Consider the following 72089-nt stretch of genomic DNA (forward strand, 5'->3'; position numbering starts at 1 on the left):
CTGCAGTCTGTGTGATGAAGATATTCCCACAGTGCTGTTAGGGAGGGAGCTCCAGGATTTTGATCCAGCGACGATGAAGGATCGGCACTACACTTCTAAGTCAGGATGTTGTTGGATGTTAACGTGGAGGTGGTGGTGTTCCCATGCGCCTGCTGCACTTGTCCTTCTAGCTGGAAGAGGCCTCGAGTTTGGGAGGTGCTGCCGAAGAAGCCTTGGTGAGTTGCTGCAGTGCATCTTGTAGATAGTACCCACTGCAGCAAAAGTACGCCGGTGGTGGAGGCAGTGAAATCACAGGAAATCACAGGAACCCCACAGTGCAGATAGAGGCCATTTCGGCCCATCGAGCCTGCACCGACACATATCCCACCCTATCCCCGTAACCCCACGTATTTAATCCCCCTAACACTAAGGGTCAATTTATCATAGCCAATCAACCTAACCCGCACATCTTTGGACTGTGGGAGGAAACCGGAGCACCCGGAGGAAACCCACGCAAACATGGGGAGAATGTGCAAACTCCACACAGACAGTCGCCCGAGGCCGGATTCGAACCCGGGTCCCTGGCGCTGTGAGGCAACAGTGCTAACCACTATGCCACCGTGGTTTAAGGTGGTATATGGGAAGCCAATCAAGCGGACTGCTTTGTCTTGGATGGTGTCGAGCTCCTTGAGTATTGCTGGAGCTGCACACATCCAGGCAATTGGTGAGTATTCCATCACACTCCTTACGTGTGGCTTGTAGATGGTGGAAAGGCTTTGGGGAGTCAGGAGGTGAGACAATCACCACAGAATACCTAGCCTCCGACCTGCTTTTGTTGCCTGTGTGGTGGTACCACTGGTTGCCCCTTACATTGAGACACATAATTCCCTTTAACTTACCTAACTGTATGTACTTAACTTACTTATATATGTTAGCTTACCTGTTGGGGCCGTTGCCCTTTTAACTTACCTGTGGGGCCGTTGCCCTTTTAACTTACCTGTTGGGGCCATTGCCCCTTTAAGACGTGCCCTAGTGCGCTGACGTCACGTACGGCGTGACGTGTGTGCGGCGGCCGTCGGCCCAACTCGGCCTACCAGGACGGCTGCTGGCACAACCCGTCCTAGCGTCTTCGGCCGCATCGGCCAGCTGGCGGGAGTGAAGCGATCCTCCGCTCCCGCGGCAAGCACCGGCACAGCCCGGCCTCGCGACCTCGGTCTCAACGGCCAGCCTCCATACCAGGAAGAGGCACCGACGCAATGGCGCAGGTCACATGACCGCTTAAGCGCACGCGAGCATGATGACATCATCACGCTCCCCACAGGACTGCGAACTCAGTCCTCGTGGAGTCCCCGCTGGGATAAGACCAACAACATGGTGCTCCTGCAGTCAGCCATCTTACCTGCTGTAATTATCCTGTTCTAGTAAATAAACAACTTATTTATAGTTCGTCGATCTCAAACTCTCTTATTTAGTGGCGATCTACACGAACCGCTACACCACAATATATATGTGGATGGTGCAGTTAAGTTTCTGGTCAATAGTGACCCACAGGATATTGATTGAGGGGAATTTGGCGATGGTTAGACTCTTGCTTGTGGGAGGTAGTCATGGCCTGGCACTTGTGTGGCGCAAATTTTATTGGCCACGTATCAACCCAAGCCTGCATGTCATCCAGGTCTTGTTGCATGCGGGCATGGAGTGCTTAATTATCTGAGGAGTTGTGAATGGCACTGAACATTGTGCAGTCATCAGCGAACATCCCCATTGCTGGCCTTATGTTGGAGGAAAGTTCATTGATGAAGCAGCTGAAGATGTTTGGGCCTAGGAGATTGCCCCGAGGAACATCTGCAGTGCTGTCCTGCGGCTGTGATGATTGCCCTTCAATCGCAAAAAACATCTTCCGTTGTATTAACTCATGTTCTTCCAAGTGACAATGAATTTTGATTTGGATGTTTCTCCCTAGAAGTTTCCTCATCATCAATGTTAATCTGACTCGACTGTAATTCTTTGCTTCATCACGCTCCACTTTTTTGATCAGGGAAGTAACATTTGCAACCCTCCAGTCCTCTGGCACTTTCCCATATCCAAGGATTGTGGCAGACTGGGTGACTTTTCCACTTTGAGCCCTGCAACCATTTTAGTACATCATCTTAATCTATTTATATCCTCTCCAATTTCTCCACCACCTCCTCCTTTACTGTACGATTGGCAGCATCCTCTCCTTTCGAGAATACGGATGCAAAGTGTTAATTTAGTACCTCAGCCATGTCCTCAGCTTCCACAAGATGATTCCCTTCCACAAGGTGGGGCAGCACGGTGGCATAGTGGTTAGTACTGTTGCCTCACAGCACCAGGGACCCGGGTTCAAATCCGGCCTCGGGTGACTGCCTGTGTTGAGTTTGCACATTCTCCCCGTGTTTGCCTGGGTTTCCTCTGGGTGCTCCGGTTTCCTCCCACTGTCCAAAGATGTGTGGGTTAGGTTGATTGGCCATGATAAAAAAATTCGCCCTTCGTGTTAGGGGGGATTAAATATGTGGGGTTACAGGGTTACGGGAATAGGGCTTGGGTGGGATGGCTTTCGGTGTTGGGACCGGGTTCTAGGGTTTGGATGATCAGCCATGTCGTCGTTAATCGGCCCCAACATTCCTTGGACTATTCTTTCATGATTTATATGTTTATAAAGGCATTAATATTCCCTAGTGGGAGACTACAGTCTCCCGCGTAAAGAAATAGGCAACACAGTGAGCTACAAGAAATAGGTCTTTGCTGCAACTCTCACAATACAGTACTGAATTCGTAAAGCCCGCGAGCCTGTGATGACTCACAGATTGGTCACCTGCTGGAACCTGATTGGTTTTCCTTCTCTCAGCAGCAGGCAAGTCTGAACATGCCTTATTCCTTTCAGCTTGCAACTGTCTTGCGGGGGGAGGGGAATACAGCAGTTAAACGGGGATTATACAGGTTTATCCACACACACACAGGCCTAGAAATTCAGTATAGCCACTTTTGGGGCGGTAAAGTCGGGCGGGCGGTAAAGTTAGCGCCTGCCGGAAAGTGGAGGCCACTTCGCCGAAATTCAGTAGCTTTGGCCAAGGAGTTTGGGCGAGCGCTGAAACTGGCGTTGCACTCACATCTTTAGGCGCTAAGCCGGCGGTGCGGACTGATAACGCCGAGGCCGGGCGCAGCGCAGGTGTGGTCATGTTTTGATTGACAGCAGACACCCTGATGCCGGCCAGCTCTTAAAGGGGGAAGGGTCGACTTGGTCTGCTGCCACGCCCTGGATAGTGGAGCCCTGCAGCTAGGCCTGAACACTGCTGGTGGACCCAAATAGCGCCTGAAGCCATGCAGAAGGCCCGTGAACGAGCGCAGCGCTTCTCAGAGCATGCTTTGAGGGTGCTGCTTAGGGGGTTGGAAAAGAGCAGAGAAATATTGTGCCCGGACAGTGGCAAGAAGTCTCCCAGGTGGCAGTGCAGGAGAGCCTGGAGGGAAATCGCCCTGAGGGTGTCAGCTAACAGCGATGTCCTCAGGACTGCTGACCAATGCCGCAAGAAGTTCAACGACCTCAGTCGATTGGTCAGGGTAAGTACCCTTTCCAGTGTCCTCCTCATCCTTGCATGTGCACCTCACATTATGGGCAAAGGGACCTCAAAGGCCTAATAGCCAGCCCTCCTCCCGCAGCTATGGCACTGGCATGATCATCAATAGCACTCTCTGCACTTAACACACTGGCCAAGCTATTCGACCATGGGAGGCAGTGCACACAACAACAGGGCACCACACTGTACTTAGAGGCCGTCCTTTCTCTTGCAGTCCAAGCTGGCGTGGAATTTGAAGAGCCAGACTGTCACCGGGGGAGGCCGTCCCCAGTTCCAGCAGCTCAATCAGCTGGAGGAGAGCGTGGCTCGACTCGTGCGTGGCCGGGTGACTGGCCCCGTTGCTATTGGAGATGCCGGCCCTGTGCTGGGACCCAATGGTAAGGACATGACCGTTTGGACCTCTCTGGTTCCCCTTGTGCTTCAGATCTACATCCTTTGCCACTGTCACACCAATGCGCATAATGGCACTACTCATGCCTCCCTCGCTGACGCCCTGTCCTCACTCTAAAGCTACTCTTGTGCCTTCCTGCTTTCAGCTGGTGAGGAGGAGGTCCCTGAAGCTGAGAGTGCCAGTCCCTCGGAAGAGGAAGACGACGAGGACCAAGAGGAAGGCGGCACATCGGGGGAACCCTCATCCACGCCAGGGGATGGCAATGGAGGGGACACATCTTGCCTGGAGGAGAGCCAGGGGGCAGTGTTGCAGGGGGGTGTAGCTCCTGGGCCCAGTGGCGTCCAGGCATGCGGGAAGGGTCGGGCAGCACGGCTGCCTTCTCCCCAGAGGGGGGAAGTGTTGCAGGGGAGGGCAGTTGCTGGGCCCAGTGGCGTCCAGGCACGCGGGAAGGGTCGGGCAGCACGGCTGCCTTCTCCCCAGAGGGGGGAAGTGTTGCAGGGGAGGGCAGTTGCTGGGCCCAGTGGCGTCCAGGCACACGGGAAGGGTCGGGCAGCTCGGCGGCCTTCTCCCCAGAGGGAGAGTCCGCCCTCCAGTCTGGAGACAGTCTTCGCCCAGGAGGTGCACCTCCGTGATGAAATGTTCGCGGCCTCGGAGCGGCGCCACAATGAGTTCATATGGGTTATGGGACAGTTGCCTCAGGCCATTGAGTCCCTGGCTCATAGTGTCGCCAATTTCGGGGACTCACAGGCCAGGGGTGTCGAGCAACTTGCGGCAGCACAGGCCAGGGGTGTCGAGCAACTCGCGGCAGCACAGGCCAGGGGTGTCGACCAACTCGCGGCAGCACAGGACGTGAGTCGCGAGTTCATGAGTGGTGCCGTCCAGACACTGGCTGATCTGATGCGGGCACAAACCAGGGCAGTTCGCGCACTCACTTCTGCCACACTCGCTGTGTCATGGAAGCATCACCAGGCCACCCGCCGCCCTGCTGCAGCACAGTGGTCTGTCCTTCACCAGATTGCTGCGCTTGCTGCAGTGCCAGGCCGGCCGAGTGCCAGTGTTTCTGGCGACCAGCGAGCGCCTGGCATCAGCCAGCTTGCCCCATTGCTGCAGCTGCCACTGCCACTCCCCCAGCCAAGGTGCGACGAGCTGCTGGAGAGACTGATGCTGGCCAGCCACAGCTGCAGCAGTCAGAATCCGGCCCCTTCAGGGCCGGACCTCGTCTAGGCCGACCCCCAAGGGCATCTGCCGTCACGCATTGTGCCCCTCAGGAGCCTTCCCCCAGCCTTGCAACACCCACAGGGCCCAGGTTGAGGCGGAGCAACAGGTCGGACAGGGGCCGGAGAAGCCTGCACAAGGACCCGCCCTCTCGGCACACCAAGTAGAGTGTGTTGCCAACTGTTTTTTTTATATAGGGATGTTTGTGTTCTGGAGGGGGGGGGCTTATTTTGGTAAGGCCGAGGATGAAGGCCAATTGGAAGGACAATTTTTGTTATTCCTCCCCAGGTTGTGGGAGTGAGATATGTTTTTGACTGTTATTTGGGGTCTTGTCTGTTTTTCTGTTTCATGTGGGAAGGGCCCTGAGTTTGTTAAATAAAGCTTTTTATTTTTTCAGCTTGTCCAGTTGTCATGTTTCAAGTGGTTGTTGCGTTAACCGGCTGAGGGCTTGCGGGGCGGCTGCATTCAGGTGCGTTCATTGCCACAAGCCATTCCCTGACAGGGGGCCTAGAAGTGTCGTTCAATAAGCCGCCGGCGGACTGCCCTTGGACCTTGTGGCTCCCTCCTGGGCTGGTACTCCTCCTCCTCCTCCTCCTCCTCATGGTCCTCCTGCTCGTCCTCCTGTGGTGGTGGTCCAACGCGAGGTGGCAGTGCCTGAGTCCTGCAGATAGCCAGGTTGTGCAGCATGCAGCAAACGACGACAAACTGGGAGACTCTATCCGGCGAATACTGTAGAGATCTGCCGGAACGATCCAGGCAGCGGAATCATTGCTTGAGGACACCAATCATTTGCTCTATGATGTTCCTTGTGGCTTGATGGCTTTCGTTGTATGCCTCCTCCGCAGGGGTCCTGGGCGCGCGGAGCGGGGTCATGAGCCATGTACACAAAGGGTAGCCCTTGTCCCCAATAAGCCATCCCCTTGGTGGAGGCTGTGCCTGGAACATGTCAGCCACAGTAGTCTGGCGCAGGATAAATGCATCGTGGCTGCTTCCTGGAAAGTGGGCATTGACAGCTAGGGTGCGCTGCCTGTGGTCACACACCAGCTGTACATTGAGGGAATGGTAGCCCTTCCGGTTGCGGTAATCCTCGGCATTGTCGATAGGTGCCCGCACAGCCACATGCGTGCAGTGAATGGCGCCCTGCACCATGGGGAAGTCGGCGATCCTGGCAAATCCGACTGCACGCTGCTCCTGCCTCTCTAGGGTCATGGGGAAGGAGATGAATTGGTGTCTCCTTGCGAAAAGGGCATCGGTGACCTGCCGGATGCAGCGATACACGGCAAACTGGGAGATGTTCGCTATGTCCCCAGCAGCGGCTTGGAAGGAGCCGCTTGCATAAAAGTTCAGAGCCACCGTGACCTTCACTTCCACCGACAGAGACGTCCTGCACATCAGCTGTGGACGCAGATCTCTCTGAAGCAGCTGGCAGATCTCTGCAACCACCTCGCTTCTGAAGCGCAGCCTCTTAACACAATGCGCCGCAGTCATGGTGAGATAGGACACATGCTGCCGGCATTCCCTGAGTGGGTAAGGCCTACGTTGCCGACGCCTGATGGCCCCTCTGCGTCTAGGCATGGCTGGCCCTCTCACACAGCGTCTGCGAGCCCTTCGCACATAATGCTGGAACTGAGGGTTGGAACCCCATGCAGCCCCCATAATAAACTTGCAAACAGTGAAATCACAATGAGTCTAATTTCCAAGCTCTGGCCAGAAGCCAAAAATACCTCACCTATGTTGTCCCAAATCAATAAGGTCTGTTCCTTGGTCTCTGTCCAGAAATCCAAAGCACTAAAGTCATGGCAGCAAAATGGCTGGCCTTTATAGTTCAGTCTAAGTGCCCGTTAATTAGCGCTCCCCGAGGCCCGCAGGGCCTCTGCTGCGTTCCAGTTCACAGTTCTTAACAGTGCCACACCCACATTGGGCGGGCCCGACTGAATTTCTGGTTTGGGGCACACAAACAGCGTTGCACGACGAAATGACGTCATAAGCTGCGCGCGCAGCTGAGCGGGTGCAAACACTTTGCGCCGGCGCTAAATGTCAACTGAAGTTGGGCGTAGGCGCAGTTCGGACTGCGCCCGGGCGCTAAGTGCCTAGCGTTGGAAATCTACCCCTCTTAAGGCGTTAACGGCTGGCGAACACTACTGAATTTCTAGGCCACAGTGTTTCCCCAACCCTATTATTTTACCGATATTCATTTCTTAAACATTATCCTTGCCCCTCTGTTGTTGCTGTTGTGAGTTCATTACACTAGTGGCAGCGTTAGTGAAACAGCAATGTACTAATTTTGTAAAGCTCAAACTGTTTATAAATTAACTGAATCGCATCTACATTTCCACAGTGGGGAAAGGACAGGGCGCTGATTGATAATTTCAATTGATGCACATGCACGGGAACACAACCAAGTGGAGAACTATGACTGTAACACCGCAGTAGAATCTACCACTTGTATATTCATGGTGTTTTCAGAGATCCCAGAGCTAACAGGTGGTGTAGTGATGGGGGACGAGGGATCTAATATCATCTTTAACAAGGCAACGTTCTCCTTCTCATTTTAATATTTTCCTCGAACCTTCCTATTAATATTATATTTATTACAGAGCATCAGAGCCTGGGAACGCCTGTCACCAGCATGGCTGAAGGTCCAAACAGGGGAGAAGATCGAACATCTGTAAAAAGAATGAGAATGGACACCGGTAGGTTCACAAAATACTTTAAAATACAATTTCTGTCCCGAAAAAAGGTCCAGAACTAGTGCAAGAACCTGTAGCTCACACAGGAAGAGGGAACAGGGCAGGGACTGAGTACAAAGAGGGACACCGCAGTCACAGGTGGAGGAGCCCCTGAGTGCTGGAACTGTCCAATGGATACCTGGTATTGGAGAGTGTAAGGTGGATAGAGAGAGTGACTCAGTGGAGGGTCTTCTTTAACAACAGTGTGACTCCAGGGAGCAGGAGGCCACTCAACAGAGCGAGAGTCAGAGGCAGGTGGGGCAAAGGAATAAGGGGAGCGATACTGGTGGTAGATTGTATAGTCACGGGAATAAACAACCTCTTCTGCATGTCCTGAATGGTTAGTTTCCTCCCTGGTGCCAGTGAATAACATCTTTGAACAGGTGGGATCACCTCTGGGAAGCAAAGGAGAGCAGAAGTTAGCCATGTTCGTATCCAGTAACATGGAGAGAAATACGTTTATGGAGGGAATATTAAGGCACTAACCTATGAAACCAGGTCTAAAGCTGTTGAACCCCGGACTGTTTTGCACTGGGCTGCTTAAGCACGGAAATATGAGTCTTGTCAATTTGCGGCTGCAGGGCTGGAGCAGGAGGAGACCGTTCATGTTCTTGGGCTGCTAGAATGAGGTCCGTTGGAAGGGAAGGGGCGGCCGCCCTCTGTACCAACCAACAATAATGGTTTTACAAAAAAGGTAGATGGAGCAGTGGGAGGGTATCAGGGGATGTGACCGAAGTGGAAAATATCCCGATCTGAGATGAGAGAGAGTAATTAATAAAAATGCTGCAGTGGATACAAAAGATTTAAAATATATTGAAAAGTTATTGGCAGGAAAAAGGAAAGACGTTTTGAAATAATGAGAGAAAACGTTGCTCTTTTAAAAAAGAAGAAACGGGGGCAAGTCAACATTTTATACGTTGGAGTTAGTATTGAGTGTCGTGTATGTGAGTGTACAAATCATTCCAAACATTCAGAAGCATGAGAGAAGCGGCTGCAGGGCATTCTGGAGGGGGAGGGTGAACAGCCAGTGGTCGTGGTCCACATTGGTACCAACGACATAGGTAAAAAGAGGGATGAGGTCCTGCAGCAAGAATTTAGGGAGCTAGGTGAAGGATTAAAGAGCAGGACCTCAAGGGTTGTAATCTCTGGATTACTCCCGGTGCCACGTGCTAGTAAGTATAGGAATAGGAAGATAGAACAGATGAATGCGTGGCTAAAGGGATGGTGCAGGGGGGAGGGCTTTAGTTTCCTGGATCACTGGGTCTGCTTCTGGGAAAGGTGGGACTTGTACAAGTCGGACGGTTTACACCTGAACCAGAGGGGAACCAATATCCTTGCGGGGAGGTTTGCTAGCACTGCTGGGGGGGGTTTAAACTAACTTGGCAGGGGGATGGGGTACAGAGTGGAGCTATAGTAGGGGGTGATTTACAGCCAAATACAGAGGGAAAAACAAGTCAGCTGGGAAGGCAAAGCAAATATGTGAAGGCAAAAGAGAATATGGCAGGGCTGGAAGGCATTTATTTTAATGCAAGGAGTCTTGCAAATAAGGTGGATGAACTGAAGTTGTTGTTGAACACATGGGAGTACGATATTGTTGCTATCACGGAGACATGGTTGAGGGAGGGTCAGGACTGGCAGCTCAATATTCCGGGGTATAGAATCTTCAGGCGAGACAGAGGGGGGTGTAAAAGGGGAGGGGGTGTTGCAATATTAATTAAGGAGTCAATTACTGCTGTAAGGAGGGATGATATATTAGCGGGTTCCTCTAATGAGGCCATATGGGTAGAACTTAGAAACAAAAAGGGGGCAAGCACTTTGCGGGGAGTGTACTATAGGCCCCCAAACAGTCAGGGGGAGATAGAGGAACAGATATGTAGGCAAATCTCAGAAAAGTGCGAAAATAATAGGGTAATAATAGTGGGGGATTTCAACTTCCCCAATATAAATTGGGATAGTCAGAGTGTGAAAGGCTTAGAGGGTGCAGAATTCTTAAAGTGCATCCAGGAGAGCTTTTTGAGCCAACATGTAGAAAATCCTACAAGAGAGGGGGCGGTACTGGACCTAATTCTGGGGAATGTAGCCGGGCAAGTGGTGGAAGTGTCAGTAGGAGAGCATTTTGGCGACAGTGACCACAATTCCGTGAGATTTAAGGTGGTCATGGAAAAAGACAAAGACGGCCCGGAAATAAGGGTTCTAAATTGGGGGAAGGCCGATTTTAATATGATAAGGCAGGATCTGGCCAAATTGGACTGGGAGCAGCTACTTATAGGAAAATCCGCATCAAAACAGTGGGAGACTTTCAGAAGGGAAATAGAGAGAGTACAACGCCAACATGTTCCTGTAAAGGTCAAGGGTGGGACCAACAAGCAAAGGGAACCTTGGATGACAAGGGACATACAAAAATGCATTAGAAATAAAAGGGGGGCTTTTGGCAGTTACAAAAGACTAAAGACGGAAGAAGCCCTAGAGGAGTATAAAAAATGCAGGGGCATACTTAAAAAAGAAATTAGGAGGGCGAGGAGGGGCCATGAAATAACACTGGCGAGCAAAATAAAGGAAAATCCTAAGATGTTTTATAAGTATATTAAGGGCAAGAGGATAACCAGGGAAAGGGTAGGGCCCATTAGGGACCAAAGTGGCAATCTGTGTGTAGAGCCAGATGATGTAGGCGGGGTTTTAAATGAATTTTTTGCATCTGTGTTCACTATGGAGAAAGACGATGCAGACATAGAAATCGGGCAAGGGGGCTGTGACATACTTGAACATATTAGCATCGAGAGGGAGGAGGTGCTAGCGGTTTTAGCAGGCCAAAAAGTGGATAAATCCCCAGGCCCAGACGAGATGTATCCCAGGCTGCTGTGGGAGGCAAAGGAGGAGATTGCAGGGGCTCTGACACAAATTTTCAGAACCTCTCTGGCCACAGGGGATGTACCAGAGGACTGGAGAACAGCTAACGTAGTACCATTATTCAAGAAGGGTAGCAGGGATAAACCAGGGAATTACAGGCCAGTGAGCCTAACATCTGTGGTAGGGAAATTATTGGAAAAAATTCTGAGGGACAAAATTAGTCTCCACTTGGAGAGGCAAGGATTAATCAGGGATAGTCAGCATGGCTTTGTCAAGGGTAAATCATGTCTGACAAATCTGATTGAATTTTTCGAGGGGGTGACTAGGGGGGTGGATGAGGGAAATGCTGTGGATGTGGTTTACATGGACTTCAGTAAAGCTTTTGACAAAGTCCCGCATAGGAGACTGGTCAAGAAGGTAAGAGCCCATGGGATCCAGGGTGCCTTGGCGCGTTGGATCATAAACTGGCTGAGTGGCAGGAGGCAGAGGGTGATGGTCGAAGGTTGCTTTTGTGACTGGAAGCCTGTGTCCAGTGGGGTACCTCAGGGATCGGTGCTGGGTCCCTTGTTGTTTGTGATCTACATAAATGATTTGGATGAGAATGTAAAAGGTATGATCAGTAAGTTCGCAGATGACACGAAAATTGGTGGGGTGGTAAATTGTGAGGAGGAAAGCCTCAGGCTACAGGACGATATAAACGGGTTGGTCAGATGGGCGGAAAAGTGGCAAATGGAATTTAACCCTGAAAAGTGCGAGGTGATGCATTTTGGACGGACAAATAAGGCAAGGGAATACACAATAAGTGGTAGGACCCTAGGAAGTACAGAGGGTCAGAGGGACCTTGGTGTACATGTACATAGATCCCTGAAGGCAGCGGAACAGGTAGATAAGGTGGTTAAAAAGGCATATGGGATACTTGCCTTCATTAGCCGAGGCATAGAATATAAGAGCAGGGAGGTTATGATGGAGCTGTACAAAACGCTGGTGAGGCCACAGCTGGAGTACTGTGTGCAGTTCTGGTCGCCTCACTATAGGAAGGATGTGATTGCTTTGGAGAGGGTGCAGAGAAGATTCACCAGGATGTTACCTGGGATGGAGCGCCTCAGCTATGAAGAGAGGCTGGACAGGCTGGGGTTGTTTTCCTTGGAGCAAAGAAGGCTGAGGGGGGACCTGATTGAGGTGTACAAAATGATGAGGGGCATAGATAGGGTAGACAAAGAGGAACTTTTCCCCTTAGTAGGGGGGTCAATAACAAGGGGGCATAGATTCAGGGTAAGGGGCAGGAGATTTAGAGGGGATTTGAGGAGGAACTTTTTCACCCAGAGGGTGGTTGGAATGTGGAACTCAATGCCTGAAAGGGTGGTAGAGGCAGGAACCCTCACAACATTCAAGAAGCATTTGGATGAGCACTTGAAATGCCATTGCATACAAGGCTATGGACCAAATGCTGGAAAATGGGATTAGACTGGACAGGGATGGATGGGCGGCGCAGACACGATGGGCCGAAGGGCCTCTTTCTGTGCTGTAAAACTCTATGACTCTATGACTCTATGTGATCTAGTATCTATTAGACAGGGTCTGGGATTTCACAGGACTCAGATGGAGATGTTTCTGGTGAGAACATTTTGAGGGAAGATCAAATAATTTGTGGACCCAAGTATCAATAAAGCGTTTTATGACAACGCAACAACAACAGCAAGAACAAACTGGCGTTTATATAGCACCTTTAATGTAAAAAATGTCTCAAGGTGCTTCACAGGAGTGTTATCAATCAAAATTTGACACTGAGGTAAGGTTTAAGGTACGTCTGAAAGGAGGAGAATGAAAGAGAGAGGCGCGGAGGTTTAGAAAGTAAAGCTGTGCCAGGGAGCTATGCTAAGATTGAATCCATATGTGCACAGTTCGGCAATAGGAAGTGAATTAGCACAATTCTCAGTGGATTTTGCAGGCCAGCAAGCAGTTGAGGTGAGAGAGTGGGGGGACTGGGGAAACCAATTGTGAAGGATGGAATTTTGGGGAGATACAAAATATTTCCTTAGCTTTCTAAAAAAGATGGTGGAAGTGACGTTTTGATGTACTAGAGGTGGATGTGGGTCCACAGTTAGAGATAACTGTAGAGAAGGATTTGGATCTGAGTAACATAGCCGAGGTGGAGAAGTCACTGGGCTCAGAAATAATGCATCCCAGACTGTTAAAGGAAGTCAGAGAGGAGATAGGAGGGACTGACCACGACATTTTAACCCACGTTTGATATCAAAAATATACAGGTGGACTGAAGGAGCGCAAGTGATGTTTCTGTTCCAATGTGGAGAGAGGATCAACCTGGTAACCAGAGACCATTGTGTAGACACTACACCAAACCTGTTAATCCAGGTCGAGCTAGTGAGCATTTAGCGATAAAGAGGATGATGAGGGGAGGCTGGGACAGATTAGCTGTAGAAAAGTCGCTTACGACAATTTTACAAACAATGATGAACAGGTAAATACCGATTGGTACATCCAGACTTTCCCAGCCAATTGCGATATTTTGGCATACATTGTTTTAGCAATCCCAAACAAACCATGTAATTTCCTGGGTGAGGTGAAAAAAAAACATGTAATAACACAGACCAATTTGGGGGACAAAAATACGAGAAAATCCTCTCCGATACCATCAAGGGGTTAGAAACTAGTCCAGCAGATCACTGGTGCATTGAATCCCAGGAAGGTCCTACCTGTTGTAAGAGGTGATGTCCTCTCCAAGCAGGAATATGTCCAGCTCTCGCCTGAAAGAATTTAGTGAGTCAGCGTCCACTGCCAGAGAAGGTATCCTGATTCAGAGGTCGACTATTCTAGAAACAGAGAAACATAGATAATAGGAGCAGGAAGAGGCCATTCGGCCCTTCGAGCCTGCTCCACCATTCAATATGAACATGGCTGATCCTCTATCTCAATCCCATACCCCTTGATGCGTTTTGTGTCTAGAAATCTATCTATCTCTTTCTTAAATATATTCAGTGACTTGGCCTCCACAGCCCTCTGTGGTAGAGAATTCCACAGGTTCACCGCCCTCTGATTGAAGACATTTCTCCTCATCTCACTCCTAAATGTCCTACTCCGTATCCTGAGACTGTGACGCCTTTTTCTAGATCCCCAGCCGGTGTAAACATCCTCCCTGCATCCAGTCTGTCCAGCCCGGTCAGAATTTTACACGATTCAATTAGATCCCCTCTCATTCTTCTAAACTCTAGCGAATACAGGCATATTCGACCCAATCTCTCCTCATACGACAGTCCTGCCATCCCAGGAATCCGTCTGGTGAACCGTTGCTGCACTGCCTCTATGGCAAGTTTATCCTTTCTTAGGTAAGGAGACGAAAATTGCACACAGTACTCCAGGTGTGGTCTCACCAAGGCCCTGTACAATTGTAGTAAGACATCTTTGCTCCTGTACTCAAATCCTCTTGAAATGAAGGCCAGCATACGATTTGCCCTCCTGACTGCTTGCTGCACCTGCATGTTTGCTTTCAGTGCCTGGTGTTCAAGGACTCCCAGGTGCCTTTGTACATCAGCATTTCCAAATTTATCACTATTTAAATAATACTCTGCCTTTCTGTTCTTCCTACCGAAGTGGATAACTTCACATTTATTCACCTTATACTACATCTGCCATGTTTTTGCCCACTTACTCAACTTGTCCAAATTGCCTTGAAGCCTCTTGTCATCCTCTTCGCAACTCACAATTCCACCAAGTTTTGTGTCGTCAGCAAACTTGGACATATTACATTTGGTTCCCTCATCCAAATCATTGATATATATTGTGAATAGCTGGGGCACAAGCACTGCTCCTTGCAGTACCCCACTAGTCACTGCTTGCCACCCTGAAAAAGAACCATTTATTTCTACTCTCTTTTTTCTGTCTGTTAACCAATTTTCAATCCATGCCAGTATATTACCCCCAATCCCATGTGCTTTAATATAGCACACTAACCTCTTATGTGGGACTTTATCAAAGGCCTTCTGAAAACCCAAATACATGACATCCACTGGTTCACCCTTATCCATTCCACCAGTTACTTCCTCAAAAAACTGCAGTAGTTTTGTCAAACACGATTTCCCTTTCATAAATCCATGTTGACTTTGTCTAATCCTGTTGATATTTTTTAAATGTCCTGTTATCACATCCTTTATAATAGACTCTAGCATTCTCCCTACTACTGATGTTAGGCTATCCGGTCTTTAGTTCACTTCTTTCCTCTATCCCTCCTTTTTAAATAGTGGCGTTACATTTGCCACCCTGCAATCTGCAGGAACTGTTCCATAATCTAAAGAATTTTAGAAGATGACAACTAATGCATCCACTATTTCCATGGCTACCTCTTTTATTACTCTGGGATGCTGATTATCAGGCCCTGGGGATTCTGTGGGAAAAGAACCACCTCCTGCCATCTAACCTATATCTGGCCTTGCACAACTTTAAATTATGACCCCTGGCCCGCCCTAAGCTATGTAACTGGAACAAACTCTCAACTGGAACACAATCGATTCCCTTCACCATCTTATAAACCTCAATCATATCACCACTAAGTCTTTGCTTCTCTAAAGTGTAGAGTCCAAATTCTTAGCCTTTCTGGATAATTAAGTTGCTTTACATTGGGAATTAGTCTAATGTCCCTCCTCTGCAACAGTTTCAAAGCCTCAATATCAGCCACCATGTGAGGAGACCAAAACTGGATACAGTATTCCAAGTGAGGCGTTTACCAAAGTCTTGTACTAGGACAAAATAGGTCGTGTTATACCCAACTCTCCTATGAATGCACCCAACACCGTCTTTGTTCTAGCTATCGCTACACAGCATTGCTCCTGTACCTTTAGAGATATATACATTAGAATGCCCATATCTTCCTACCTCCCCCTTCTTTAATACTTCTCCATGAAGGGTGTATGGATGTTGAGCAGTCACCCTGCCGACAGGCAAAACACGGCACTTATCCAAGCTAAATATCATATGCCTAATCTCCCAACACATTAAGATACAGTTTTGTTGATTCGTGACAATTCAGGTTGATAGAATGTCGTACATGAGGTGGATGTGGGTTATCAGAAGGTGATTGATAATATGGCTCACAGGAGGCTTCAGACTTTTAGTATAAGACGAAATGGAGCAGCCTGGATAGAAAGTGGATGAAGTGTTTAGTTTCCTTCATTTGTGTTAACAGATCCAAACTCTACAAACATTGAATTCTTGACAAATTGCGACGATTGCCAGCTGTTCCAGTTAACGAAATTCTACCAGGTCAGACTGGAACAGGCGATTGAAGGAGGGGTGGATGGAGTCAGCTCGTTGTTAAAAGACGAGAGGCTTTTCAGTGGACAAGAACATCGGGTAAGTGGCAGGGACAGAGAACGTGCTGGGATTATTTAAACATCACAGAGCTGACAGGAAATCAGATCTTAGAATTTTACTGGAGTAAGACAGGCCAAATAGGAAAGAAATAGGTAAAACTGAAAATATTGTGTATCTGACACAAGGATACGAAGAGGTGAAAATAACCAGCGGATCGTCCGTATCTGTACAAAGGACAGGTGAGCGGTTCGGGTATAACACTTGTGTGGACTGAAAACAAAGGGAAACAGTTTTAGTGGGACTGGGAAAAGGAGAAACCAGGGGCAATAGACAGGGATTAAAGGGAAGGTCATGAGTTTACTAACCAGGAAACTACTTAAAGGAAATTAAGGAACTGAGAGACGAGATAAATGATCTCCGGAGTAAATGAGAGGCATTTCAACAACAAAAACAACATGGTTAATTGGTTAAAATGTATGGGACCCAAACAGGAAAAATAACCAGCCGAAAATCTGAGATCAGGAGAAACTTCTTCACTCAGAGGGTAGTAAATCTAAGGAATTTACTACCTCTCAGAGAGCTGTGGAAGCTGCGACATTAAATAAATTTAAAACGGAGATAGACAGTTTCCTAGCTGATAAGGGAATTAGGATTACGGGGAGCGGGCAGGGAAGTGGACGTGAGTCGAGGTTCGGATCAGCCATGACCCTATTGAATGGTGGAGCAGGCCCGAGGGGCCGTATGGGCTACTCCTGCTCCTACTTCTTATGTTCTTATGTAAAATGAGGATTGAAAACTCGATGCTGTGCAGATTTTTCCTCCGGCTGCATCACCGGGGGTCAATTCCAATTTCGGCAGAGACGCAATACGGGTGGTAGAACCTGTCTTGGAGCGTCACTTCCCGGAACAGCACTTCAGGAAATTACAGCAAGCAGCCTGTAAAGTTCTGTCAGTTACTTTTAATGGAATAGAACTAAATGGAAATGATAATCGGGCAGGGTGTATAATGGACGGTCGACATGCTACCAACTTTCCCAGTTGATAATCTCGGCAATTTACTCTCATCCCAATCGTCTGCTCACTACCCCTTACCGTTAATATCTCACCTAGTCTATTCCCAATTTCCTGCTCACTACCCATTACAGTTAATAGCTAACCTAGTCTAATCCCTGCCGCCTGCTCACTGCCCATTACCATTAATATCCCACCCAGTCTAATCCCAATCTCCTGCTCACTGCCCATTACCGTTAATATCTCACCTAGTCTAATCCCAATCTCCTGCTCACTACCCATTACCGTTAATATCTCACTTAGTCTAATCCCAAACTCCTGCTCACTGCCCATTACCGTTAATATCCCACCTAGTCTAATCCCAATCTCCTGCTCACTACCCATTACCGTTAATATCTCACCTAGTCTAATTCCAAACTCCTGCTCACTACCCGTTACCGTTAATATCCCACCTAGTCTAATCCCAATCTCCTGCTCACTACCCATTACCGTTATTATCTCACCTAGTCTAATCCCAAACTCCTGCTCACTTCCCATTACTGTTAATTTCCCACCTAATCTAATCCCAACCTCCTGGTCAGTACCCATTACAGTTAATATCCCACCTTGTCAATTCCCAACCTCCTGCTCAGTACCCATTACCATTAACATCGCACCAAGTCAAATTCCAACCGACTGCTCACTACCCATTACCGTCAATATCCAAACTATTCAAATTCCAACCGCCGGCTCACTACCCATTACCGTCAATATCCAAACTATTCAAATTCCAATTGCCTGCTCACTACCCATTACCGTTAATATCCCACCTAGTCAAATTCCAGCCACCTGCTCACTATCCATTACTTTTAATATCCCACCAATCTAATCCAACCTCCTACTCACTACCCGTTACTGTTAATATCCCATCTAGTGTGATCCCAAACTCCTGCTCATTACCGAGTAACGTTAATATACCACCTAGTGTAATCCCAACCTCCTGCTCACTACCCATTACTGTTAATACCCCACCTAGTCTAATCCCAACCTCCTGCTTACTACCCATTACCGTTAATATCCCACCTAGTCTGATCCCAACCTGCTGCTCACTGCCCATTACCGTTAATATCCCAACTAGTCTAATTCCAACTTCCTGCTGACCACATTATGGTTAGTATCCCAAATAGTCCAGGTGCAATCTTCTGTACACCTCTGTTCTATCGACGCAGCAACAGAAATAGATGTTATCAAAAAAATGTCGACTTGCTTCCAAAATTATTTGTGGGATTGAATTATGCTTTCCAAACACCTCGTGTGTAAGTAAATGTATGAACATTCACCTCGAATTCTTCGAATTAGCCTAAATATGTGTCCTCTGACTAATCAGTGGAAAGTGTCAGCAGCTATTTATTTGATCATATCCAAATCCCTCGTAACATCCTACTGCAATTGCACGCCAGTTTTTCCATTGCTTTTACATCCTATAAATGGAGTGTCCAAAATTATACACTACTGGGTAAATTACCAGCCCCTCTGCTCTTGATGTGGAACGTCACTCCCCAGGGAGGAAAATCAGGAAATTGAGATTATTTAGTCTGTCATTTTCCGTCCGCTCACTTTAATGGTTTGGTTTCTTCTTCATTCTGTTCATGGAGTGAAAGGCTGGGGGGTGAAATAGTGGTAGTTTCATATTTTTGTAATAGGCCAGATTTTGCAGTAGAAATAACGTTGGGGCTAACAGCGCTCAATGTTATTAAAGTGTAAATGGGACAGCAAATTCCAGCGACCGCACATGCAGAGTTAAACACGAAAATCAGGAAGGTCCTGCCCAAGTTGCCCTGCTGCTCCCAAAGCTGTGCGCGAATGGTATCTCGCTGAGAGACTCGCCATTGAAATGCATGGAACAGCGTAACATTACTGCACTTATCTGAAAGATACAGACAAAACTCACCAGGAAAAGTCAGTGCTTGCCTATTCCAGTGTAATTAATTGTTTAACGGCGTGATCAGTCTTAACCAATGCCAGACAATTTCTCTTGCACTGAAAATTAACTTTTACAAGTGTGGAGTCTCATTCCTTCGGATTTTAATTATTGTTGGAGCTGTACAAACAAAAATTCAATAATATTTGTACCTTTTCTTTCTGTCTCTTTTTTCGCTCCCTCTGAACATAAGATACAAAATAGCAGCAGGAGTAGGCCATTTATCCCTTCGAGCCTCCTCCGACATTCAATAAGATCATTGCTGATCTTCTACCTCATCTCCCCTTTCCTGCACTATCCACATATCCCTTGATTCTCTTAAGATTCAAAAATCTATCGATCTCTGTCTTGAATATATTCAACGACTGAGCCTCCACAACACTCTGGGGTAGAGAATTCCAAAGATTCACCACACTCTGACTGCAGAAGTGTCTCCTTATGTCAGAACTAAATGGCCAACCTCTTTTTCTGAGACTGTGACCTCTGGTTGCAGACTCCCCAGCCATTGGAAACATCCTCTCTGCATCTACCCTGTCAAGCACTGTAAGATTTTTGAATGTTTCAGTGAGATGCATTCTGAATCCAATCTTTCTTTCCCTCTCTTTATTTCACTTTCTGCTCGTGATTTGACATTGCATTCTATGTTCTAACAAAAAAATCTTGTTTCAGGCTTTGCGTAAGAATTCCTCAAGCTGATTTGTTAATGAAACATGCAGTCGCTTCTCCTGTTCCCTCTGTAGACGGCGCTGGGCATTTTGGCTCTAATTTACACTGTCGATGAAGGAACAGTGATATATGTTCAAGTCAGGATCGTATGTTACTTGAAGTGGAACTTGGAGGTGGTTGTGTTTCCATGCGGATGCTGCTCTTGTCATTCTAGGTGGCAGAGTCCGCGAGTTTGAGAGGTGCTGTCAAAGAAGCCTTGGCGAACTGCTGCAGTTCTTTCTGTTAATAGCATACACTGCAGCGATGGTGCACCGTCGGTGGCGGGATTGGATGTATACTGTGGTGGGAGGGCTGCCGATGAAGCATATTTCTCTGTCCTGGATTGCATGGAGCTTCTTGAGTGTTGTTGCAGCTGCACCTTTCCAGGCAAATGCAGAGTTTTCCATCACACGCCACTGTTGTCCCTTATAGGTGAAGGAGAGGCTCCTGGGTGAACAGGATGTGATCCACTCGCCACAGAATACCCAGCCTCTGACCTGCTGTAGTAGCCACGAGTTTTTTTGTGGCTAGTCAATGGTAGTGAATTGACGATGGCAATGTCAGTGAATGAAAAAGGGACATGGTTGAACACTATTGGTGGAGATGGGCATTGCCTGGCACATGTGTGGCGTGAATGTTACTTGCCAATTTTCTGCCCAAGTCTAGATTTTGTCCAGGTGTTGCTGTATTCGAGCATGGACCACTTCATTATCTGACGAATTGAACATGGAGCTGAATACTGTGCAATCATCAGAGAGCATCCCGACTCCTGGCTTTATGGTGGAGGGAAGGTAATTGACGAAGCAGCTGAAATGGTTAGTCCGAGGACTCTGCTGCGAGGAACTCCTGCATTGATGACCTGGTGCTGAGGTGATTCTTCTCCAACAACCACAATCCTGTGTGCCACACACGTCGATCAATGCCTTGATGTCAAACACAATCACTCTCACCTCACAGCTGGAGTCGATTGGTCCTGGTGGAACTCAACTTGAGCCTCAGTGAGCAGCATATTTGTGACTAAGTGCTGCTTGATAGCAGTGTTGATGACTCCCTCCAACACTTTGATGTTGATTGTGAGGAGGCTGATAGGGCGGTAATTGATCGGGTTGGATTTGTCCTGCTCTGTGCGGACAGGTCATACCTGGATAATTCTCTACATTGTCGGGCAGAGTCCAGTGATGTGGATGTACTGGAACAACTTGACTAGAGGTGCAGTTAGTTCCAGAGCACAGATCTCAAACACTACAGCCAGAATGTTGACGGGACCTGTAGCATTTGCTGTGCCCAGTGCATTCATTTGTCTCTTGATATCGAATTGTGGGAACAACTAGGCAATAAATCTCACATCTAATTTAAATTCTGGTCCTTTTGTCACCTTCAGTGCTTCCTCCAAGTTGGGTTCGAAATGGTGGAGTACTGATTCATCAGCTGAGGGAGGGTGGTAGGTGATAATCAGCAGAAGGTTTCATTGCACATGTTTGACCTGAAGTCATGAGATTTCATTGGCTCTGGAGTCAATGTTAATGATTCCCAGGGCACTTGCACCTGAGGGTATATCACTGTGGCCCACCGCTGGTGGGTCTGTCCTGCCGGTGGGACAGGAAATCCTGCTGAATGCTGATGGAGGTGCCTGGGACGTTGGCTAATAACTATGATTTTATAAGTATCACCCCGTCACACAGTTGCGTGACTAATGTGTGGCCCACTTCTCCATACTTTGGCACCAGTCCCCAGATGATAGTGAGGAGGGCTTTGCAGGGTTGGCTGGGCTTGGTGTTCCTTCGTCGTGTCCGAATCCAATGCTGAAGCCGAGTGGTCCACCCAGTTTTATTCTTCTATATCTTTCTTTAGGATTTCTAGGCCATTTCAGAGGCCATCACATTGGTGAAGGACTGGAGTCACGTATAGACCATTGGGTTTTACGACAATCTTTACTAATACCAGCTTTTTATTTCAAAATGCTTCAAATTCCAATTTGAATTAAAATTCATGAAACAAGCACGATGGGATTTGCATTGTTGTCTCTGGATTACACGTCCAGTAATATAATGAACATGCTATCGTTCTCGGTGCCTCGCCATCTCTATATCCACTGTCAGATTGCACCTCCGTGAAGTGCCATTCGAGGTTTTCTTTTCTGCCTTAAAGGTGTTATATAAGTGTAACCTTTGATGATGTAATACCTGACTACACAAAACCCATTGCTGGATCTCTGTTCTCGGTTAAGAAGGTTTCATACCAGCAGTGGGTGTGCAAACTAATGGGTGCCAGACATTTCACTTACCGAGGGAAAAAGTGATTAGATGTTTTAGCATTATTTTAATTGGTCGATTCTCCGGCCCGATACATCAACAGTGATTGTTTCAATTAGTCAATGATAATTTCTCTCTATCTTTTTCTCTCACTTCAGCTTCGTTTCTACCCTGCAACTGGAGTTCTGACTTGCTGCTGTTTTATTTCTCAGTAAATCTGAAAGTGTGGCAGCAGGAAACAATGTGAGAAACGAGTCTATCATATTGTTATTCAGTAATTTGATGTCATGTTGGACACTGAAGGACAGAGAAAACAAATCACATTAAAACTGCTGCAGATTCTCAGTGATTCCTCACTCTCCGAGAACTATAATTCATCAAATTTCTTGCCATTAATGATTGAATCAAGATGCTTACAGAATATTTAGCCCATGTTCAGAATGGATCAGAACCCGGCCCAGTAACTGCTTTCTGTTCTCACCAACTGGGAGAGCCCATCACTGTGCAGATCCTTTCCTTCTCATTCTCAGTGTTTATCTTTCACTTCGCTCCTCAATATATTCATTATTATTACTTACAGAAAATCATTGATCTTGTGGAGCAGGGAAACCGGGCAGACAGTTCCAAACTTCTCCTAAATCTGGTGATGGAGAAAGGCTCTCAGGCTCGAAGGGTGATGTGGGAAGCCTTCATGAAAATGCGCCATGGGGTGCCAAAGTTGCACAAAATACTGAAAGAAATGCAGGAATTTGGTACGGTAAAATCACACTGAATTCAAATTTAGATTCAAAAACGATTTTGCTATAATATTTCACAGATCTGAATTAATGAAAGCTAATTGATTTAAACAGGTTCTGATCCATTTGATTACATGAACATCGCACGAGCTGTATTCAAAATACCCAGTCACCTGAAAGGTAATTGATGACAAGGAGTTTTATATACAGTTATTTCACTATAGAATCCGAATGATTGACTGGAGCTGATTGATTAAAGATTGTCAGAATCTGGGAATGAGAAGTTAAAAGGCTAAGGAAATAGGATTGAACATTGTTTGGATACGTGATTAAACCACTAAAGCTTTGCATAGATTAAATTAACAATTAAAGCCGATTTTTGAATTTCTGATGAATTTGCAAATCTCGTATGCTCCAGTGATTGCATCACACATCGCATACACATGGCAGGATCCTGATACAGTGCGAAACCGCATACACACCTTGCAGGATCCTGCTTCACTGTGAAACCACATACACACCTGGCAGGATCATTATACACTGTGAATCTCCTGATACACTGTGAAACCACTTACACACCTGGCAGGATCATCATACACTGTGAATCCCCATACACATCTGGCAAGATCCTGATATACTGTGAAATCCCATACACACCTGGCAGTATCCTCATACACTGTGAATCCCCATACACACCTGGAAGGATCCTGATACACTGTGAAATCGCATACACATCTGGCAGGATCCTGCTACAATGTGAAACCCCATACACACCTGGCAAGATCCTCATATAGTGTGAAACCCCATACACGTTTGGCAGAATCCTGATACACTAGGGCAGATATGATGAGCAATTTCTTCATCCAGAGAGTGGTGAACCCGTGGAATTCTCTACCACAGAAGGCGGTTGAGTCCAACTCATTAAATATATTCAAGAAGGAGTTAGATATATTTTGTAAGGCTAAAGGGATCAAGGGATATGAGGAGGAAGCAGGGACAGGGTACTGAATTTGGATGATCAGCCATGAACTCATTAAATGGTGGGGCAGGCCCGAGGGGCCGAATGGCCTATTCCTGCTCCTATCTTCTATGTTTCTATGAAATCCCATACACTCCTGGCCGGATCCTGATACACTGTGAAATCCCATACACACCTGGCAGGATCTTGATTTACTGTGAAATCCCATACACACCTGGCAGGATCCGGATACATTGTGAAACCCCATACACACTTGGCAGGATTCAGGTATACTGTGAAATGAAACATTCCTGGAAGGATCCTGATACACTGTGAAAGCCTCTTCCACACCTGGAAGTATCCTGATACACTGTGATACCCCTTATATATCTGGCAGGTTCCTGATACACTGCAAAACTCCATACACATCTTGCAGGATGCCGATATGCTGTGAAACCCCAAATAGGTTTGGCAGGATCCTGATTCACTGTGAAATCCCATATACACCTGGCAGGATCCTGATACACTGCAAAAGCCCATAAACACTTGGCAGGATCCCGATACACTGTGAAACCCCATACACATTTGGCAGGATCCTGATACACTGTGAAACCCCATACACACCTGGCAGGATCCCGATAGAGTTTGAAACCCCATACACACCTGGCAAGATCCTGATGAACTGTGAAACCCCATACACACCTGGCAGGAACTACATTGTAAAACCCCATTTAAGACTCACAGGATCCTGATACACTGTGATACCCCATACATACCTGGCAGGATCCTTAATCACTGTGAAACCACATGCACAGCTGGCAGGATCCTGAAACACTGTGAAACCCCATACACACCTGGCGGGATCCGGATACACTGTGACACCCCATACACACCTGGCAGGATCCCGATACAATGTGAAACCCCATACTCACCTGGCAGGATCCTGATACACTGTGAAACCACATACTCATCTGGCAGGATCCTGATACACTGTGAAACCCCATACATACCTGGCAGGATCCTGATGCACTGTGCATCCCCAGGAACATGAGGCAAATGACATGTTATGGGTGATTTGAAATTGATTGAACCGATTACCTCTGGCAGTAAAACAGACAAACTAGGAGCACTGAAGCTTGTTGTACTGAACGAAGCATCATTTCATTCAGGGAGATTTTGAATCCCAATTAACCGATTAACAGAATGATATTTGTAATTTTCAAAACTACGTTGTAGTAAACTCGTATCCAAATGAAACGATGGAGTTTAATAATTGTAACTGTTGAAATGAACTCTCAATCCTTTCTTCCCTAACGTAATACTGAGTGGAATGGTCAGTAGTTCTATTTCTGATTCTGATCGGTTGTCTGATAAGATTGTTACTTAAAAATAATAAAAGTGTAAAATTACAGCAAGCTGATCGTATTTTCTGAAACACAACAGGAGGATATTTAGGGGAACAAAAGACCACTTTAGTCTAAACAAGTCTGTTCCTGTTAGAGATGAACCCACCTGCCCCTCCTCTCAGCGTAGCCACAGAAACACAACCAATTGTCTCTTGTTCCCAATTACACTGGCCCTTAGTGTCCTCGCTGTTAACTGGTGTCCTGCTCTATCACCCTTTGGTGAAAAAGATTACTCTGATTTCCCTTCTTAATCCTGGCTTCCTAGTCTCAGTTTTCTCTTAATCATTTGTGTACATTGTGAATCTCATTCCGGCATTAATTATGTGACTTCCATTAGAAATTCTGAGCAATAATCCAATATCCAAAGTCTCTTATTCCAAATGGTACAAATCTAACACCGCACCATTTCCTCTGCCTTAATTGTGCCATAATGATCTTATTTCTCTCTGCACCTACAGCATTGCAATATCACTATTCCTGTGGTTTTGTGATTAGAAGAGCACACAATACCTGACCAGGATCTCGCACACTAACTGTGGAACTTCTGTACATTCACAATCTGTCCCTCTCCCAGTGTGCAGACTACCCCAGTTAACTTGCCCAAGGTTTGATATGGTAACAGTGCAAGTTCTGTCCATTCACAGAATGTCCCTCTCCCTGTGCCCACACTGACCCAGATAACAGGCCCAATGCGTGATACAGTATCAGTGGACCTTCTGCACATTGCCCCTCTCAGTGAGCAATCAATCACGTGTTCCACTGCAGCAGAAGGGAAGCACCACTGACGGATTCAGAGATTGATCAACTAGAACCTCTACTGTCGTATGAACAGGATCATGTGTGTATTTATACTGAGATGTCTATAGCACAGGGAACGCCGGATTGTATTAAAAATCAGAGGGAAAATATCAGCTTCATAGAAATCACCATGTTCAGTGAATAGTAGAATCAAGTGAGGATTTCAAATTCTTCTCAGCCATTGTTCACTTTCAAATGATGCTTCCATTAACTGATATTTAATTTCTACACGCAACTCAATTGAAGCAGTGTATTAAATCTTGCAATATTTTACTGAACATTAAATATTAATGATCTAGACGATGGAACTAGGTGTAATATCTCCAAGTTTGCAGACGACACAGTGCTGGGTGGGCACGTGTGCTGTGTGGAGGATGCAGAGAAACTCCAGTATGATTTGGAAAGGCTCAGTGATTGGGCAGCTGCATGGCAGATGCATGGTAATGTGGATAAATGCGAGGTTGTCCACTTCGGTGTCAAAAACAGGAAGGCAGATTATTATCTGAATGGCAATAGATTGGGAAAAGGGGAAGTGCAATGAGACCTGGGTGTCCTTGTGCACCAGTCACTGAAGGTAAGCATGCAGGTGCAGCAGGCAGTTAAGAAGGTAAATGGAATGTTGGCCTTCATAGCGAGAGGATTCGAGTACAGGAGCAAGGATGTCTTGCTGCAGTTGTACAGGGCCTTGGTGAGACCACTCCGTGATTATTGTGTGCAATTTTGGTCGATTTATCTGAGGAGGGATGTTCTTGCCATGGAGAGAGTGTAGCGTAGATTCACCAGACTGATACCTGGGATGGCGAGAATGACGTATGAAGTGTGATTGGGTCGAGTAGTCTTATATTCGCTAGAGTTTAGAAGAATGAGAGGGGATCTCATTGAAACTTATAACATTCTAACAGGACTAGACAGCCTAGATGCAGGAAGGTTGTTCCCGATGGCGGGGGAGTCCCGAAACAGGAGTCACAGTCTAAGGACAAGGGGTAAGCCATTTAGGACTGAGATGAGGAGGACTTTCTTCACCCAGAGAGTGGTGAACTTGTGGAATTATCTACCACAGAAGGCAGTTGAGGCCAATTCAATAAATATATTCAAGAAGGAGTTAGATAAAGTTCTTAAGGCTAAAGGGATCAAGGGATATAGGGAGAAGGCAGGGACAGGGTACTGAATTTGGATGATCAGCCATGATCGCATTGAATGGTGGAGCAGGCTCGAGGGGCCAAATGGCCTACTCCTGCTCCTATTTTCGATGTTTCTATGTTTCTATGAGAAGTTGTATTTGTCAATATAACTAATATTGAGAACCACTTTCTGTCTGTTCTAATTGAAGATGTTCAAAAGAAACACAAGGAAACACTCCGGGTACAAACTGAGACACTGAGAGTGAGCTCTATCCTAATAAAGGAGAAGGTTAAGTTTTTCCAGCTGGTTGATCGATACGCTGAGCTAACGGTCATTTCTACTGTTCAAGATCAGACACTTGCAGAACATGAACTGCTGGCAAGAGGCCGAGACAATGAAGAGTGGAGAGAGAAACATCTCCGGAGAGAACTGGAAAAAATCCGAACTGATCAATTGTTCCAGAGCAACCTTTCCTGGACAGGCAGTTTGCTCCAGAAAATTAAGGGAGTCTTCTGGCGATCCAATTCTGGGAGTTCAGCAGCAGTGAGCGGAGTCCCGGGGATTGGAAAAACAACAATGATACAAAAGATTGTTTATGACTGGGCTACTGGGAAAATATACCCACACTTTCAATTTGTTTTCAGCTTTAAATTCCGGGATTTGATCGCTATTAACTGTAGAATAAACCTGAGGAATCTGATACTGGATCTGTATCCTTACTTTGGGAATGTTCTGGGAGAGCTCTGGAAGAACCCAGAGAGATTGCTGTTTATATTCGATGGTTTGGATGAATTCAATGACAGGATCGATTTTGCTGACAATCGGAGAAATACAGAACCTCAGCACATGTGCACAGATCCCGAAGACTGGTGTGAAGTGTCTGACATTGTGTACAGTTTAATACAGCACAAGCTGCTCCCAGGATGTTCAGTGCTAGTGACCAGTCGCCCCAATGCATTACATTTATTGGAAAAGGCTGAAATTAGTGTCTGGGCTGAAATCCTGGGATTTGTTGGTGAAGAATGGGAGGAATATTTCAGCAAGTTTTTTGAAGAGCGGGCGGTGGCTACAGCTGTTTTCAAACACGTGGAGGAGAACGAGATCCTGTACACCATGTGCTACAACCCTTCCTACTGTTGGATCCTCGCTCTGACACTGGGCCACTTCTTTACACAAGGAGACAGAGAACATAAGGAAGTTCCCAAGACCATCACCCAACTATATTCCTACTATATTTACATCATTCTGAAAAACCATGGCCCAGAGATTGAAAGCTCCCGTGATGTGTTGCTGAAGCTTGGTGATATGGCCTTCACAGGAGTCTCCGAGAAGAAGATTGTGTTTAGAAATGGAGATTTGATCAAGTACAATCTGCAACCTTCCCAGTTCCTGTCTGGGTTCATGAGGGAACTTTTGGAGAGAGATGATTCTGCCCAGAGCGTGGTGTACACATTCCCGCACCTCACCATCCAAGAGTTTGTAGCCGCACTGGCACAATTCCTGACTCCAGGTCCCGGGGACATCCGGAAACTCCTCAGTGAAGCCCACAGCAATGAAGATGGGCGATTTGAGATATTTCTCCGTTTTGTTGCTGGTCTCTCCTCCCCACAGGCAGCTCGGCCCCTGGAGGAGTTTCTGGGTCCATTCCTTCATCAAACCACCTGCCGAGTCATTGAGTGGGTGAAGGAGAAGTTTGAAGGACAGATGGGAAACATAGAGAGTGTAACTGATAAAAGGAACCTCCTGAACACATTCCACTACCTGTTTGAGTCTCAGAATAAAGCACTGGCTCGGGCCACCGTGGGATCTGTGGAAACAGTTACATTTAATGGATTGCAACTGACCCCGATTGATTGTGTGGTCCTGTCTCATGTCATTGGATTCTGTGATACAATAAAAAACCTCGATTTCGGAGGCTGCTCCATTCAGTGTGAAGGACTCCAGCGGCTGGGAGCCGTACTGCACAAATGCCGTGCGTTGAGGTAACTGCTTATTTGGCACTATCTGTTGGGCGAATTGTAGAACAGTCACGGATTGTGTTTTTGCTCTGTAATGAAGAGAAACAAAGAGTTCCGTTAAACCAGAGAGAAGCAGATTCAATAATTATATGACCAAAAATAAGAGGATAGGTTAGTAATTCCCTAAGGCCTGGAGAATCTAAAATCGATCCTTGTGAACAAGTAGGGGTTTTACAGTCTTTATCGGATCAGTAAATACAGGTCACTGAGAGTCTGATAATTTATTTGCAATAAATCATATTTAATAAGGCGGGGCAATGGGATATAAACATAAAATATAATCTGGCAGTAAAGATAAAATTGATTTAAAATATTTTCCTCATCCACCATTTCAACTAGAAACAGCACAGAAACCCAAGTTTAAATCACTAACAAGTTAGGTATTTACTCCAATACCTTGCAGGCTGTGTCTTGTCGAGGAGGAAGTTTCATGGATTGCGAATATTGGGGAAATGGGAATTCTTTCAACTGTAAATATTTACAATTATACACAGTCCTGACCATTGAGTAAAGATTGATATTCAGGATCTTAATTCTGCCGGTATAATGATTCCAATCTAACCTGTGGTGGGGCGTGAGTACTGGAGTACAGACACACGCCAGCCAGTGGTGGGGCCTCGCACACAAAGCGGGTGGCTCCTGGGTAAACTGGGGGCATTGAACCCAGGAATTCCCCATAATCTGCCCCCTGTGTGTGAGGCCCCGAATTCCCCAAAAACTGTCCGACCAATTACTCCTGACATAAATCTGGAGCCTGTTTAACGGGGAATAAAGTGAGAGACTCCCCTCCCCTATAAACTAGGAGCAGAAGGACATTTAAAAAGTGTAAAAGGACAGAATAAATTATACTTGTTACGTAAAAACCTGGGGGGGGCGGATTTTACAGCAGCAGTTAGCGCCATTTCACAATATAACTGAATCCGAGCTATTATACAGATTAATATAATGCACAGAGTATCAAGAACCGGGATTCACCACTTTATCATTTAATTGTGTCCACATTGCTGCCTGGGACGACAGGGATGGCCTCAACAAGGCCAGATTTACTTCACTTGACGCTGTATGCACTGGCTGCCACATGATGCGCCAAGTTGGCACCACCCCAAACAGACAAGATTAAGCATCCCTACAATGGCCAAGCCATTCCTTTCACACTGATCAGCATTGCAGAGGGTACCGTTATTTCTCACCATTCACTGCAACACTAAAACCGCTTCCAAAGGTGCACACAAATCTTGCCAAAAACGGAATGTATTGAATAGAATGATTTTAATGTTTGGCAGCACATTAACAGAAATTTCACTTGATCATTTGCTAAAACACACATTTGTCTTCCCTTGTGTGTTATTAGTTGGTATGATTGGACTAGGATGAGGGTGAGTGAGATGGGGATGTGATAATGTAGATAGAGAGGGATGGGTGGAGGTGCAAGGTAAGTTGGTGTGAGTAAGGATGTGCCGGAGTAGGGTAGGGAAGGCAGAGTGATGAGGATGTGATGGGTGGCACAGAAGGATGAGGTTGAGTGTGTCTTTGCAGGAACGTTTCGTGATCTACTGAGATCATTGAAAGGTTTGTGTCAATGCAGCCTGGTCCTCCTCACGACATTCCTGCTTGTGTCCTCCTATGCAATGTGCAACCAGTCTGCTTTGGTGTCATGGGGAGGTCTCTTCCGTCCATTTGAAGGGAAGGGAACCTCCCTGCGTGCTGCGCGCAGCCATGCACCTTTGTGCAGTGCTTGTCAGTACTTGCAGCATCTCAGTGCTGTAGAGCACTGACAGCACAAATGTCAAGCTAAATTTGTGCATGGCCCCTTTAAGGGAAATGGCTGCTGGCGAGTCATCAAGTGACGGCACCAGACCCACTACCTCTAATTGGCCGGGAAATGCACTGGACGTGGCTTTCCAAGCCAATCAGGGGAAGGTCCTTCGACAGAACAGGGCTGGGACTCGCCAGCTACCCCGGCCCAACCGGACCCACCAAAGTGGGATGTCGCGGGGCGAAACCGGGTTATTAATTTTCTGAAGCAGTTTCAGTGATTGCCGCAATATCCGAGAGAGAAAAATATATCAGATCCCGGCTTTGATTCAGTTTGTTTCTCACTCTCTGAGTTTAGACTGAGGAGCAATAAACTGGGAGATTCAGGAGTGAAACTACTATCTGTGGCTCTGAGGAACCCGGACTGTAAAATACAGGAACTGCAGTAAGTACCCGACTGTGTGAGATTTTGCTTATGTGTTTATATGTCTGACACAGTACATTATTATTGGCTTCAGTAATAATGTTTTTAATAAATAGTGTACATTATTAATAGTAACAATAATAGTGATATTAGTAACCTTGCGAATTACACTGATTCCTGTTATTTCTCTCTGATCCACAGGCTATGGGATGTCGGTCTCACAGATCCTTGTACTGAGGATCTCGTCACTGCTCTCAGTACAAACCGGTCACTGACGGATCTGAACCTGGGATCAAACTTCTTCACAGACCGATCTGTCCCCACTCTCCTCCGCCTCATACAGACCTGCAGGAGTCTGAAGTGGATCCGGTGAGTGTTTGTGTAAAGGCTTAATGTAATAAATAAAATATAAAAGGGATTGAATCACTTTTATGTGTAATATTTGTCGTAATTATTTTTGAAATATTAATCCCAGTCTCCCTGTTATTGACACTGTTGTGCAATCTGTTTATTTCCTGTTTAATCTTTAATCTGTTTCAGACTGTTGAGGAATCAGTTCAGTTCAGATGGAAAGAGGGACCTGCAGTCGCTGTGGGAATCGAGACCCGGACTGAGAGTGTTTGTGTGAACATTTCAATTAGTGACCATTATTGATCTCATTATATGGTCATTTTGTCCGATTTTTTGCCCCTCCCCTTTAAGTGACCACGCTCTGGGTTTAAATACTATCGGCCCCTTCAAGGGTTTCCAGCTGGAGCTGAGCGAGCGTCATCTCCCATTGTGAGGTCAGAGGCCCATCCACTGGGTCAGGAGACTCAGCTGCCCGGCCCCACAGCGCTGCTCCTGCAGGATATCTGGGGCTGAATGTTATCCAATGGGGCACTGGGGAAATGCACAGACAGGAAGGGCTCAGTCTGGAGCTCAGTCTCGGCTGCAGTAGGACACAGAAAATTGCACTCAGTATTCCTGGATGTCCCTCCCAGTGAGGAGTCGGACTCTGTAACAAGTGTCCCTGTGTACAGTGTGTATCTCTGTGAGTGAGGTGTCAGACTCTGTAACAAGTGACCCTTTCTACAGTGTGTGTCTCTCCCAGTGAGGAGTCAGACTCAGTAACAAGTGTCCCTGTGTACAGCCTGTGTCTCACCCAGTGAGGAGTCAGATGCTGGAACAAGCGTCCCTGTGTACAGTGTGTGTCTTTGCGAGTGAGGAGTCGGACTCTGTAACAAGTGTTACTGTGTACAGTGTGGGTCTCTCCCAGCGAGGAGTCAGACTCTGTAACAAGTGTCCCTGTGTACAATGTGTATCACTGCAAGTGAGGAGTCAGAATCTGTAAAAAGTGTCCCTGTGTACAGTGTGTGTCTTTGCGAGTGAGGAGTCAGGCTCTGTAACAAGTGTTACTGTGTACAGTGTGGGTCTCTCCCAGTGAGGAGTCAGACTCTGTAACAAGTGTCCCTGTGTACAATCTGTATCACTGCAAGTGAGGAGTCAGACTCTGTAACAAGTGTCCCTGTGTAAAATCTGTGTCTCGCCCAGTGAGGAGTCAGACGCTGGAACAAGCGTCCCTGTGTACAGTGTGTGTCTCTCCCAGTGAGGAGTCGAACTCTGTAACAAATGTCCGTGTGTCCAGTGTGTGTCTCTCCCATTGAGGATTCAGATGCTGTAACACGCACCCCTGTTTTCAGTGTGTGTCTCTGCGAGTGAGGAGTCGGACTCTGTAACAAGTGTCCCTGTGTATAGTGTGTGTCTCTCCCAGTAAGGAGTCAGACTCTGTAACAAGTGTCATAGAGTCATAACTGCGCAGAACGAGGCCTTTGGCCCATTGAGTTCATGCTGGCTCTCTGTAGAGCTCTATCCCCGTAGCCCTGTAAGTTTATTTCCCTCAAGTTCCTATCCAGTCTTCCCTTGAAAACATAGAGTGTCACCGCTTCCACCACTTCCATCGGCAGCGAATTCCAGGTCATCAACACTCACTGCGTAAACAACTTTTTCCTCCCCCCTCCCCGCTGTATCTCTTGCCCAAAACCTTAAATCTATGTCCACATGTCTTTGTACCATCAATTAGTGGGAATAACCTTTCCCAATCTAGCCTATCAAAACCCTTCATAATCTTGTATGCATCCATTTAATCACCCCTCAATCTCCTTTGCTCTAATTAAATCAAATCCAGCTTTTCCAACCTGTCATTGTAGCTATGATCCCCTACCCCGGAATCATTCTGGTAAATCTCATCTGCACCCTCTCAAGGGCCTTCACATCCTTCCTAATGTGTGGTGACCAGAAGTGAGGAGTCAGACTCTGGAACAAGGGGGAGATAGAGGAACAGATATGTAGGCAAATCTCAGAGAAATGTGCAAATAATAGGGTAATAATAATGGGGGATTTCAACTTCCCCAATATTAACTGGGATAGTCAGAGTGTGAAAGGCTCAGAGGGTGTAGAATTCTTAAAGTGCATCCAGGAGAGCTTTTTGAGCCAGCATGTAGAAAGTCCTACAAGAGAGGGGGCGGTACCGGACCTAATTCTAGGGAATGTGGCCGGCCAAGTGGAAAAAGTGCTAGTAGGTGAGCACTTTGGTGATAGTGACCATAATATGGTAAGATTTAAGGTGGCCATGGAAAAGGACAGGGATGGGCCGGAAATAAAGGTTCTAAATTGGGGGAAGGCCGATTTTAATAGGATAAGGCAGGATCTGGCCAAAATGGACTGGGATCAGCTACTTGTAGGAAAATCCGCATCGGAGCAATGGGAGGCTTTCAGAAGGGAGATTGAGATCATACAATGGCAACATGTTCCCGTAAAGGTCAAGGGTGGTTCCAAAAACCACAGGGAACCTTGGATGACAGGGGATATACGAGAATGGATTAGGAAAAAAAGGAGGGCTTTTGGTAGATACAAAAGGCTAAAGACGGAGGAAGCCCTAGAGGAGTACAAAAAGTGCAGGGGGATACTTAAAAAAGAAATTAGGAGATCAAGGAGGGGCCATGAAATAACACTGGCAAGCAAAATAAAGGAAAATCCGAAGATGTTTTATAAGTATATTAAGGGTAAGAGGATAACTAGGGAAAAAATAGGGCCCATTAGGGACAAAAGTGGCAATCTGTGTGTGGAGCCGGAAGATGTAGGAGGGGTTCTAAATGAATTTTTTGCATCTGTTTTCACTATGGAGAAGGACGATGTAGACATAGAAATAGGGCGGGGGGACTGTGATATGCTCGAACATATTAACATCGAGCGGGAGGAGGTATTGGCGGTTTTAGCTGGCCTAAAAATGGATAAATCCCCAGGCCCGGATGAAATGTATCCCAGGCTGCTGTGTGAGGCAAAGGAGGAGATTGCGGGGGCTCTAACACATATATTCAGGACCTCTCTGGCCACAGGGGATGTGCCAGAGGACTGGAGAACCGCTAATGTAGTACCATTATTCAAGAAGGGTAGTAGGGAAAAACCGGGGAACTACAGGCCAGTGAGCCTAACATCAGTGGTAGGAAAATTATTGGAAAAAATCCTGAGGGACAAAATTTGTCTCCACTTGGAGAGGCAAGGATTAATCAGGGATAGTCAACATGGCTTTGTCAAGGGAAGATCATGTCTGACTAATTTGATTGAATTTTTTGAGGGGGTGACTAGGTGTGTGGATGAGGGTAACGCAGTGGATGTGGTATACATGGATTTCAGTAAGGCCTTCGATAAAGTCCCGCACAGGAGACTGGTCAAGAAGGTAAGAGCCCATGGAATCCAGGGTGCCTTGGCACATTGGATACAAAACTGGCTTAGTGGCAGAAGGCAGAGGGTGATGGTCGAAGGTTGTTTTTGTGACTGGAAGCCTGTGGCCAGTGGGGTACCACAGGGATCGGTGCTGGGTCCCTTGCTGTTTGTGGTCTACATTAATGACTTGGATATGAATGTAAAGGGTATGATCAGTAAGTTCGCGGATGATACAAAAATTGGTAGGGTGGTAAATAGCGAGGAGGGTAGCCTCAGTCTGCAGGACGATATAGATGGGTTGGTCAGATGGGCGGAACAGTGGCAAATGGAATTTAACCCGGAAAAGTGCGAGGTGATGCACTTTGGGGGGACTAACAAGGCAAAGGAATACACAATGAATGGAAAGACCCTAGGCAAGATGGAGGGTCAGAGGGATCTGGGTGTGCAAGTACACAGATCCCTGAAGGCGGCGGAACAGGTGGATAAGGTGGTAAAAAAGGCATATGGGATACTTGCCTTCATTAGCCGAGGCATTGAATATAAGAGCAAGGAGGTTATGATGGAGCTGTATAAAACACTGGTTAGGCCACAGCTGGAATATTGTGTGCAGTTCTGGTCGCCACACTACAGGAAGGATGTGATCGCGTTAGAGAGGGTGCAGAGGAGGTTCACCAGGATGTTACCAGGGCTGGAGCGCTTCAGCTATGAAGAGAGACTGGGCAGATTGGGTTTGTTTTCCTTGGAGCTGAGGAGGCTGAGGGGGGACATGATTGAGGTGTACAAAATTATGAGGGGCATAGATAGGATGGATGCTGAGGAGCTTTTTCCCTTAGTAGAGGGGTCAATAACTAGGGGGCATAGATTCAAGGTAAAGGGCGGGAGGTTTAGAGGGGATTTGAGAAAGAACTTTTTCACCCAGAGGGTGGTTGGAGTCTGGAACTCACTGCCTGAAAGGGTTGTGGAGGCAGAAACCCTCACAACATTTAAGAAGCATTTGGATGTGCACTTGAAATGCCATAGCATACAAGGCTACGGGCCAAATGCTGGAATATGGGATTAGATTAGACAGGGCTTGATGGCCGGCGCGGACACGATGGGCCGAAGGGCCTCTATCCGTGCTGTATTACTCTATGACTCTATGACTCTAAGTGTCCCTGTGTACAGTGTGTCTCTCCCAGTGTGGAGTCAGACTCTGTAACAAGTGTCCCTGTCTACAGTGTGTCTCTCCCAGTGTGGAATCAGACTCTGTAACAAGTGTCCCTGTGTACAGTGTGTCTCTCCCAGTGTGGAATCTGACTCTGTGACAAGTGTCCCTGTGTACAGTGTGTCTCTCCCAATGTGGAGTCAGACTCTGTGACAAGTGTCCCTGTTTACAGTGTGTCTCTCCCAATGTGGAGTCAGACTCTGTGACAAGTGTCCCTGTTTACAGTGTGTCTCTCCCAATGTGGAGTCAGACTCTGTGACAAGTGTCCCTGTTTACAGTGTGTCTCTCCCAATGTGGAGTCAGACTCTGTGACAAGTGTCCCTGTGTACAGTGTGTGTCTCTCCAAATGTGGAGTCAGACTCTGTGACAAGTGTCCCTGTTTACAGTGTGTCTCTCCCAATGTGGAGTCAGACTCTGTGACAAGCGTCCCTGTTTACAGTGTGTCTCTCCCTGTGTGGAGTCAGACTCTGTAACAAGTGTCCCTGTGTACAGTGTGTCTCTCCCAGTGAGGAGTCAGACTCTGTAACAAGTGTCCCAGTGTACAGTATGTGTCACTCCCAGTGAGAAGACAGACTCTGTAACAAGTCTCCCTACAACCCTCCGAGATCACTGCACTCCTCTGACCTCAAGCGTATCCAAGATTTTCGTTGCTCCACATTGGAGCCATGACTTCAGCTGCCAAGGCCCTAAACTCTGGTATTCCCTCTCTAAACCTCTTTGCAGCTGTGCCTCTCTTTCCTCCTCCTTTAAACCAAACTTAACACCTACTTCTTTCACCGAGATTTTGGTCATCTGTCCTAATATTGTGGCTCAGTGTCAAACTTGGTCTGATAATTGCCTTTTGCCGTTTCATTACATTAATGCTGCTATATAAATGCAAGTTATTGTTGTTGTCCCTGTGTTGTGTTTATAAACTTCCGCCGCTTACTTTAGCTCGCGTCTGGTCTCCTCCTTATTTTCAAAAAACTGGCTTCATTATTTTAATATATTAAATAAAGTTTCCTCAAAACTACATCCCACCTTCTCCAAATGAAACAGTAGACACGACCTGGCGGTCTATTGAAGTGGGTGGTCTTACTCGGGAGGCTGGGTATACAATTTACACAAGAAGGTGAGACTGAGGGTCAGCAAAAGGGCGCAGCTGGGACTCTAAAAATGGCACCCCACAGGCAACTGGAAATGGCCGCCATGAACCTGTCGCAAAATGGTCAACATCACCCTACAGCGAAATGGGCCCCATCAATCTGCTACAAATCATAGAATCATACAGCCCATTCGGGCCATCCTGCCTCTGCCGGCTCTTTGAAAGAGTGATCCAATTAGTCCCTCTCGCTCGCCGTAGCCCTGCAAATGGTGACGTTATGCACAATCTGCCTCCACCACCCTTTCAGGCAGTGCATTCCAGATCAGAACAACTTGCAGCATAAAACATCATCCTCATCTCTGCTCTGGTTCTTTTGCCAATTATTTCAAACCTGTGTGCTTTGGTTACCCAGCCTCCTGCCCCCGAAATAATTTCTCCATATTTACTCTATCAAATCCCCTCAAATGTCCTCCATGCCACCTCAACGTTGTCGCATTGCTCTGAAACACAAGCATTATTTTGAAATGTCCATCCACGGGTTCACGTATCCGACTTTAATTTACTTTCAGCCCCTGCTCGTCACACACCGAGTGAACATGTATTTGCAAAATTGCAGGCAGTGCTACTTTAACCCCAGGCTTTAACCTCTTTAAAACACAAGGGCCACCATCAAACAGGAACTTGTTAACACGAGGTAACAAAACCAGGACACAGAGAGGAAATGTAACACCAGGTAATAAACAGACAAAATTCACGTGGGGCACTTTGTGTACAACGTGGGAAGAAGACCACGTTCAGTCTCCCCTGGAGCTCTCGTTCACTCTAAACTGGAGAAGGTCTCAGTCAGTCTCCCCTGGAGGAGGTCCCGGTCAGTCCCCTCTGGAGCACGTCTCGGTCACTCACTTCTGGAGGAGGCCATGTTCATTCTCCCTCCAGAGGAGGCCATGTTCATTCTCCCTCTGGAGGAGGTCTCGCTCAGTCCCCCCTGGAGGAGGACTCAGTCACTCCCCTCTGGAGGAGGCCGCGTTCAGTCTCCCTCTGGAGGAGGTCTCGGCCAGTCCCCTCTGGAGGAGATCTCAGTCAGTCCCCTCTGGAGGAGGCCGCGATCAGTTTCCCTCTGGAGGGGGTCTCGGTCAGTCCCCTCTGGAGGAGCTATAGGCCAGCCCCCTTTGGAGGAGGCCACGTTCAGCCTCACTCTGGAGGAGGTCTCAGTCAATCCCCACTGGAGGATGTCTCGGTCAGTCCCCTCTGGAGGTGGTCTCGGTCAGTCCCCTCTGGAGGAGGTCTCGGTCATTCCCATCTGGAGGAAGTCTCAGTCATTCCCTTCTGGCGTATGTCTCGGTCAGTCCCCTCTGGAGGTTGTCTCAGTCAGTCCCCTCTGGAGGAGGCCTCGGTCCATCTCTTCTGGAGAAAGTCTCGGATTGTCTCCCTTGGATGCGGTCTCGGTCAGTCTCCCCTGGAGAATGTCTGCATCAGGCCCCTCTAGAGAAGTCAGTCTCCTCTGGAGAAGGTCTCGGTCAGTCTCCTCTGGAGAAGGCCTCGGCCAGTCTCCTCTGGAGAATGCCTGGACCAGTTCTGTAAGACGTTCTGATTGTTTGAGAGCTTATAGAGTTCCGACCCGTGGAACAGACAGCACAAAACCCAATGCACCTGTGAAACCTCTTTTACTTAAATTTCAACAAGAGGTTACAAGTAATTCCCAGAATACAATCTGCCCTCAATTCATGCACATATCACAAGCAAGCATCTAAAATCATTTACTTCAATCTCCGGTGATTATAACAAAACCACATCCAAACTATTCACCAGATCAGATGTCAATTCAATGATGACTGGATGTATGACTAACCGAAACTGGCACCTGACCAGGTAACTTTGACTATAGCCACGAAACTCAGTGTCCAACAGCAATTATACCCCAAAACTTGACAACTCGCCCACTGCATTTATATTTCTAACTATTTGGCATAATGGTCATTAATTTATTCTCAGACCCTCTTTTCATATGTTTGTTGAACAACTGTGGGTCTCAAGACTAGGTACAGTCCATAATCTGACGATGTTTTGTTGTTACACTGATTTCAAAGTCAATATCGTTTTCCAACAGAAGCTCAATAAGCTTGCATTCCATATATGGTGCAGAGCAATTGGCAGCTTTTCCAGCGTACAAGTCAAACAGTTTATTTTGCAAAGTCCTCACAGCAACCAGTCTTTGTTCTCATGAAGCATGATGGTAAATTTGATCAACTATTACGGCAAGTAGTGTGTTGTAGTGTCCACCCTCAAATAGTGTGTTGTACAGTGTCCACCCTCAAATAATGTGTTCTACGGTGTACACCCTCAAATAGTGTGTTCCACAGAGTTCCCCCTCAAATAGTGTGTTGTACAGTGTCCACCTTCAAATAGTGTGTTCCACAGTGTCCACACTCAAATAGTGTGTTCTACAGTGTCCACCCTCAATTAGTGTGTTGTACATTGTCCAACCTCAAATAGGGTGTTCTACAGTGTCCACCCTCAAATAGTGTGTTCCACATTGTCCACCCTCAAATAGTGTGTTACACAGTCCCCACCCTCAAATAGTGTGTTCTACAGTGTCCACTCTCAAATAGTATGTTCCACAGTCCCCACCCTCAAATAGTGTGTTCCACAGTGTCCACCCTCAAATAGTGTGTACCACAGTGTCCACCATCAAGTAGTGTGTTCCACAGTGTCCACCCTCAAATAGTGTGTTGTACAGTGTCCACCCTCAAATAGAGTGTTGTACAGTGTCCACCCTCAAATAATGTGTTCTACGGTGTACACCCTCAAATAGTGTGTTCCACAGAGTTCACCCTCAAATAGTGTGTTGTACAGTGTCCACCTTCAAATAGTGTGTTCCACAGTGTCCACACTCAAATAGTGTGTTCTACAGTGTCCGCCCTCAAATAGTGTGTTGTACATTGTCCAACCTCAAATAGGGTGTTCTACACTGTCCACCCTCAAATAGTGTGTTCCACATTGTCCACCCTCAAATAGTGTGTTACACAGTCCCCACCCTCAAATAGTGTGTTCTACAGTGTCCACTCTCAAATAGTGTGTACCACAGTGTCCACCATCAACTAGTGTGTTCCACAGTGCCCACCCTCAAATAGTGTGTTCCACCGTGTCCACCCTGAAATAGTATGTTGTACAGTGTCCACCCTCAAATAATGTGTTGTACAGTGTCCAACCTCAAATAGTGTGTTCCACAGTGTCCACCCTCAAATAGTGTGTTCTACAGTGTCCACCCTCAAATAGTGTGTTTTACAGTGTCCACCCTCAAGTAGATTGTTCTACAGTGTCCAACCTCAAATATTGTGTTGTACAGTGTCTACCCTCAAATAATGTGTTCTACAGAGACCACCCTGAAATAGTGTGTAGTACAGTGTCCAGCCTCAAATAGTGTGTTCTACAGTGTCCACCCTCAAATAGTGTGTTCCACAGTGCCCACCCTCAAATAGTGTGTTGCACAGTGTCCACCCTCAAATAGTGTGTTGCACAGTGTCCACCATCAAGTAGTGTGTTCTACAGTATCCACCCTCAAATAGTGTGTTCTACAGTGTCCACCCTCAAATAGTTTGTTCCACATTGTCCACACTCAAACAGTGTGTTCTACAGTGTCAACCCTCAAATAGTGCGTTGTACAGTGCTCAAACACAAATAGTGTTTTCTACAGTGTTCACCCTCAAATAGTGTGTTCCACAGTGTCCACCCTCAAATAGTGTGTTCTACAGTGTCCATTCTCAAATAGTGTGTTCCAGTGTCCACACTCAAATAGTGTTTTCCACAGTGTCCACCCTCAAATAGTGTGTTGTACAGTGTCCACCCTCAAAGAGTGTGTTGCACAGTGTCCACCATCAGTTAGTGTGTTCCACAGTGTCCAACCTCAAATAGTGTGTTCCACAGTGTCCTCCTCAAATAGTGTGTTCTACGGTGTCCACCCTCAAATAGGGTGTACTACAGTGTCCACCCTCAAATAGTGCGTTTAACAGTGTCCACCCTCAAATAGAGTGTTCTACAGTGTCCAACCTCAAATAGTGTGTTGTACAGTGTCTACCCTCAAACAATGTGTTCTACAGAGACCACCCTCTAATAGTGTGTAGTACAGTGTCCACCCTCAAATAGAGTGTTCTATGGTGTCCACCCTCAAATAGTGTGTTGTACAGTGTCCACACTCAAAAAATGTGTTGTACAGTGTCCACCCTCAAATAGAATGCTGTACAGTGTCCACTCTCAAATAGAATGCTGTACAGTGCTCACCCTCAAATAGTTTGTTGTACAGTGTCCACCCTCAAACAGTGTGTTGTACTGTGTCCATCCTCAAATAGTGTGTTCTACATTGTCCACCCTCAAATACTGTGTTCCACAGTGTCCACCCTCAAATAGTGTGTTGTACAGTGTCCACCATCAAATAGTGTCTTCTACAGTGTCCACCCTCAAATATTGTGTTCTCCACTGTCCAGCCTCAAATAGTGTGTTGTACAGTCTCCACCATCAAATAGTGTGTTGTACCGTGTCCACTCACAAATAGTGTGTTCCACAGTGTCCACACTCAAATAGTTTGTTCCACAGTGTCCACACTCAAATAGTGTGTTGTACAGTGTCCACCCTCAAATAGTGTGTTCTAAAGTGTCCACCCTCAAATAGTGTGTTGTACAGTGTCTACCCTCAAATAATGTGTTCTACAGAGCCCACCCTCAAATAGTGTGTTGTAGAGTGTCCACCCTCAAATAGTGTGTCCCACAATGTCCACCCTCAAATAGCGTGTTCTAAAGTGTGCACATTCAAATAGTGTGTTGTACAGTGTCCACCCTCAAAAAGTGTGTTGTACAGTGTGCAGCCTCAAATAATGTGTTCCACAGTGTCCACCCTCAAATAGTGTGTTCTACAGTGTCCACCCTCAGATAGTGTGTTGTACAGTGTCCACTCTCAAATAGTATGTTGTACAGTGTCCGCCATCAAATAGTGTGTTGTACAGTGTCCACCCCCAAATAGTGTGTTCTACATTGTCCACCCACAATTAGTGTGTTTTACAGTGCCCACCCTCAAATACTGTGTTGTACAGTGTCCCCACTCAAATAATGTGTTTTATAGTTTCCACCCTCAAATAGTGTGTTGTACAGTGTCTACCCTCAAATAGTGTGTTCTACAGTGCCCACCCTCAAATAGTGTATTGTACATTGTCCACCCTCAAATAGTGTGTTCCACAGTGTCCCCCCTCAGGTACTGTGCTCTACAGTTTCCACCCTCAAATAGTGTGTTGTACAGTGTCCACCCTCAAATAGTGTGTTCTACAGTGCCAACCTCAAATAGTGTGTTCTACAGTGTCCACCCTCAAATAGTGTGTTCTACAGTGTCCACCCTCAAATAGTGTGTTCCACAGTGTCCAACCATAATAGTGTGTTCCACAGTGTCCACCCTCAAATAGTGTGTTCTACAGTGTCCACCCTCAAATAGTGTGTTGTACAGTGTCCCCCCTCAAGTACTGTGCCCAGGAAGGGGGGAAAAAGAGTGGGAGAGCAATAGTGGTAGGGGATTCTATAGTAAGGGGAACAGATAGGCGTTTCTGTGGCCGTAGACGTGAATCCAGGATGCGTTGTTGCCTCCCTGGTGCCAGGGTCAAGGATGTCACTGAGCGGCTGCAGGGCATTCTGGAGGGGGAGGGAGAACAGCCAGTGGTCGTGGCCCACATTGGTACCAACGACATAGGTAAAAAGAGGGATGAGGTCCTGCAGCAAGAATTTAGGGAGCTAGGTGAAGGATTAAGGAGCAGGACCTCAAAGGTTGTAATCTCTGGATTACTCCCGGTGCCACGTGCTAGTAAGTATAGGAATAGGAAGATAGAACAGATGAATGCGTGGCTAAAGGGATGGTGCAGGGGGGAGGGCTTTAGTTTCCTGGATCACTGGGTCTGCTTCTGGGAAAGGTGGGACTTGTACAAGTCGGACGGTTTACACCTGAACCAGGGGGGAACCAATATCCTTGCGGGGAGGTTAGCTAGCACTGCTGGGGAGGGTTTAAACTAACTTGGCAGGGGGTTGGGGTACAGAGTGGAGCTATAGTAGGGGGTGAGTTACGGCCAAATACAGAGGGAAAAACAAGTCAGCTGGGAAGGCAGAGCAAATATGTGAAGGCAAAAGAGAATATGGCAGGGCTGGAAGGCATTTATTTTAATGCAAGGAGTCTTGCAAATAAGGTGGATGAACTGAAGTTGTTGTTGAACACATGGGAGTACGATGTTGTTGCTATCACGGAGACATGGTTGAGGGAGGGTCAGGACTGGCAGCTCAATATTCCGGGGTATAGAATCTTCAGGCGAGACAGAGGGGGGTGTAAAAGGGGAGGGGGTGTTGCAATATTAATTAAGGAGTCAATTACTGCTGTAAGGAGGGATGATATATTAGCGGGTTCCTCTAATGAGGCCATATGGGTAGAACTTAAAAACAAAAAGGGGGCAAGCACTTTGCTGGGAGTGTACTATAGGCCCCCAAACAGTCAGGGGGAGATAGAGGAACAGATATGTAGACAAATCTCAGAGAAGTGCGAAAATAATAGGGTAATAATAGTGGGGGATTTCAACTTCCCCAATATAAATTGGGACAGTCAGAGTGTGAAAGGCTTAGAGGGTGCAAAATTCTTAAAGTGCATCCAGGAGAGCTTTTTGAGCCAACATGTAGAAAGTCCTACAAGAGAGGGGGCGGTACTGGACCTAATTCTGGGGAATGTAGCCGGGCAAGTGGTGGAAGTGTCAGTAGGAGAGCATTTTGGCGACAGTGACCATAATTCGGTGAGATTTAAGGTGGTCATGGAAAAAGACAAAGACGGCCCGGAAATAAGGGTTCTAAATTGGGGGAAGGCCGATTTTAATATGATAAGGCAGGATCTGGCCAAAGTGGACTGGGAGCAGCTGCTTATAGGAAAATCCAGGTCAAAACAGTGGGAGACTTTCAGAAGGGAAATAGAGAGAGTACAACGCCAACATGTTCCTGTAAAGGTCAAGGGTGGGACCAACAAGCAAAGGGAACCTTGGATGAGAAGGGATATACAAAAATGCATTAGAAATAAAAGGGGGGCTTTTGGCAGTTACAAAAGACAAAAGACAGAAGAAGCCCTAGAGGAGTATAAAAAGTGCAGGGGCATACTTAAAAAAGAAATTAGGAGGGCGAGGAGGGGCCATGAAATAACACTGGCGAGCAAAATAAAGGAAAATCCTAAGATGTTTTATAAGTATATTAAGGGCAAGAGGATAACCAGGGAAAGGGTAGGGCCCATTAGGGACCAAAGTGGCAATCTGTGTGTAGAGCCAGAGGATGTAGGCGGGGTTTTAAATGAATTTTTTGCATCTGTGTTCACTATGGAGAAAGACGATGCAGACATAGAAATCGGGCAAGGGGACTGTGACATACTTGAACATATTAGCATCGAGAGGGAGGAGGTGCTAGCGGTTTTAGCGGGCCAAAAAGTGGATAAATCCCCAGGCCCGGACGAGATGTATACCAGGCTGCTGTGGGAGGCAAGGGAGGAGATTGCAGGGGCTCTGACACTAATTTTCAGCACCTCTCAACCACAGGGGATGTACCAGAGGACTGGAGAACAGCTAACGTAGTACCATTATTCAAGAAGGGTAGCAGGGATAAACCAGGGAATTACAGGCCAGTGAGTCTAACATCTGTGGTGGGGAAATTATTGGAAAAAATTCTGAGGGACAAAATTAATCTCCACTTGGAGAGGCAAGGATTAATTGGGGATAGTCAGCATGGCTTTGTCAAGGGTAAATCATGTCTAACAAATCTGATCGAATTTTTCGAGGGGGTGACTAGTGGGGTGGATGAGGAAAATGCTGTGGATGTGGTTTACATGGACTTCAGTAAAGCTTTTGACAAAGTCCCGCATAGGAGACTGGTCAAGAAGGTAAGAGCCCATGGGATCCAGGGTGCCTTGGCGCGTTGGATCCTAAACTGGCTGAGTGGCAGGAGGCAGAGGGTGATGGTCGAAGGTTGCTTTTGTGACTGGAAGCCTGTGTCCAGTGGGGTACCTCAGGGATCGGTGCTGGGTCCCTTATTGTTTGTGATCTACATAAATGATTTGGATGAGAATGTAAAAGGTATGATCAGTAAGTTCGCAGATGACACGAAAATTGGTGGGGTGGTAAATTGCGAGGAGGAAAGCCTCCGGCTACAGGACGATATAAACGGGTTGGTCAGATGGGCGGAAAAGTGGCAAATGGAATTTAACCCTGAAAAGTGCGAGGTGATGCATTTTGGACAGACAAATAAGGCAAGGGAATACACAATGAGTGGTAGGACCCTAGGAAGTACAGAGGGTCAGAGGGACCTTGGTGTACATGTACATAGATCCCTGAAGGCAGCAGAGCAGGTAGATAAGGTGGTTAAAAAGGCATATGGGATATTGCCTTCATTAGCCGAGGCATAGAATATAAGAGCAGGGAGGTTATGATGGAGCTGTACAAAACGCTGGTGAAGCCAAAGCTGGAGTACTGTGTGCAGTTCTGGTCGCCTCACTATAGGAAGGATGTGATTGCTTTGGAGAGAGTGCAGAGAAGATTCACCAGGATGTTACCTGGGATGGAGCGCCTCAGCTATGAAGAGAGGCTGGACAGGCTGGAGTTGTTACCTTGGAGCAGAGAAGGCTGAGGGGGGACCTGATTGAGGTGTACAAAATAATGAGGGGCATAGATAGGGTAGATAAAGAGGAACTTTTCCCCTTAGTGGGGGGGTCAATAACAAGGGGGCATAGATTCAGGGTAAGGGGCAGGAGATTTAGAGGGGATTTGAGGAGGAACTTTTTCACCCAGAGGGTGGTTGGAATGTGGAACTCAATGCCTGAAAGGGTGGTGGAGGCAGGAACCCTCACAACATTCAAGAAGCATTTGGATGAGCACTTGAAATGCCATTGCATACAAGGCTATGGACCAAATGCTGGAAAATGGGATTAGACTGGACAGGGATGGATGGGCGGCGCAGACACGATGGGCCGAAGGGCCTCTTTCTGTGCTGTAAAACTCTATGACTCTATGACTCTATGACAGTGTCCACCCTCAAATAGTGTGTTGTACAGTGTCCACCCTCAAATAGTTTGTTCTACGGTGTCCACCCTCAAATAGTGTGTTCTACCGTGTCCACCCTGAAATAGTATGTTGTACATTGTCCACCCTCAAATAATGTGTTTTACAGTGTCCAACCTCAAATAGTGTGTTCCACAGTGTCGACCCTCAAATAGTGTGTTCTACAGTGTCCACCCTCAGATAGTGTGTTCTACAGTGTCCACTCTCAAATAATGTGTTGTACAGTGTCCACCCTCAAATAGTGTGTTGTACAGTGTCCACCCTCAAATAGTGTGTTGCACAGTGTCCACCCTCAAATAGTGTGTTCTACATTGTCCAGCCTCAAATAGTGTGTTCCACAGTGTCCACCCTCAAATATTGTGTTCTACAATGTCCACCCTCATATAGTGTGTTGTACAGTGTCCACCCTCAAATGCTGTGTTGTACAGTGTCCCCACTCAAGTAATGTGTTTTACAGTGTTCACCCTCAAATAATGTATTCTACAGTGTCCACCCTCAAATAGTGTGTTCCACAGTGTCCACACTCAAATAGTGTGTTGTACAGTGTGCACCCTGAAATACTATGTTGTACAGTGTCCCCACTCAAATAGTGTGTTTTACAGTTTCCACCCTCAAATAGTGTGTTGTAGTGTCCACCTTCAAATAGTGTGTTCCACAGTGTCGACACTGAAATACTGTCTTCTACAGTGTCCACCCTCAAATAGTGTATTGTACAGTGTCCACCCTCAAATAGTGTGTTCTACATTGTCCAGCCTCAAATAGTGTGCTCCACAGTGTCCACCCTCAAATATTGTGTTCTACAATGTCCACCCTCATATAGTGTGTTGTACAGTGTCCACCCTCAAATAATGTGTTCCACAGTTTCCACACTCAAATAGTGTGTTGTACAGTGTCCACCAGCAAATAGTGTGTTCTACAGTGCACACCCTCAAATTGTGTATTGTACAGTGCCCACCCTCAAATAGTGTGTTCCACAGTGTCCACCCTGAAATGGTATGTTCCACATTGTCCCCCCTCAAGTAGTGTGTTCTACAGTTTCCACCCTCAAATAGTGTGTTCCAAATTGTCCCCCCTCAAGTAGTGTGTTCTACAGTTTCCACCCTCAAATAGTGTGTTCCAGTGTCCACCCACAAATAGTGTGTTCCACAGTGTCCACCCTCAAATAGTGTGTTCTACAGTGTCCACCCTCAAATAGTGTGTTCCACAGTGTCCACCCTCAAATATTGTGTTCTACAATGTCCACCCTCATATAGTGTGTTGTACAGTGTCCACCCTCAAATAATGTGTTCCACAGTGCACACCCTCAAATTGTGTATTGTACAGTGCCCAACCTCAAATAGTGTGTTCCACAGTGTCCACCCTGAAATAGTGTGTTCCACATTGTCCCCCCTCAAGTAGTGTGTTCTACAGTTTCCACCTTCAAATAGTGTGTTCCAAATTGTCCCCCCTCAAGTAGTGTGTTCTACAGTTTCCACCCTCAAATAGTGTGTTCCAGTGTCCACCCACAAATAGTGTGTTCCACAGTGTCAACCCTCAAATAGTGTGTTCTACAGTGTCCACCCTCAAATAGTGTGTTCTACATTGTCCAGCCTCAAATAGTGTGCTCCACAGTGTCCAGCCTCAAATATTGTGTTCTACAATGTCCACCCTCATATAGTGTGTTGTACAGTGTCCACCCTCAAATAATGTGTTCCACAGTGTCCACACTCAAATAGTGTGTTGTACAGTGTCCACCAGCAAATAGTGTGTTCTACAGTGCACACCCTCAAATTGTGTATTGTACAGTGCCCAACCTCAAATAGTGTGTTCCACAGTGTCCACCTTGAAATAGTGTGTTCCACATTGTCCCCCCTCAAGTAGTGTGTTCTACAGTTTCCACCCTCAAATAGTGTGTTCCAGTGTCCACCCACAAATAGTATGTTCCACAGTGTCCACCCTCAAATAGTGTGTTCTACAGTGTCCACCCTCAAATAGTGTGTTCCACAGTGTCCACCCTCAAGTAGTGTGTTGTACAATTTCCACCCTCAAATAATGTGTTCTACAATGTCCACCCTCAAATAGTGTGTTTTACAGTGTACACCCTCAAATAATGTGTTCCACAGTGTCCACCCTCAAATAGTGTGTTCTACAGTGTCCACCCTCAGATAGTGTGTTGCACAGTGTCCACTCTCAAATAGTATGTTGTACAATGTCCGCCATCAAATAGTGTGTTGTACAGTGTACACCCTCAAATAATGTGTTCCACAGTGTCCACCCTCAAATAGTGTGTTCTACAGTGTCCACCCTCAGATAGTGTGTTGCACAGTGTCCACTCTCAAATAGTATGTTGTACAGTGTCCGCCATCAAATAGTGTGTTGTACAGTGTCCACCCTCAAATAGTGTGTTGCACAGTGTCCACCCTCAAATAGTGTGTTCTACATTGTCCACCCACAATTAGTGTGTTTTACAGTGCCCACCCTCAAATGCTGTGTTGTACAGTGTCCCCAATCAAATAGTGTGTTTTACAGTTTCCACCCTCACATAATGTATTCTACAGTGTCTACTCTCCAATAGTGTGTTCAACAGTGTCCACACTCAAATAGTGTGTTCCACAGTGTCCACCCTCAAGTAGTGTGTTGTACAGTGTCCACCCTCAAATACTGTGTTGTACAGTGTCCCCACTCAAATAATGTGTTTTGCAGTTTCCACCCTCAAATAGTGTGTTGTACAGTGTCCACCTTCAAATAGTGTGTTCCACAGTGTCGACACTGAAATAGAGTGTTCTACAGTGTCCACCCTCAAATAGTGTGTTGTACAGTGTCTACCCTCAAATAGTGTGTTCTACAGTGCCCACCCTCAAATAGTGTATTGTACAGTGTCCACCCTCAAATAGTGTGTTCCACAGTGTCCCCCCTCAGGTATTTTGCTCTACAGTGTCCACCCTCAAATAGTGTGTTGTACAGTGTCCACCCTCAAATAGTGTGTTCCACAGTGCCCAACCTCAAATAGTGTGTTCTACAGTGTCCACCCTCAAATAGTGTGTTCTACAGTGTCCACCCTCAAATAGTGTGTTCCACAGTGTCCCCCCTCAAGTACTGTGCTCTACAGTGTCCACCCTCAAATATTGTGTAGTACAGTGTCCACCCTCAAATCGTTTGTTCTACGGTGTCCACCCTCAAATAGTGTGTTCTACTGTGTCCACCCTGAAATAGTATGTTGTACATTGTCCACCCTCAAATAATGTGTTGTACAGTGTCCAACCTCAAATAGTGTGTTCCACAGTGTCGACCCTCAAACAGTGCGTTCTACAGTGTCCACCCTCAGATAGTGTGTTCTACAGTGTCCACTCTCAAATAGTGCGTTGTACAGTGTCCGCCCTCAAATTGTGTGTTGTACAGTGTCCACCCTCAAATAGTGTGTTGCACAGTGTCCACCCTCAAATAGTGTGTTCTACATTGTCCAGCCTCAAATAGTGTGCTCCACAGTGTCCACCCTCAAATATTGTGTTCTACAATGTCCACCCTCATATAGTGTGTTGTACAGTGTCCACCCTCAAATACTGTGTTGTACAGTGTCCCCACTCAAGTAGTGTGTTTTACAGTGTCCACCCTCAAATAATGTATTCTACAGTGTCCACCCTCAAATAGTGTGTTCCACAGTGTCCACACTCAAATAGTGTGTTGTACAGTGTCCACCAGCAAATAGTGTGTTCTACAGTGCACACCCTCAAATTGTGTATTGTACAGTGCCCAACCTCAAATAGTGTGTTCCACAGTGTCCACCCTGAAATAGTGTGTTCCACATTGTCCCCCCTCAAGTAGTGTGTTCTACAGTTTCCACCCTCAAATAGTGTGTTCCACAGTGTCCACCCACAAATAGTGTGTTCCACAGTGTCCACCCTCAAATAGTGTGTTGTACAGTTTCCACCCTCAAATATTGTGTTCTACAATGTCCACCCTCAAATAGTGTGTTGTACAGTGTCCACCCTCAAATACTGTGTTGTGCAGTGTCCACCCTCAAGTAGTGTGTTTTAGAGTTTCCACCCTCAAATAGTGTGTTGTACAGTGTCCACCCTCAAATAGTGTGTTATACAGTTTCCACCCTCAAATAGTGTGTTGTACAGTGCCCACCCTCAAATTGTGTGTTGTACAGTGTCCACCCTCAAATAGTTTGTTCTACGGTTTCCACCCTCAAATAGTGTGTTGTACAGTGTCCACCCTCAAATAGCGTGTTCTACAATGTCCACCCTCATATAGTGTGTTCTACAGTCCCCACTCTAAAACAGTGTGTTCCAAAGTGCCCACCCTCAAATAGTGTGTTCTACAGAGTCCGCCTTCAAATATTGTGTTCTACAGTGTCCACTCTCAAAAAGTGTGTTCTACAGTGTTCACCTTCAAATAGTGTGTTCTACAGAGTCCACACTCAAATAGTGTATTGTTCAGTTTCCACCCTCAAATAGTGTGTTTTACAGTGTCCACCCTCAAAAAGTGTGTACTGCAATGTCCACCCTCAAATAATGTGACCTACAGTGTCCACCCTCAATGGCAGTGCTCCCGAGTCATGGCTCACAGTCACTTACAACGTGTAGGTACTGTGTTCTTCCTTCGGCTTCTTCTGTAACAGCTTGACCAATGCTTGCTGCTTGCGGCATCTGTTGACTCAACAAGTTATCAATAGTAAATATAACACAATCACCAACTGAACAATTACCAAAACATGTGAGACAATTCTAATCCAGGGATGAACCTCAGTACTCATACCGATATCCCACCAAGACGAATCGTCCCCAATCTTAGATATTTCTTCACTTAGGTTCCGGTTTTTCTGGGCCAGGGAATAAAAGTCCTTTTAAGACTGACTAACTCGTTGCATTAAGTCTACCAGGTGTTCTGGTAGAGGTGGAATGTCATAGCCGAATCGTGTCACGTACTGGTGTAATTGAACTTTTACTTTATCTTCTACAGTGATATCTACTTGCCTGTGCGAATAAATGCTTCATAAAACCAACGCCCCAAGTCTTACAGGTTGGACTGAGGTAAAGCAAAAAGTTCCTGTTATGTTCATTAATAACTAGTCCTTTGCATTATGAGCAGCTAGCTTAGAGCTAGACATTTATTCATGCCATGTGGACTTGTACAGCATCCTGTAGAGGCAGCCATCTTGACTATTGCTTTCTGGGTAGCCTAGTGCATCGTGGGTAGTGTAGTCTTAAACACATTCAACTAATCACACAGCAGTATACAGCTCTACAGCTCTATAGCTCCACCTAGTATACTATTCTAGAATGACATTTTATTGATCATTACAGTTCCCGCCGCAATGGGAGAAGTCAGATTGTTACCATACTGGTATTCCCGGTGTATGATGGTGAAACAATACTCACCTTTCCCGCCAATACTTTCACGGTGCAGTTCCATTCTATCCCATCCCAATCGAATTTGGACACAGGCACTGCACGTTCTACCACGTGATAAGGGCAGATGAATGCATCCCGAGCATGAGCGCACCCAGTAAGATCTGGGGCCACCCATGTGGCCCCATCCACCCAGGTCACATACTGCGGGGGTTCGTCATTCCTTACTAAGTGGTCTCCCTGGCGTACTCCTATATTCTCCAAGGTGAATAGAGGATTTGGGGTCGTTTTTACGTGCAGGATGGGATAACACAATACCATCCCTAATAAGGTGATGTCGTTCTGTTCCTGCAAATGGCATTCATGTTTCACTGGGTACACCTGTACCAACCCCCTGACATTACACATATTCATGGTAAATTGATAAGTGGACATTGCCCTCAGGAGTCGATCAGTCACCCACTTTGGGAGATCCACTCAACAATGCTCTGCAGGTTATCACGGGCTTGTTCCACTAACCAAGATCCATACATTACACAAACATGATTCTGTGCGGCCTCACTGGAGGCATTCAGATTCTCCTTTAAAATTTGTTTTAGCTTTTTAGCATTGGATTCTAAATAGTTAACCATGTCCTTCAGATGAATATATCATGATTCCTCTTGTTCCAGACCATTCATTTTATTCAGAATTTCCTTTAGACGATTTCTAACTGGCTTTTCCTGATTGATCCAAATTAGCCAAATCAAGTCTATTAACGAGGGAGGTTCCGGTATTAAACCAGTGACTGCATTATTTATCAGATACCGTCATGCTCTGATATGGTCCCCTTTAACAACGTAAACGACGTTGCTTCCTTCAGTGATCTCAGTATTTTCCCCAAAGTTATTGTTATATTCATTAGAGTCTCTTGATCCCTTGCAATATAATGGGTCTAAGTTCGATTCCGCCAAAGTTGTGCCAGCTCTTTCCCAAAATCGTTTTATTAATTCCCACAACATTCTCCTATATAACTGCACTGTTTCTGATTTGCACCGGTCCAATATTCGCACCTCGGTCAGATTTAGTTTCACAGGCACCACCTTGTGATGCGCATCATGGTACAATATTCGAGTTGGGAGGACCACTAACCCATTTGTCGGTCCCAGAGTGTGTTTGGGACAGACAACCCAGGTTTCTTCTTGTTCTTCCCGCGATTGTGTTTTATTTGCAGTGGGGGGTCGGCGCGGGGGGTGGGGGGGGGAGTTGGGGGGGCTTGGGGGGAGTTTAGGAAGGAGTTTCACTTTTAATTCTATGGCATCTATGGTTCCGTTTACGCATTTCGATTCAGGATAAGTAACACACGTTTCTTGGCATAGCCCAACCCTCCTTTTCATCCAGCATCCATTGATAAGGGGCTAATTTTCTGCACTGTACACAAACGCAGGAGAAAGTCTGCAAACCGAGAATTCGGAACCAAAATTGACCCAATTCTTCAGTGGGCCTGGTCGATGGTTTACACATCCATATATATCCTCATGCTCCTGCCACCACCGTGGCCAACAAAACATGGTTTCCCCATTTTCTTCCGATTGAGTTGGGCTCCCATTATATCGCTAAGGATCTCCTGTCTGGCGGTAACTAATATTGGCACCCACCTTTGCATGAATGAACCATACACACGGCTGATTGACGGTCCCACTCTTACACTTTATACATATTCCCCTCCTGTCTTGGACCATGTATGTGCTCACCTGTGCTTTGCTGAACAACTTGTGTCACACGCACCCTTGATAGGTCGGAGGGTAACCACCCGAGCGATACCTTGGGACGGAGTTACGGGCAATGGTATTCTGACTGTCGTAATTGAATCACTGGATGCTTCCCCATGATTTCCTGCTGCCCTTTCGAGATGGAGCGCTATGTCACACAGCAACTAAAATATCCTCCACATTTCTCTGCCTTGTTCTGGCCTGTGGAAGAGGGGAACAAAACGAAGTGTTACTTCCAGTCCTGCCTCCATTCTTCCCACCATTGGCCTTGTAGGCTCTGCATTGACTATTCACTGGAACACCGTGGCCGTTTCCCAGCTCGTTGCCTCAGATCATAATCATCATCCTGTATCTGGGGAGGCACCTCTTCATGCGGACGTGCCTCAGGTGGGGCCGTCGCATTAGACACTCCTTCTCCATCATCCCATTGGAGTGGCTGAGTCAGTCTCACCATGTTCATGATCGTGGCTTGCTGTCTTCTTGAACTTCTTGTGGGCTGAGAAAGCTTCATCTGACTAACGTGAAACCATTTGATTTACTTATGTAACTGAACCCCGTTTACCATAGGACAAGTTTTGTCAACAATGTTGTACGGTCCCTTGTAGCGGGCTTCGAAAACTCCCACTCTCCCATAGTTTCATACCGTTACCTGGCTCTCTACTTCCCACTCCTGGGGTTTACTCGGAGCCAGGGCTAATCTGTTGCATTGCTGTGTCTTCCCAGTGTTGTGGGTGGTTCTCAATTTCAGTTCTTTCAAAGTTCCCCATAGGTCTTTAGGATTTTGTCCCGAGTGACTTCTTTCATTTGTTTATCAGTCAGAGTCCTGTTACCAATTCAAAAGTGGATTGACCCGTTTCTTTGGATTTGTTACTACGTATCCCCATAAGTATTAGGGAAAGTACCTCATCCAACTTAGTGTGCTGTTTGTTTAATTACTTTCGTAGGGCCAGCTTCAAAGTGAGATTCATTCTGTTTACCATCCCTGATTACTGCGGGTTGTGGGTTACGTGTCATTTCCTTTCAATTCAAAACAATTTCAGGGTGTCTTGCATCACGTGACCTGTAAAATGTCTCCCTTCGTTTGACTCTACCAATCGAGGGAGCTCCCATCTCGAAAAAACCTCCGTATCTAGGGTCTTGGCCGTCCACAATGCTTTGGCCGACTTGCACGGGAAAGCTTTGACCCACTTGGTTAAATTTTCCACTAGGACTAGACATTACTTATTGCCCTTCTTAGTCGTGGTTAGGGGTCCAATAACATCATCTGGATACACTGCCACGATCCTTCTGGTTGACGGGGGTGCCCGAGGGGAGCCTTTCTTTTATGTGGGTCAGGATTGTTAGCAGCACACACTAAACAGGTTTTACACTAATCTTCTATATCTTTCCTGAGATGAGGCCACCTAACTACCTCCTCGACCTGCTTCCAGGTTGTTTCGGGTCCGGTGTGTCCAGCTCCCTGTCCCCTGTGAGCTAGATGTGAAAAATCCTCCCTGTATCCCTCGGGCACAACCCACTTATCTCCTTTGAATAGCATACCTTCCCTGATGTTTACATCTTTGGCCCCATAAGGCCCTTTTACAGTTCTTCTGACATATCTTCCTTTTTCCTCAACTGAGGATTCCCCTCTACCATGGTTGACACAGCCCTCGACCGTGTCCATTCTATCTCCCGCACTTCTGCCCTCACCACTGCCCCTCCCTCCCAGAACCACGATAGGGTTCCCCTTGTCCTCACCTTTAACCCCACTAGCCTCCACATTCAATGGCTCATCCTTTGCCATTTCCGCTACCTCCAAAGTGATCTCACTACCAAATGCATCTTCCCCTCCCTTCGCCTTTCAGCATTCCATAGGGACAGCTCCCTCCGAGACACCCTAGTTCACTCCTCTATCACGTCCAGCACATTTTCCCTTCGCCCCGCACCTTCCCGTGCAAGTACAGGAGATGCAACACCTGCCATTCTACCTCCCCCCTTCCCACTGTCCAGGGCCCCAAACGCTCCTTCCAGGTGAAACAGCGATTTACTTGTACTTCTTGCAAACTACTATACTGCATTCGCTGCTCACAATGTGGTCTCCTCTACATTGGGGAGACCAAACACAGATTGGGTGACCGCTTTGTGGAACACCTCAGTTCAGACCGTAAGAATGACCCCGAGCTTCCGGTCGCCTGTCATTTTAATTCACCACCCCATTCCCATCAGACCTCACTGTACTCGGGCTCTTGCATTGTTTCACGGAAGCTCAGCGTAAGCTCGAGCATCAGCACCTCATCTTCCTGATCAGGCACTTAACAGCCTTCCAGACTCAATATCGAGTTCAACAATTTCAGATCATAACCTCGGCCCCCATTACATTTTTACTTATTAATTATCCACACCTTTGTTTTGGCCCTTTCCCCCTTTTTTCTCTCCCACATGGCAGCTGTCTATCATTCTGCCAGCACATTTCACACCTAATCTACAGCCGTCTTTTGTCTCCACTAGTCCTATCACCATCTCGTCTCGTTTTGATTACCTCTTAATGTTTCTTCACTTCTCTTTTGTTCTGTCCCAGCCTGGCCTTTCAATCTATTTCATTTCCTGTGCTTTTCCAGTCTTGACAAAGGGTTTGACCCGAAATGTTGACTCTATTTACTCTCCACGGATGTTGCCTGGCCTGCTGAGTTTTTCTGTTAATGGCCCAGAAGTTCGGGTCGGCGGCTTCCCGCGGGTGCAAGCCCCCGACCTGCGCTTACCTTTCATGCCGGCAGTTGAGCTGTAGGGCCCCGTGGAACTCTGCTCCGGGGCCTGGCCCAGTTGCCGGCGCGCTATGCTTGCATGTCCCAGGGGTGCAGTTAGTGCGATGCATCCCCTGGGATCACGTGAGCCATGGGCAGCCAATCGGAGGAGGGAAAAGCCCATTCATAAGATTGAGAGGTAGACCTGTCAAAATTTATAAATACTACGGGCCCAAAATAGCAGTAAACCCTCAAATATTTTTTTTTTTAAATCACACTTTTTAAATAAACTATAAATTACATTAAATAACTATTCTAAACAATAATTTAAATTTTAATTTTTTTTTTTTTATTATAACGGGGTTAAAAATAAACTTACCTTGCTTTAAAGTATTTAAAAATAATAAACCTGTGGAAAAAATGTTTTAATTTTAATTAATTGACCACTTACCTGTAAAAAGCATGCCTTATGCCTGCTGTTTAAATGTGTAAATACTGCAGGCTTACCCTCCCGGGAAAACCTGTAAAAAAAACCTAAGTTCAAAGCGCACACGCAGCCTCCCCTGCGCGCGCGTTTGACTTCTGAACTCCTTTTTTCAGAGGATCGGAAGTGCGGGTTTCCCGCGCATGCGCAGTGCATGCAGGAAACCGGCAATTCCATTCAGCCTACGGGTGAGCAACCCGTGCGTACTCACCCGGGGAGAGCCGACTTTCTGGGCCATATTTCCTTTGACAATCTGACCTGCTTCTCTTTCCTTGAGGACAGCTTTTAGCACTACTTGTGTCAGCTGTATTGTTTTGATATCCGGGGGAAGCGGAATACTAACAGCTGCAGTGACGGCTGCTACCACTCCCGATTGATACGTGTCCCTCGGGACCTCTCTCTCTGCTCCAAACTTAGCAAGCTCATCTGCTTTCATATTCCCCTCCCATCTAGGTTCTGTTTTAGAGCGGTTTTGACCTCATGTGTATAGCATTACTTGCTTACCCTGCTTATGACTTCCACTATGGTTGCTACATTGGTGCGCTAACCAGTGCCTTGCCATCTGCTGATTTAAAGCCTCTTCTAGCATAAATCGCTAAATATTCTGTGCAAGATTTTCAAGTAAACATAGAGTCAGAGCAGATCGTATAGTGTGGGGAGAAATCAGCTGGATTTGTTACCACATAAGTTATGGCTGCTTACTCTGCCTGCTGAGAACTAAGAGTGGTGGGCAACTTAATCGCCACTTCTATTCCTTTCTGTGGGTTGTAAATTCCACATCCTGTCTACGTTCCCCCTTTTCCATAAATCTAGACCCATCCAAATATATGTCTCTCCCTTCAGGGTGGATAGCAATTTTGAAACCGCCTTCTGTTTCTCACACCCCCTCGCCTGCACAAGTGTGGGATTCCCCCATATATGTAAGGCTGGGCGCTAATTTCGGATCGTTTATCGGTTTCACTTTCAGGTGCTACCTTCTAACTGTAGGGTACATGTCGCTGCCCGAGTGCTTGACACTGTTTCCTACTTAATTCGGCCTTCTAACAGGAGGTGGGTTGGCGTGTGGTGGGTGTCATAAATCTCATCATCGAGAAACTAGCTAAGAAATAACATTGGACGGCCAGCTGGTGGCGCCGTCCAAGGAGTATAAATACTCGGGCATTGGCCCCAGCTTACCAGGGACATTTTGTAAAGACAAGGAGCTAGTGCATACAACTAGACTTCCATGTTCTGAAACAAGTTGATTAAAGCCTTGCTTTATGCTCAAACCATTTGCATAGTGAGTTTTATTGGGGCAGTAATTCCTCCCCAAACGCTTGAATATGGAAGGGGTACTCACGCGTCTGGCCAGAGGAAATGCCAGTTTCCAGCATGCACAGCGCATGCGCTGAAAACCGGCATTTCCTCTCCTCTAACCCAAGGTGTGAAGAGGCTAGCGCGTGCGCTGTAGGGGGCCGCACGTGCGTCTTGGATTTCCTCTGTTTTGGGGGATTTGCGCATGTGTAAAGGCCTCCAGTCTTTACGCTTGTAAAAAGCACACGTACCTATTTATTTTTACAGGTAAGTGGTGTTTTATTGCAGTTTAGAATTTTTTTCCCCACAGGTTTATTGTTTTAAAGAATCTACAATAAGGTAAGTTTAGTTTTAGACCCTTTGTATTAAAAATTAATATTTTTCAAAAAAAAAAATTATTGTTTAAATTTTTTTTTTTACTTATTTATACTTAATTTAATGATTGAGATGTTTTTTAAATTTTTATTTAAAGTTTAAGTAGTGTTTTGGGCCCCCGTAGTTTTCATGAGTTTGACAGTTCATACTCTCAAACTCATGAATGAACCTTCCCCTCCCCTGATTGGTTGTAGATTGCTCACCTGATCCCAGCTGGCACATCGCACTAACTATGCCGCTGGATCAGGTAAGCACTGCGCGCTGACATCTGAATTGGGCCTGTGACAGGAAAAGCAAGCAGGCCCGGGCTTCAGGTGTCAGCGCGCAGGGTGAGTGCAGATCGGGGGCTTCCACGCGCAGCAAGCCCCCGACACCAAGTTCTGGGCCATTAAGTTAGTGGGTAAGGTGAGTGATGGGCTGGGTCCCCGAGAATAGGGCAAAATGCTTCACTGCCCAGAATGGGGCCAGGAAGTGCCGCTCACAGGTAGAGTATCACTTCTCCACCTCAGTTATAACTTTGGAGACATTAGCAACTGGTATCAGACGCCCATTCACTTCCTGCCGTCTGTTGCTGCTACATCCAAAAAGAAATCCTTCTTAGGGTCGACGGCCCCCAATGCTGGGGCTGCTTGTAGGTCCTTTTTCAACTTTACAAAAGCTTCCTCACAGCGCTCATCCCATCCCATTCCACTCCCTTTCTGAGTAATCTCAGCAAAGGAGCTGCTGTCGCTGCCTAATTCTCAATAATTTATCTACAGTACCCTGTCAGACCTAGCAATGATCTGAGAGCAGCTATTGAATCTGGGCGGTGCAATTTCTGGACAGTTTTGTGCTTTGCTTCATCTATCGCGTGCTCCCCTGATAGAATAGTCAGTCTAAAAAACTGAACCTCTCTCTGCCCTATCTACAGCTGCAAGCAATTCTAACAATTCCTGCAATAGTTCCTCATGTTCCTCTTCGCTATCTGAGAACAGCAGTAAATCATATGCACCCTGCACAAGCTGGCCTGGCTGACTGAATTCTGATGGGCTGTTAGCCATACACTGGTGGATAATAGGCGGGCTACTGTGGAATCCCTTTGGCAAACTATTTCACTCATACTGTTGACCTTTAAAGGTAATAGCGAACTTATACTGGTCCTCCGGGTGTAAGGGAATTGACCAGAATCCATTAGATTTGTCCAGTACTGGGAACACTCGGGCAGAGCAGGGGATGTTGCCGATGAAATCAATCACAGCTGCTACTGTGGGACCACAAGCAGGGATGCTTTTATTCAAGACTCTATAACCTACAGTCATCTGCCAGGAACTGTCTGGCTTCTTCACTGGCCAAACATGCGTCACAATATGTCTCAGGACCACGTGTTCTACTAAGGCCGCAACAGATTTTCTTAGGTCTCTCTCTGCTTCCTTGGGGAATGTACACTGTTTCTGGGGCCGGGACATTGGCTCACACCCCACACGCACCTCTTCTTCTGTCACCCTTCCACAATCATGTTTGTGGATAGCACAAGCTCGCTTGATATTCTGCAGTGTGGTTTAATACCTCTCGGGCACCCTGGCCATTAGTGTTTCTAAGTCACAGGGACCCGCAGGTATAACCACCCACGCTTCTCCATGTCTCGGGGGTATAACGATTACTTCTTCACCACAGTCCACTCCACCCCACAAAATGTTATTATCCATATCAACTGTCACATTTTGGGCCAACATCCTGTCAGTGCCCAGCAATCCCATTCCTGGCTGATCCCATTTCATTCGTAAACATGTCCACTTTGTTTGTAGGGGTCCGATTGTGAAAATTACAGTTTCTGAGACTGACCCAGCTGCTGAGTTACCCGTGAAACTTCCTGAAACATAGGGGGCTCCACTTGACCAGGGAGACAACATCGGGCTGGGTGAATGGATCTACCCTGCCTGAAGCTGCATTGTCTACCAAACAGTCCCCTCTCTCACTCTCAATCAGGATGTCTATACACGGTCTTCCCCAATTACCGTACCTGAGTGGACACAGTTACTCGGGCTGGGCGCGGCCCCATCATGCTCGGATCTCCCCACGATCCTCCCCATGGGCCGCCTGGACCTTTCCTTAAGATGGTTCAAGCTCTTTCATCTGCTTAGCTGCATATCTAATGATATCTTCATAACTGGGTGCTCTGGGCTGAAACACTGCCTCACTTGGGGCAGCCTCAACCATTTATTTCTTCGGTGATATTATACAGTTGTGTGCATCGTGTCCCACCACGCCACAGGCAGAGCACTTCTTTCCCTGACTCTCCGCTTGTTGCCACTTCCGAGGTCCCCTCCCCCCCTTCATTTCACTGACATTGCCTTTTGATTTGCTTATTACCGCAAGTTCTTTTTATCTACCTGTTGCACGTCGAAATGCAGGGTAATTGCCTGCAGCACCCTGACCTCGGCATTGGTGCTATCTTCTGTGTCAAAGTCCGCCATTGCGGCTTATAAATAGGGCAGACTGTGGGAGATCAGTGTCCGCAACCAATGGTTCCGCTCTTCTCAGTCGTGGTCTGCTCTCCTTACCACTCCTCCCATGGCTGCATTATAGTTCGGCCATAGCCTCTCAGCAAAAGCTGCCGTGTCTTCGTAAGGGCCTTGATCCAGGTCCGCCACGGCCTTAAAATTACCCCCTTTGCCCTGACCCAACAACTGGTCAACCCTCAACTTTAGCGCATCGTAAGTGTCCTGTTCTCTCTTATTTTCTGGTGGAAGTCCAGCAAATACACTGGAGCTTAGGGTAAATAGCAGCAAGCACTTCTTTTCATCCTCAACCAGGTCATTTAAAGCAGCCCTCTGTTCTACCTCCAGATAATGCACTTGGGGGCCCGCTCTCATTGACAACTTGTTCATATCACTGGATATTTTCCTTAACTCCTAAGTTTTATACGGAACCACAAACTCCCTCTCTAGCGCGCCCAACGCTCCTTCACCCGCCCACACGGCCGGTGCCTGGGACCGCTTTAGACACATCGGGGCCATAGGTGGCGGTCTGACTCCCTCCTGTGGGCTACTTCCAGGTTCTGGGCCCCCATCCAGGTGATTTTATAAACCCCTTTGCTATCTCCTCCAACTACAGGAGTCATGGCACACACAATACCCCTCTGGACCTTCAACTTTACCTCCAGCTCCCTAATCCATTCCTTCCATTCAGTGTGATCCCCGGCAGCACTCCGGTCCTCTGGAACCTATCTCTGAGTGTACTGGCCGCGCTAGACGTGCTCCTATCTAGTTCTCCAGCAAGTTAAACACTTATTCAAAATTATTCTTCGTGAAGCCGTTTGCTGTTTGAAGCCTTTATTGAACAAATTTTTGTGAAACTGTAAACAAAGATAAAGTATGTTTTGTACATAAACTGAGTACCATACATTCGATATTACATAAGATATAAACATATTTGCAACAGTAGAATAGACTAATTGTATAACTAACTAACTTTTGGACTAACTTCTGTAACTATCAACTATTACTTTTTATAAACATATTATTGTTAAAATACTACTCTGACAACGTTGCTATTATGCTAACAAAAAAAGATACTCACAGATATTGCGCTTGGCCTTACGTATGAAATCAGATTACATTGGATTGTGAAGCCCTTTTTTACTCCTCCATTACTGCCAGGTTCTTCCTGGAATTCTACTTCCTGGGATTCTACTTCCTGTGTTACACAGGAAGAAATGTACGAAGGTCAAATGACTTCTCACAGGAAGAAAGGAACAAAGGTCAAATGACCTCTGCTTCATACAAAAACACTGCTAACACTATAACCACCACCAGAGGGTGCTATCTGCATGTAAACATGGTCCAGAACACTCCCCGTCTGGGGTCGTTAACGACTCCACATAGTCCGAAATCTACTTGTCACTGGACTCCTCTGGCGACAAAAGAAGAACCACCTCAGAGACAGTCTGTCGGTATCGATGATAGGATGCAGCTTCCATAGACTGCTGTGAGGAGGTAGGTTGCGTTCTGCTACGCACAGTTCCAATCTGGGTATGGTGAGGTCTGGCTGGTGCGCGAACTTGCCTGTATCAAAGACGAAGCCGATTTTGCTTTATCCTTCTTGAGTGGTGACCTTCAGATAAGCCACACTTGTCATGGCCTTAGCGGATGCGTCTGCAAAGACACAAAGCTCTTTGAATTGGGCATTTGAGGGAGAGAAAGACGAATAGCAGTGAGGTATTCGGATCTCCTGTAAGTCTTGGAGTGAGTCTCTCCATCTGTCACACTCTGCTTCCATCTCTTCAGTGAGTTGTGAATCCCACCCTTCAGTGCGTGTGGAGAGTTCCCTGAGGAGCAGCCTGCCTTGTATGGTGACAGGGGCTAAGAAGCCGAGAGGGTCGTTAGGCTGTTAACTGTAGAGAGCTCTCCTCTACGTGTGAAGGGTTTCTTGACATCTAAGACTTGGAACGTGAATGTGTCTGTTGCTATGTTCCACGACACCCCTAGGCTACGCTGTAAGGGGAGGTCATCAGTGAAGAGGTCTAGGTCCTTGATGTCCTTAGCACGATCTTCAGGGGGGAATGCCTCCATCACTGCTGGTCTGTTAGAGGCTATCTTATGCAGCCTGAGGTTGGATAGTGCAAGTAGTTCCTGGGCTCGTCTGAGGGTACTGATGGCTTCTGCTTCGGTCGGGAATGACTTCAGTGCGTCGTCGACATAGAACTCTTGTTCGATGAACCCTCTCGCATCACTGCCAAGGTCGTCATCTTCCTTGGCAGCCCTCCTTAGTCTGTATATGGCGGCAGCAGGGGACGGGCTATTCCCAAAGACATGGACACGCATTCTGTAGTCCACAATGTCTCTATTGGGGTCATTGTCCCGATACCACAGGAAGCGGAGGAAGTCTCTGTGGTCTTTTCTCACCACAAAGGAATGAACCATGTGCTGGATATCGGCAGTGATTGCGACGGGATTTTTCCTGAATCTCATGAGCACTCCTCAGAGGTTGTTGTTAAGATCGGGCCCTGTGAGAAGTATGTCGTTGAAAGAGACTCCCTGATATGGTGCACTGGAGTCAAACACCACGTAGACAGTACTGCATGGGGTAAGGTAGCTTGGACGACCATTCTCCAAGATAGAAGTCTTGAGTGTGCTCACCTGAGATGGCTTCTTCTCAGATTCTTGGCGACGTCCTGCAGGGTACACATTAACGAGGCATATCTTGGAGCATGCTCTTGCGCTCACTCCTTCTCCACACCTCGGTGCACCTGGATGTAATCTTTGGACCAGCAGCTCCCTCTTTCTCCCCGCCGTGCTCTGAAGCGGGAGGAGGCGTCTCTGACTTCCAAAGAGTTGGGCCTGGGTGTAGTGCTGAAACGTGCCGATCACTTTCGCCTTCTGTGCATTTTGCATCTACCTTGCAGTTCTTTGCGGGATGGCTCGTGGAAGAGCAGCACTTGAAACATATAGAGTTCTCTTTAAGATATTGTTTCTGATCTTCCAGGGACATCTCCCTGAAGCCGCTGCACTTCTTTAAAGGATGGGGCTTGTTGTGGATAGGGCATTGTTTGTTCATATCCTCAGGTTTCTTCTGAATCTTTGTGTTCTCAATTGAGGACACTTGCATTTTGTGGACAGATATGTGTGTCTTTCCATGTCTGTCGAACTTGTCTCTTCTGGCAAGAGCTGGGTGGGAGGAGAAGAAGTTAAAGCTGGGGTCGTTCCTGGCTTTGGCTTCTTTACAGATGAATTTAACGAATGCAGAGAATGGTGGGAACGCAGCGTTGTGCTTGAGCTTATACTTTGATCCAAACATTATCCATTTCTCCTGCAGGTTAAATGGAAGCTTCTCAAAGTTGCCTCACAGCGCCAGGGACCCGGGTTCGAATCCGGCCTCGGGCGACTGTCTGTGTGGAGTTTGCACATTCTCCCCGTGTTTGCGTGGGTTTCCTCCGGGTGTTCCGGTTTCCTCCCACAGTCCAAAGATGTGTGGGTTAGGTTGATTGGCTATAATAAATTGACCCTTAGTGTTAGGGGCATTAAATACATGGGGTTACCGGGATAGGGTGGGATATGTGTTGGTGTAGGGGTTACGGGGATCGGGTGGGATATGTGTCGGTGCAGGCTCGATGGGCCGAAATGGCCTCTATTTGCACTGTGGTGTTTCTGTGATTCTGTGATTCTGTAATGATGGGATTACCCCTCTGGAAGTGTCTAAGTATGATAGACCGGGTAGGTAGCCGTCCTGCTTTGCGGCTTCTTGTTCCGACAGCAGATCACCGAGGTGGCGGTGCTTCTGGGGTTCCTTCCTCGTCAACCTCGGAAAGTTCTCCAACCTGTCAAAGAGAGCCCTTTCAATGGCTTCGGGCGAGCCGTAGCTTTCTTCCAGCCTCGCCCAAACCTTCTCCAACCCCTCTGACAGCTGTCCCACATTGGCCGCATTTATCCTGCAGGCCTGTCCGGCGGACTCCGGGCTGAGCCATTTGATAAGGAGGCCGAGCTCTTCTCCTGCCGACAGGTCTAAGCCCGATATGGCATCGTGGAAGCAGGACTTCCAAGCTGGATAATTCTCCGGCCTGTCATCAAACTTGATTAACCCCGAAGTCACCAGCTGGGTGCGTGCAAGGTATTTGGCAAGGTCGTAGGTGCTGGGACCTATGCCAGGGTTGCCTTGGCTATGGGCTCTGTTGGGGGTCTCAAGGAACCGAGAGGGGATTTGCCTCTGACTTTCTCTATTCGGCATCCTTATTCCTCTGCACCGTGTCTTCCATTCTGCTGCTATGCACTTTAACTCTTCTGAATAACAATCATGTCTCGGCTAATGCAGCATCTATCTCCTTTTGTTGCTGCAGAGCATCTAATGTGGCTTGGAGACGGGCCTGTTCAGCCTGGCGTTTCACTTGGTGACGGGCCTATTCCGCTTGGAGTCGGGCCTGTTCTGCTTGGAGACGGGCCTGTTCGGCTTGTGATTCAGCTTGCAGACGGGCCTGTCTTTTATTTCTATTTCACTGTCCGCATGCGCAGCTCTGGCTTGAGCTGCTACTAGCTTAGCCTGTGCTTTGGCGATGGCTATACTTACTCTAGAACCACCCAATGACCGTGAACCAAATTGTGATCTGTAGTAATCGGAGCTTATAGACCGATTGTCATGTTCTACAGTTTCATCTGCCTGTTTAGTATCTTCTAATTGGTGCAAAGCATTTTCGTTATTATCTTCTGGCATGTTGATGTGAGGTAGATGTGCTCTACGAGGTTACGGCTTACTCTGGGTTCCTCCTGCTCCGCTCATCACAGCTAGCCGTATTGCTATCTTTTCACTGATATCTTTTCACTGATATCTTTTCACTGCTAGCCGTATTGCTTTCTTTTCACTGTACTGGCCGCGCTAGATGTGCTCCTATCTAGTTATCCAGCAAGTTAAACACTTATTCAAAATTATTATTCGTGAAGCCGTTTGTTGTTTGAAGCCATTACTTGAACAAATTTTTGTGAAACTGTAAACAAAGATAAAGTATGTTTTGTACATAAACTGAGTACTATACATTCGATATTACATAAGATATAAACATATTTACAACAGTAGAATAGACTAATTGTATAACTAACTAACATTTGGACTAACTTCAATAACTATCAACTATTACTTTTTATACACATATTATTGTCAAAATACTACTCTGACAACGTTGCTATTATGCTAACAAACAAAGATACTCACAGATATTGCGCTTGGCCTAACATATGAAATCCGATTACATTGGATAATGAAACCCTTATGGAATCCTCCATTACTGCCAGGTTCTTCCTGGAATTCTACTTCCTGGGATTCTACTTCCTGTGTTACACAAGATGAAAGGTACGAAGGTCAAATGACCTCTCACAGGAAGAAAGGAATAAAGGTCAAATGACCTCACACAGAAAGAAAGGAACAAAGGTCAAATGACCTCAGCTTCATACAAACACACTGCTAACACAATAACCACCACCAGAGGGTGCTATCTGCTGGAAACATGGTCCAGAACACTGAGTGACACTGAATGCAGCCTTCAGATCCTCATTAGCTTTCTCTGCCTGTTGTGCCCGCTTTCTCTGGTTGGCCGCCTCCTCTGATCAAACATCACACTGATTTTGATTATTTACACGTTGGCTCGCATGGTCCTGCTCTTTATTACACTGCCTCTCCTTTACATTTTCAAGCTGTCCCCTGAGACTTTTCTTACTTTCTCTTTCACCCTCTAATTCCTGTCGAAGTCTAGTTACAACCGCTTCCTTATCACTGACATCCTTTGCCATCTCTTCCATCTCCTTATGCATCTGAGCCATTTTATACACATCATTCTTAAATTGCCTCCGGAAGCCATTAGCCAGAGGGCCTTTACCATCCCTGGCCGGTAGGTGGACCCTTGACTCCACTGTATAGCCTCAGCCACTGGGCCTTCTCCATCAATAATGACCGATACCCACCCCTCCATGAAGGTTGACTTCGCTGTCACATATTTCCTGACTAACTCATCCATTGTTTTTGCCATTGTTTGTTCCAAACGAGTTCCTGTTCAGGCGCCTATATATCAGTAAGACGTTCTGATTGTCTGAAAGTTTATAGAGTTCAGACTCGTGGAACAGACAACACAATCTGTGAACATTCTTCTACTTAAAAATCAACAAGAGTTTACCAGGAATTCCCAGAATACAAACTCTACTCAATTCATGAACTTATCACAAGCAAGCATCTAATATCATTGACTTTTAGCTCAGGTGATTATAATTAAAACCAGATTATTCACCAGGTGAGAGGTCAATTCAACGATGACAGATGTGAGACTAACTGTAACTGGCAACTGGCCAGGTCACCATCGAATAAAGCCCCGGATATCAGTGTCCAATAATATTTATAACCCAAAACTGGTCAACTGGCCCCCAATATTCATGTCCCAAACTGTGGGGAATGTAGTTTTCCTCTCTCTCTCTCTCTCTCTATCTGTCTCGCTCTGTTTTGACGCTCAGCTCTCCAATGCCAGACCCAAGGACCGGAGACAGTCATTGTTTTTCACATCTGCAGGGCTTTTGAGGATCTCATAGAATTTTCAAGATCTTATCTTCTGAAGGAAAAGTACCAGCACATTATAATTTTGCAAATGGTTTCAGCCATGCAGTCCCTTGCCCTCAAAGCTTGTCAGTACATTTGGTCACTTTTAGCTTCAGTCAAATGGAGATCCAGTCAAGTTTACCAGGACAGACCTATTTTGGGGCAGAAACTATTCACCACTTTTATTAATGACTTGGTTGATGGGTTTGAGAGCCACATATCAATGTTTGATGATGGCACAATGGTAGGCGGCATTATAAGCAGTTTAGATGGAAACATGAAATTAGAAGAGATATTAATAGATTAAGCGATTTGGCAAAACAATGGCAAATTGATTTAAATATAAGCAGGTGTGAGTTCATCCACATTGGATCTGAAAAAGAGAGAACAGAATACTTTCTCAACGGCGAAGAGCTGGAACCAGTGGAGGTCCAAATAGACTTTAAGGTCTGTGTACATTTATCATTAAATTGTCATGGACAGGTACAGAAAAGATCAAAATGCTAATTGATTGGTGGTATTATACGACTACAATATAAGGGGGAGAAAGTATGCTGCAGCTATACAAAACACTGGTTAGACCACAAATGGAGTGTTCAGTTCTGGGCATCATGCCTCAGAAAGGGTGTATTAGACTTAAAGAGTGAAGCGTAGATTTAACAGAATGAAACATAGAGCCCAAAGGATACATTACAAGGGTAGATTACACAAACCAGGGATTTAATCACTGGAATTTAGAAGCTTAAGGAGTGATTTTATTAAACTAGTCACGACATTAAGGGGAACTGACAGGGCAGATAGAGAGAAACAAGTTCCGATGATTCGCAAGTCAATAATTTGGTGAAATAGCATTAATATTACAGTCAAGCCTTTCCCGAGTGAGGTTAGGAAAGACTTCTATATGCAACGGTAGAAATTTTTAACTCCAGTCTGCAAACACCAGCTGATATTGGGTCAATTGTTAACTTTAAACCTGAGATTGATAGATTTTTGTTAGCCAAAGGTATTAAGGGATCTGGATAGAAGGGATGCAAATGGAGGTAGTTGATAGATCTCATTGAATGGCAGAGAGGCTCGAGATGTTAAATGGCCTACGCCTGTTACTATAAGTTGAGAGTGGATGTGAAGGTGAAAATAAGATTGGCAAAGAGATCATATGAGAGTAGAATGGTGGCTAACATAAAAGGGAACCCTGAAATCTTCTACCAGCTTGAAAGATTAAGTGGGCAATAAGAGATGGGTGGGGCCTATTAGAGACAATGAAGGTGATATATGCTTAGAGGTGCAGGGCAAGGCTAGAATACTCAATGAGTAACTCGATTCGGTGTTCACTAAGGAGGAGGATGCTGACAAAATATCGGTAGAAGTGGAAAACTTTGAATCAATGGGAGGGATGACAATTGATAGACAGGATATACTAGAAAGGCTGGGTATGCATAAAGTGGACAAGTCACCTGGTCCAGATGGCTTGCATCCCAGGTTGCTATGGGAATTGGGGAGGAGAGAGCAGAAGGGCTTGCCATCATTTTCCAATCTTCCCTGGATGCGGGGGAACTGCCTGAGGATTGGAAATTTGCAAATCTTCCACCATTGTTCAAGAAAGTGTGTAAGGACAATCCTAGTAACTACAGGCTGGTCAGATTAACATCGGTGATGGACAAAGATTTAGAAACAGTAATCAAGGAAAACATTAACGGTAATTTGAGAGGTTTAAGCTAATTAAGGAAAAGCAACACGGGGTTGTATTAAGCAGATCGTGTTTGACAAATCTGTTTAAATGTTTGATGAAGTAACAGAGAGGATTGATGAAGGGAATGCAATGGATGTTGTTTACATGAATTTCTGGAAGGCGTTTGACAATGTATCACATAGAAGGCTGGTTATCAAAATTGAGGCTCATTGAATAGGTGGGTCAGTGGCAGTTTGGATAAGGAATTGGCTTAAAGACAGAAAACAGCGTGTTGTGGTAAATGGCTGTTTTTGAGACTGCTGGATGCTAGACACTGGTGTTCCCCGAGGGTCAGTGCCGGGGCCGCTGCCTGTTGACCTGGATATTGGAATGCAGAAAATAATTTCTAAATTTGCTGATGATGCTAAACTTGGGGATGTGCCAAACAGTGATGATGATATCAGTCGACTGCAACAGGGCACAGAAAGGCTAACAGAATAGCCAGACAAGTGACTGATGCAATTTAATAGAGAAGTGTGAGGTGATGCATTTTGGCAGAAGGAACAGGGAGAGGCAATATACACTTAATGGAACAGTTTTAAATAGTGTGCAGGGACGGAGGGACCTGGCAGTTAATGTGCATAGGTCTCTGAAGATGGCAGGACATATTGAGAGAGTGGTTAACAAAGCATATGGGATCTTGGGCTTCATAAATAGAGGTATTGAGTACAAAAGTAGGGCATTTATGCTGAACCTTTAAAATCGTAGCTAGAAAGACATGTTGGAGAAGCTGGATTTGTTTTCCTTAGAGCAATGGAGTTTGACGGGTGCTTTGATAGAGGTGTACAAGATTATGACCAGTTTGTATCGGCTATGTGGTGACAGGCTGTTCCCACTAGTTGATGGTAGAAGGATTAGGGGACACAGATTGAAGGTTTTGGCCAAGAGATGCAGGAAAAACTTTCTTCCGCAGCGAGAAGTGATGACCTGGAATTCGCTGCCGACAGAAATGATGGAAGCGAGACATTCAGGCCTGTATTTTATGATCGGAGGATTTGTGCATGCGGAGGTCTATGATCTGGGAAAAATCTACGCCCTTACCTGACGTCTCCAGAGGTCTGGCCATTTCTTCTCCTGGGCCTCCCCGCGACAAAATGTGCAGGGCCCACGCATTCCAGGGGGGCATTTGGTTCTCAAGCATCCCGAGGATGACGTGGGCCATGGGGAACCAGAAGGAATCTCCCTTCATACATTTGACAGCTTAGACCTGTACGAATGGAAATCACTCCAAAAAACATCAAAACATGAAACACATTTTAAAAATCACGTTTTTAAAATTAGGTAACATTATTTTAAATTACTTTTAATTAAATATTTTAAACAAAAAAATAATTTTTGAAAACAAATCAAAGGCTTTTAAGTATCTAAAAATAAGCTTACCTTTTTGAAAAATATTTTTAAATTATAAATGAGTGAAAGAACAAATATTTTTTTACTCTTTAAACTCTTATGCTGGTAAAAGGAGGTGTAAGATTTTAAGGGATTTCAGCAGGCGGAGGTGCTACAGAAAGCGCAACTCTCTCCCCGCAGAGGCCGAGCTTCTGGGCAGGTGGAGGATCTGTCAAGTGAATTCATGACAGATCTGAAATGCCGGTTTTCAGCCCATACACTTCATTTGCCTGAAACCGGCACTTGCGAGTTCCCTACAGGTGTGTACACAGCTCGTAAACACACATAGGTACCGGAAAATTCGGGCCTCAATGTTTTCAAAGGTAGACTGGGTAGTCACTTGAGGGAAATAAACTTGCAGGGCTACAGTGATAGAGTAGGGTAATGGGACTGACTGGATTTCTCTACAAATAGCCGGCACGGACTGGATGGGCCGAATGACCTCCTTCTGTGCCATTATGACTCTATGACTTTATGATAGATTTTTGTCAATCAAAGGTATTAAAGAATCTGGAGCAAAGAGAGTTTGTCACAGATCTCATTGAATGGCAGAAAGGGTCGAGGGTTTAAATGGCCTGCTCCTGTTACTATTCTCTCTGTTAAAGCATTGGAGCATTAATGTGGAGCTGAGAATCTCGATTTAAAAGCAGCACCCCAAAAGGGATTTGAATGCTAGACCCTCAGATATAAAAGTCTGATTCTGTATCAACTGAGCTATCCGGGCTCTACTTGAAAAAATACAGAATACAGAAAATAATCAAACTTCTAATTGTACGCTGGCATTTATGTCTATAGGACTGCAATAGAAGCGGTAGAAATTATGCTACAACTATACACAGCACTCGTCAGACCACACCTGGATCACTGTGTTCAGTTCTGGGCACCACACTTTCGGAACGTAGTATTCGCCTCAAAGAGTGAAGCGTAGAGTTATGAGCATGTTAAATAGGTTCCAAGGGTTGTATATTACTAGGAGAGATTACACAAACTAAGGTGGTATTCCTTGCAATTTAGAAGCTTAACGGGTGATTTCATTGAATTATTCACGATATTAAGGGGAACTGAATGTTCGATCGAAAGAAGCTGTTTCCGATGATTGGCGAGTCTAGGACTAGCGGACTCAGCCTCAACATTAGATCAAAGCTTTTCGGGAGTGAAGTTAGGAAACACTTCTACATGCAATGGGTGGTCGATATTTGCAACTCACTTCCGCAAACAGCAATTTATGCTGGGATTGAGAGATTTTTGTTAACCTGAAGGTATTTGGAGAAAAGTCACAGATCTCATTGCATGGCATAAGAACATAAGAACATAAGAAATAGGAGCAGGAGTAGGCCAATCGGCCCCTCGAGCCTGCTCCGCCATTCAATAAGATCATGGCTGATCTGATCTTAACCGCCAATCCACTATCACAGAACCATCTCCTGAATCTAACAGAATTAGACACATGAAATAGGAGCAGGATCAGGCTACACGGCCCCTGGGCTCGCTCTGCTACCCACAGGGCCATGACCGATCCGAACCTAGACTCATGTCCAAATTCCTGCCCGCTCCCTATAAACCTAAATTCCCTTTACTTATAGGAAAATGTCTATTTCTGTTTTAAAATTATGTAATGATGTAGCTTCTACAGCTTTTTGGGGCAG

At 46.3% G+C, this 72089-nt stretch overlaps 1 protein-coding gene across 1 annotated transcript; it reads left to right on the plus strand.

The window, feature by feature from the left end:
• The first annotated feature begins 7680 nt into the window (after positions 1-7680).
• LOC147092559 (NACHT, LRR and PYD domains-containing protein 3-like) lies at positions 7681-33827 on the plus strand. Its single transcript, XM_085975951.1, has 8 exons — positions 7681-7874; positions 15955-16121; positions 22591-22762; positions 22862-22927; positions 27240-29013; positions 31163-31249; positions 31430-31597; positions 31769-33827. The coding sequence occupies exons 1-8, from the start codon at positions 7811-7813 to the stop codon at positions 31854-31856; spliced, it is 2586 nt and encodes an 861-aa protein (XP_085832077.1). The 5' UTR covers positions 7681-7810; the 3' UTR covers positions 31857-33827.
• Positions 33828-72089: the final 38262 nt, after the last annotated feature.

Source organism: Somniosus microcephalus, unplaced genomic scaffold (genome assembly GCF_052327205.1).
Source record: "Somniosus microcephalus isolate GS21.2 unplaced genomic scaffold, FLI_Smic_1.0 unresolved_chr2, whole genome shotgun sequence".
Classification (NCBI taxonomy): domain Eukaryota; kingdom Metazoa; phylum Chordata; class Chondrichthyes; order Squaliformes; family Somniosidae; genus Somniosus; species Somniosus microcephalus.

Bases quoted from the DNA above. Each gene is read 5' to 3' on its own strand.
- LOC147092559 (XM_085975951.1), top strand. From the start codon at position 7,811: ATGGCTGAAGGTCCAAACAGGGGAGAAGATCGAACATCTGTAAAAAGA. The intron at 31,250-31,429 runs GTAAGTACCCGA...TCTGATCCACAG, and splicing joins TGTAAAATACAGGAACTGCA to GCTATGGGATGTCGGTCTCA. The intron at 31,598-31,768 runs GTGAGTGTTTGT...AATCTGTTTCAG, and splicing joins AGGAGTCTGAAGTGGATCCG to ACTGTTGAGGAATCAGTTCA.